Genomic DNA, 61,081 nt, shown 5'->3' on the forward strand with positions numbered 1-61,081 from the left:
TCACAAACCATAGGGGGGCCACATTTTTTTGGGGATCCAAAGCATTCATTTGGAAGGCCCTTCCATGGATAGGGTGTGTACCAAAAATCAGCCCTATAGGATCATCCTAACCCTGCCATTTGTGGAGGGAAAAATGGGTAGAAACATGGACACACAGTGTCTGTCCATTTTCCCCTCCACCTTTGATTGGGTTCGGAAGATCCTATAGATCTGATTTTTGGTACACACCCTATCCATGGAAGGGCCTTCCAAATGAATGATTTGGATCCCCCAAAAAATGTGGCCCGCCCTATGGTTTGTGAGCTCTGCTCAGATAAGCTTATGCTGCTTACAAACCATTTCCTCTCTCTCTCTCTCTCTCTCTCTCTCTCTCTCTCTATATATATATATATATATATATATATATATATATATATATATATATATATATATATATATATATATATATATATATATAGAGAGAGAGAGAGAGAGAGAGAGAGAGAGAGAAGGGTTCTTGAGGTGGCGCTCACAAAACATAGGGGGCCCACTTTGTTTGGATGATCCAGAGCATTCATTTGATAGGCCCTCATATAGATAGGGTGCCCACAAAAAATCAGGTCCATAGGATCATCCTAACCCTTCCATTTGTGGAGGTTTAGATTTATGGAGGTTTATACCCATCCATTTTAACCTCCACAAATGGAAGGGTTAGGATGATCCTATGAAGTTGATTTTTTGTGGGCACCCTATCTATGTGAGGGCCTATAAAATGAATGCTTTGGATCATCCAAACAAAGTGGGCCCCCTATGTTTTGTGAGCGCCACCTCATATAAGGTAGCGCTAGCGCCACCTCAGGAACTATTTACTTATATATATATGAGAAAAGTGTTCCTGCGCAGGGAGTTACCTGCGCATTAGTGGCTTAAAAAGCCACCGATTGGTTCGTATGGCGGGTCCACCTTTGCGGGGTCCACACTATATATATATATATATATATATATATATATATATATATATATATATTCGGAAAAGTGAGCGTACTCGGTTGAGTAGATAAGCTTATCTACTCGGACGAGCTAAAAACAGTGGGGGCCCACATTGTTTGGGTGATCCAAACCTTTCAAATGAAAGGCCCTTACCTACATAGGCTGTTCACAAAAAATCAGATCCATAGGATCATCCTAACCCATCCAAATGTCGAGGGGAAAATGGGGAAAAATGGACAGACACAGATTCTCCACAAATCCGCACATTTTCCCCTCCACTGTTGGATGGGTTAGGATGATCCTATGGAGCTGATTTTTTGTGGACACCCTATCTAGGTAAGGACCTTTCAAATGAATGGTTTAGCTCACCCAAAAAATGAGGGCCCCCACTGTTTTTAGCCGACCGAGTACGCTCACTTTTCCCACGCACACACACACACTAGGGTCCATCCCAAAAGGCATTTTGCGGAATGTCTGTTGCATGAGAGAGCAACCACATAAGCTCACTTTTCAACAGATTTTTATCATTATTCATGAGGTGGCGGCTCTCACGCAAATGACGTTCCACGAAATGCCTTTTGCGACGGACCCTAGCAAATCCATGTATGGTTGGTTGCGTGGGGGTGGCTTGGAGAGTAGTGTAATAAGAAGTCAAAAGGGAGGAGACAAGTATTTTGATTTGTCAAGAATTACCTTGGAGAATAGTGTAAGTAGTGTTTGGTTGCGTGGCTTATAATCAGAGAATAGTAGAATAGGTAGGGGATGTCATTACCAATATATATATGAGGAAAAGGAGTGTGCGGTCGACCGCATATAAGGTTATGTGCAGTCGAGGGCCCAAACACATGAGTCCCACGTTTTTTGTGGTGATCAAAACCATTCATTTGTAAGGCCCCATCATAGATAGGGTGTGTACAAAAATTCAGCTCCATTGGATCATCCTAACCCCTCCAAAAGTGGAGGGTAAAAATGGGCAGATTTGTGGCAAACGATGTCTGTCCATTTTGCCCTCCACTTTTGGATGGGTTAGGATGATCCTATGGAGCTGATTTTTGGTACACACCCTATCTATGTAAGGGCCTTGCAAATAAATGCTTTGGATCATCCTAACAAAGTGGGCCCACATGAGTTTTGGGCCCTCGACCGCACCTAAGCTATATATATATATATATATATATATATATATATATAGAGAGAGAGAGAGAGAGAGATACACACACACACTAGTAAAAAACCTTGTGCGATGCACGGGCCGACAAAGAACTGTATGGACCACATCATAGGTTGATCCAAACTGTCCATGTGATGGAACACAACAGAAATAGGTTGTGCCTGTAAAATCAATTCCATAGGCTGATCCTAGCCCTCCAATCTATAGAGTTTTCCAAAATATGTTGTTCCTCTTAAGGTGCCCGGAATTCGTCAATATTTTGAAAGGCGTCCTGAATCCGTAGTATTATGTAATATGTTCACAACAATCCGTAGTATTATGTAACATATGTACCCAATCCGTAATTTTGCAAAGTGACTTTAACCATTTTTTTTATTACAGAAGCATAAAGGAGGGGGGTAGGATTGAAATTATGCGGCTTTCATGGGTGCCTTTGTTAAAAAGCATAAAGGAGGGGGTAGGATTGAAAATATGTGGGTTGAAAGGGTGTTTTTGTTAAAAAAAGTGATGTGTAATTCTCATAGAATTTTGGGAGAAATTCAAATAATTCTCTCATTTTCTCTTCTGCTATATATATATATATATATATATATATATATATATATATATATATGAGAAAAGTGTTTCTAGTCCCGCCGACTAGAGATCATTCTCTAGTCCGCCACCCAAAAACACATGGGTCCCACATATTTGGGTGATCTAAAGCATTCATTTGATAGGCCTCATCATAGATAGGATGTCCACAAAAATTCAGCTTCATAGGATCTTCTTAACCCTTCGATTTGTGGAGTTAAAAAATGGACAGATTTGTGGCGGTTTATAGCCGTCCATTTTAAGCTCCACAAATCATAGGGTTGGGATGATCCTGTGAAGCTAATTTCTTGTGGACACCGTCTCTATGTCAGGGCCCATCAAATGAATGCTTTGCATCACCCAAATATGTGGGACCCGTGTGTTTTTGGGTGGCGGACTAGAGAATGATCTCTAGTCGGCCGGACTAGAAACACTTTCCTCTATATATATATATACTAGTAAAAAACCCCGTGCGATGCACAGGCCGACAAAGAACTGTACGGACCACATCATCGGTTGATCCAAACCGTCCATGTGATGGAACACTACATAAATAAGTTGTGCCTGTAAAATCATTTCCATAGGCTGATCCTAGCCCTCCAATCGATAGAGGTTTCCATCATATGTTTTTCCTCTTAAGGTGCCAGGAATTCGTAAATATTTTTAAAGGTGTCCGCATCCGTAGTATTATGTAATATGTTCACAACCATCCGTAGTATTATGTAACATATGCATCGAATCCGTAATTTTGCAAAGCAAAAACGTCACTATATTGAATTTGTCAACTTTTTTTTATTAAAAAGCATAAAGGAAGGGGGTAGGATTGAAAATATGTGTGTTGAATGGGTGCCTTTGTTAAAAAAAAGTCAAAAAAAGTGATGTGTAATTCTAGGAAAAATTCAAATAATTCTCTCCTTTTCTCTTCTGCTATATAATTAAAAAGCATAAAGGAGGGGGTAGGATTGAAAATATGTGGGTTGAATGGGTGCCTTTGTTAAAAAAAGTCAAAAAAAGTGATGTGTAATTCTAGGAAAAATTCAAATAATTCTCTCCCTTTCTCTTCTGCTATATATATATATATATATATATATATATATATATATATAGAGAGAGAGAGAGAGAGAGAGAGAGATAGAGAGTGTGTGTGTGTTTCTGAGCTAACACATGTGGCCCCACATTTTTTGGGAGATCCAAAGCATTCATTTGGAAGGCCCTTTCACAGATTGGGTGTGTACCAAAAATCAGCCCTATAGGATCATCCCAACCCTGCCACTTGTGGAGGGAAAAAATGGGCAGAAACATGGACTCACATTGTCTATCCATTTTCCCCTTGACCTTTGGTTAGGATGATCATATAGGGCTGATTTTTGGTACACACCCAATTCGTGGAAGGGCCTTCCAAATGAATGCTTTGGATTCCCCAAAAAATGTGGGGCCACACGTGTTTTTGAGCTATAGCTCAGATAAGCTTATCTAAGCTATAGCTCAGGAACACTTATATATATATATATATATATATATATATATATATATATAGAGAGAGAGAGAGAGAGAGAGGTTTCTACACACAAGTGTAGATAAGTTATCTACACACTAGCTTAAAATACAGTGGGTGCCCACATTGTTTGGGTGATCCAAAGCATTCATTTGATGGGCCCTCACATAGATAGGGTGTGCCCAAGAAATCAGCTTCATAGGATCATCCTAACCCTTCGAACTGTGGAGGCAAAAAATGGACAGATTTGTGAAGGTTTATACACGTCCATTTTACCTCCACAAATTGTAGGGTTGGGATGATCCTGTAGAGCTGATTTTTTGTGGACACCCTATCTATGTGAGGGCCAATCAAATGAATGGTTTGGATCACCCAAACAATATGCCCTCCACTGTATTTTAAGCTAGTGTGTAGATAACTTATCTACACTTGTGTGTAGAAACCGTTTTCTAATATATATATATATATATATATATATATATGTGTGTGTGTGTGTGTGTGTGCGCGCGCCTTCATCTTTTTCCCTTCATTTTACGTATATATATTTTTAATTTTTTAAAATATTACATGTTAAAATTTTCACAAAAGTTTATTTGTCATTGTTGTTGAAAATTATCACACAAAATATATAAATTCAAGCAAAGCATAGTCAGCGGTGGAGCCTGGAATTTACGCTGGGGGGGGGGCGGGGGTCGCCACCCCCACTCTCTATCTTTATGTCCCTCTGCTCCTGAGCATAGTCATGTAAAAAATAATTTTTTTGGCTTTGGTGTTTATATATGAGCCTTGGAATTTATTGGAATTTATTTTATCATTGATGAATTATTATTTCTAGAGGGTGAGACTTGGTGCAACGGTAAGGTTGCTCCATTGTGACCTGGTGGTCACGGGTTCGATTCACGGAAACAGCCTCTCTGCAAAGCGGGGGTAAGGCTGCGTCCTGAGCATAGTAAGGTTGCTAGAGGGTGAGACTTGGTGCAACGGTAAGGTTGCTCCATTGTGACCTAGTGGTCACGGGTTCGAGTCACGGAAACAGCCTCTCTGCAAAGCCGGGGTAAGGCTGTGTACATCTAGCCCTCCCCAGACCCCGCGATGGCGGGAGCCTCGTGCACTGGGCCGCCCCTTTTTTTTAATGAATTAATATTTCTATGTACCATGAGATAAATCTTGATTTTGCTTATTTAAATTTTTTATTCCTAGCTCCTCATCTAAAAGTTCTGTAATTTTACAGATATGAGAAAAATTTTCCCATTTGAACTTTTCCACTTGGGAGGAGACGAAGTCCATACAGGTTAGTTTGGTTGCTTTCCTTATCACAAAACCAAAGTTGCTATATATTTTATATGAACAATTGTTCTTTCGTGCTACGTAGTTGAATGTTTCTTTTTATATTATGGTTGTAAAGAACTTGATTATAGTTTGATTGCTTTGCTTATCATTGCTTGTCACAAAAACAAAGTTCCTATATATCTACCCTTCTCACCTTTTCATTCCCCGATTTCTGCATAGTAAATCACGCACTACGAGGAAAGGGCTTAAAGTCAATTTTGAAAAGCAAAACTTTAAATTATGTAACAACAAACCAAGGGGCTGGAATGGCCACAAGAGGTTAGAAATATCTCCACCCTTTATAAAAAAGCGAGGGGGGGGGGGGGGGGGGGGGGTTACTAGAAAAGAATTCTCATAAAAACACAAATCCAAAACTAACTTCACAAGTTACAGTTATAATGCAGCCATGAAAATCTTTTAGGGCTTTTTATTTCAACCTTCACACCCCTCAGTCTGCTTACATCGTATGCTTGCTTCGCTTCTTGAATAATATATTCTTTGTGAGGCCGATTCCCTCATGTTCTTGTTCTACAATATCTTGATGAGATGTCCAGATAGCTTGAAATGGATTCTTTTTAACGGCAGGTTGGCATGGATTTGTATATTGAACTCATGCATCTTTTTGGGATTTCTATGTTGAATAATATTGATTTCTTTTATGAGATCTTATATGATAGGTGGGTGCGTATTTCCATGAAAATACACCAGCAGAAAAAAAAAATATATATATATATATATATGGTGGGGCTCACCTTTTTGGATGATCTAAACCATTCATTTGTTGGTCCCGTCATACATAGGCCGTGCCTCCAAAGTCTTCTCCATATTTTCCACAGAAATACACGCCCACCTATCGTATAAAATCTCTTCTTTTATAGCATATCTTGGTTGATCTACATCAGACATTCTGAAGCAAGTTTTTAATTGATCTTCTAAACTGTGGATAGGAACGTTTCTGCATTATCAGTTTCCTCGTCTTATTTGGAATGAAATTGCAGTGTTCACATATTTCTCTTAAAATCTCATTCTTGATATTTTTTACTAAAGAACTTGTTGGTAGTTTGTCATAAGAATGGGATGAGTTTTTATGTTAATGAAACTATTAAAAGATACAATGTCTGTCAATATGGGTTATAACTATGTTCTTGAAGCTACTTAGAACTAAAACTTTACTCCTGATTTGCATAATTAATGCCTATGCATTGCTGTTTTATCTATCAGTTAAGTAATGGCCTATATTTTTTTTTGCTTTTAGCCCTCGTGGTGTTCATTGTTACAAATCATATGAACCTATTGTAATGGTTTGATGTTTGACAGATTGTTGGAACTCAACCCCACACGTGAACCAGTGGTATGTGTCTTTGTTTCACATAAACAATCTCATATAGTAGGGTCACTGCTTCTCATTTGTTATATCATGGAAAGATGTAATTCCATTAGTGCATTTTTAGTAAGGATTAAAAATTGGCTACATGATGGTTTCTAAATGTGAGAAGGTTGGAGATTTGATCTTTGATGTGAAACCTTGAATAATAATTAAAAAAAAACCAAAGATGTTGATGCATTTGTTGTAAATTTGCTATTACTCTAATATTCGAATACCATATGAGTATAATTTGCCTACTTAAATGTGTGTAAATACTAACTTGCCTTAAAAACTTATCGACACGTACTTAAATGTGTGTAAATACTAACTTGCCTTAAAAATTTATTGACAGATCCATCCTTGCAAACTGAAAAATGACAAAACATTTCTAATTGTAATTAAGTTCTACATTTCCTCTAGCTGATGAATGAAGATATTATTCCCTACTTACCAAGAAGATTCTAAAAGCTATCCCTGCCATTTTCCTTTACGAGTAAGTTGGTCAGCTACTGTTCATCTTTTATGTTTGGTTTCCTGTCTATACGTTTACATTTTTACCCTTATAAAGTGTGTTTTATTCTCTCGTTAAAGACCGAATTTGCAGCATGGCCCTCGGATTATCATAACAAATCCAATGTCATAAAGTTAACCCTTGACCCAACTAGGTCTCTTGTTTTGATTGGTATTGTCTTATACCCTTGATCTAGAAACTATTATTTATTTCCTATAGATTAAGCTAATGCCTATAAAGATTCATTAGCTAGTAACCGACCTATCTAGAGAACTCATGAGAAGGCTTTTTTGGTTAGATGTTGCTATATTTTGTTACAAAACTTTTAAAGTCTTTAGGATTGTCTTTATAGGTCTTATGGGAGGGCTAGGATTAGGTTCAGTTTAATTTAACAATAGAACTGCTTTTTGTTACAAAACACTGAAGTTGTTTTGCTCTATTTAACATTAGCACTGACCATATTCTTGATGTTTCCTCTTTATTTATATGCTTGTTTGGACTCCTTGAATTGCATCCGGAAAATTATTCCAACCCTGCAACACACTCTGCATGACTGCTTTGTTTATATTGTCGAATATACTGTTGGATTTATTTACATAAAGTTAGCCGTATAATATATATATATATATATATATATATATATATATATATATATATATATATATATATATATAAGACACACACACATTAATTACTATATCCAATATATTACAAATGTACAAATTCAATTAATTATAGGAACTAATTTAGTTGTCTGATGGGCTGGTATATTCTGTTGGATTTGGATTGATTCTAAGTTGAAGGATTCGATTCCATCTCTTAAATAAGAACTGCCACTTTCAGTAGTCATGTCCTTAATATTGATCTGAAAGGTACTCAACTTCCTTTATGGCTGTAAATTTCAAGATACTCGCCCTGTGATTAGTGCTTGTTCTTTGAAATTGATTCAGGCTGGTTGCAGGCTTCAAGAGCACAACATGACTGGGAAGGACGCTTATCAATATTTTGTATTGAGAGCTCAAGATATAGCCGTTGCTCAAAATTGGACCCCTGTGAACTGGTATGTGCTGATTTATGGCAATAAATCTGTCAATAGCATCTATCATAAAACTTACACTAATGAATGAAGTTTATAGTAAAAGATCACATAACACCCCATAGGTCTTGTGTATCCTTGTCTGAATCATCTCAGGGAAGAAACCTTCAACACATTCAAGGCAAACCTTAATCCACGGACAGTAGTACATAATTGGTAATCCCTTCTTATCTTACGCAGCTTGTCTGTTGATCAGTCCTCACCAATTTTGTATTGGTAGGTTTCCCCATAAAAATGATTCCATATAATCAATTATATCAATCCATTGCAGGTTGGGACCAGGAGTTTGTCCACAAGTTGTTGCCAAAGGTTTCAGATGCATCGTAAGCAATCAAGGTGTATGGTATCTTGATCATCTAGATGTTCCCTTGGAGGATGTCTACAACAATGAGCCGCTGGAAGGGATAAATGATTCTTTGCAGCAAGAACTAGTGCTTGGAGGAGAAGTTTGCCTATGGAGTGAGAGAGTTGATGCCTCAGTTGTTCAGCAAACAATATGGCCACGTGCTGCAGCCGCTGCAGGTATGCATATATGGTTTTAAGTCTTTTCAAATGTTCTTAATTTCCAAATCTCGAATACCTCTTCTACTGAGGACACACTTGATCGACCTATGATACCCATATATATAGATATAAATATTGACACATATTGGAATGAGCTAACAAGAATTTTGATAGTTTGTACTGCACTTAGAATGATAATTGAGTTTTGGCAAACAAAAAAGTCCATGAAGGTTCCTATATTCAGTTGAGGGACTTGCGCCTAAAAGAGAACAGGTTCTTATATTCTTCTTCCTATAATATAACCCAAAGTTACTGCATACTTTAAGGGCATGTTTGGCAACCATGAAAAAAAATTCATGGAATCCCCTACTAAACGTGTGTGGATGTGTGTGTGTGTGTGTGTGTGTGTGTGTGAGAGAGAGAGAGAGAGAGAGAGAGAGATGGGGCTGCAAAATAGAGAAAAAAAATCTGTTTATAATAGGTATTTATTTTTCCCCTATTTTCTAGTGCCTTCTCATGCTCTCCTGAAAAAAAAATCTGTTTATAATAGGTATTTATTTTCCCCCTATTTTCTAGTGCCTTCTCATGCTCTCTCTCTCTCTCTCTCTCTCTCTCTCTCTCTCTCTCTCTGCCGCATTCTCACACTAAGAAAACAGAGATTTCACGAAAAAAAATTTCTTGATTGCCAAACATACCCTTAATCATCAATTCTTGCTTGACTATAGCTAATTAAACTAACTGATAAAATCACATCTAAATCAACCCTGTTGCCAGTATCTAGATTTATGTACTTTGTCGATGTATCTGAAGCTTTGTAGTGGCCTTCCATGTGTTTTGGATTGCTTATGGACAAACTTTCATGACTTTAAAGAGTTATTTACACTCCCAAGAATGTTAATTCATTTTTCTCTTCTTTTCAGAGCGCCTGTGGAGTAGTAGGGAGGCCACCTCTACTACAAATATAAACTCAACTGTATTGCCAAGGCTGGAATACTTCAGATGCCTGTTGAATCGGCGTGAAATCCCAGCAGCTCCAGTAACCAATCAGTATGCTCGGATGCCTCCGATTGGTCCAGGATCCTGCTATGTTCAATAATCCATTGCCACTTATCCCATGCTTCATTCCCAATTGTGTAAATAATGCATACTCTGTTGCTTTGGAAACCTACTGTTTCCATGGATATCTTGTTATTTACAGTTGAAATTGCGTGCTTGGAATGCTGGAATTGTTCATGGTAAGACTGACATTTGTGTACTAAATTGTAGAGAAAAATAAGGCCTCAAATCCAAGCAACTGAATCTTTGCTGTGTATTGATTCGATTCTACTTATATAGGCAAGTATCAAACTACATAAATAGACAAAGATGATCAGGAAATTAAGAGAAACTCCAAGCTAAAACTAGCAAAGTTTCTGGATGTAATTACTTCATTTATTTGGAATGATTACGAAACATGTTTCAAAGATTAATATAATGGATGGACTAAAATGGAGGCACCCCTCCGTTGGAATAATGTTTGGTCGGTGTCCATCACAACTACAATACAAGCCTTAGTTCGGAAGATGATTGAGGCCCTGTTTAATTTGGGTTTTGAGAAACAATTGTGGGTCTCAAACTGATTATTGTACTCAAATTTACGTTTAATTTTAGGCCAAGTAATCAGTTTTGAACTCAGAATCAGTTCTCAAAAGTCCAGGCCCGAGTGTGGATAGATTAAAAGTGAGCCACTTTAATATGGAGAATAGGTGTTTGCTTGGTTGCTTCGGCTTCAATCAAGAAGTTTACAAAGAGTTGGCAGTTTGATTGATTGGGTTCTATGGGGTTTAGGCTGTGGGAGATGATTTCATTCACAATTTTTGGGAGTACATGGGAGAAAGAAATGGGACGATATTCTGTATACTATTGCATTGGTTGTTTAGAAGACCTTTGTCGGTTTGTAAGTGTTTTGGGGTTACATTCTTCGACCAAATTCTCCGGCACTGGCATGAGATTCTGCCAGGTCGAATTCATAACATGAAAACTATGGTAAATGGAAGAAATGGCGGCCTTCAAAGCCCAATGTGGGTAAGGTATACAGTTGCTCCCTTGGCAATCCAGCACAGCAGGAACTAGAGGCGGCTTTTAGGAATATGAGGCGCATATTGTATATTCCTTCCAGGTCCGATAGGCCACACAGACTCTTCGCAGGTGGAGGTGAGAGCTCTCCTTTTTGGTCTTAATGAGTTCTGCATCAAATAGAGAGGAAGCTTGAGGGTGACTTGGCCAATGTGATTTCTTGAGCCAAGGTTATGTATGGGCAACACCAGTTACCATGTTGCTGAAGCAAAGACAAGGCATTAACTGACTTGAAAATTTTGACCTTTTAGCTCAAAATTTGGGAGGCCTCTTGTGAACGAAGAGGACAAAACATTGTGTCACGGGGAATACGAAGGTTTGAAAAGCAACAATGTCTGGGGCTCATAATCAAGGAACGACGATTACAAATCACTTTTAATCATACTGTTAGGAAGGCCAATAGCCAATTCATTGGTATTAGGCTGGAGTCTCTCTTTGAGGGGCAATCTCTGCCCTCTTTTTCTTTTTTCCTTGAGTGTTTCTGCCCTACTGTAAATTATTCCTCTTCCAATGAATATGGTTTACTTCAAAAAAGAGTGACATAAACAATGACAAGACTCAGCCATACACACTTAACACATATTCAGCACTGCAGACTTCTTTCCATCCATACAATACTCCCTTCATCTCATTCCTGACTACATAAAATAAGGAAACTGAATCAAACCTTGCCCATCCATGCAAAATTGTTTTTATCTCTTTTCCACTCAGCTCCTTCCTCAAAAATGCACCACCCGATTAGACCACTAGCTTGCAATAAGTTCTTTCAACTCCTTCCTCTTCAAAACAGTCCAACAAAAAAAAACACCCTGTGGAGAAGAGGAAATTGAGAAACACCATTTAAAGGCATTCCGCCTCCTTAAGAGGCTGCAAGGCAATCCTGAAACAATGATTGACCTGTACCTTTCAAACATTGAAGGATCCAGAAAAACAAAGATTCAAAAATTATATATATTCCTTTAATTTCACTTGTCAATAACAATCAAAATCCCTTCAGTTACATACATACTGTTCCCCTGCTTTGCTCACTTCAACAACTGAAGGGAAATCATGGATATGCGCATCGCTCACTACCAACAGATGGATGATATCTCATTCCATCCATATATAAACTTTAAAAATAATAAATAGAACCCCGCCCCTCAATTCCATATCTAATCTATATACAAGTTTGTCTTCTCTTCTCGTTACGATGAACAATCAATCTCCCCCTCCTCGACATCACAATTCCAGACAGCATCCTCATCATCTTCCATATCTTCGTTCTTCATGAACAAACCTAATTGTTCCAATGGGTTCCCACAATGAGTAGCAGAAGCAACCATGTCAACATAATGATTTGGAAGAGAAAACCCTAGCATCTCAAGATCTTTCATTATCTCTCTGTTCTCGTCAATTTCAACGGTTTTCTCCATCTGAAAGAACGAAAGAAAGCAGATAAAAGTTGAGTATGGTCAACCTTAATACAACTCTCAAAACGAGGAAAGCAAAGAGAAAGGAATGCACCTTTTGCAGTGCTAAACGGGCTGCTTCTCTTTCCCTCTCCCGCCGCATTTTCAACTCAGCTTCAGCCTTCGATCGTGCAGCGGCTTCGGCAGCTCTCACTTGTGCTTCAATCCTTGCCTTCTCTGTTCAGTTTGTCAAAACCAAGTATGGAAAGAAACTGTTAGTGACATCAACTGTAATTCTCTGTAGAGAACTTCTGCTTTTAGGTCCATACTCTGTCTCCAAACTATCATAATCTGAATTCATAAATTTCTAGATCTATAGCACAACGTAGATATTGCAAAGAAATTAATGCCTATCCCCGTGCTTAATAATACAACAGCAATGCCCCTTGATTTCCCAGTATTAATTCTAAAGAAATCAAAAAATATATATCAAGTCCTTCCCAAACTAAAAATTTGGCGATTCAGGAGCATCCCATTTGTCATTCTCTACATCAGCCCTTACAACTCACTAGTCTAGGCTTTTTCATTTTCTTAGCTTATAGTGACAGTTCATGTCATTTTACATTAGTAGGGGTAGTTTGGCAAACATTTTCATTAGGGGCTGCCTATAGAAAGCCTTTTCCCTCTCATTCGTAATTAGTTTTTGAGATTTGACTATGAGATTGTAGAGATTCCTTCTCGGGGGAAATTAGAGGGAGAGATTTTCTCCTCTTCTATCATTTTCTTTTCTATTGAAATTAAAAATTGAGATTAGACTTTTCTAATCTTTGATCCTTTTTCATCATCTTTTATTTGTTTAATACAAGGTTAATATCGGATTTGTGTTTTCTTGCATCCCCTACAAGAATCAACATTTTTCATCGAAGATCCATTCATCCTCCGATGATGGACGAACACGATTCCGTGGCCATTTTACATGAAGTAATATCAGAGCATAGTGACAGAGATTGTAAGCGCCCGCTTCAAACATATTCTAGGCGGGGTCGCACCCGTGGGGCCAGTATGGGCAAATTGGGCATTTTAGATATTTTAGAGATTTTATGGTTTTTTTCAGCTGCTGATATATAGGCTGATGTATGGGACTTTTACCAGTTTTTCTGGAATAATTTTTTTTTTTTTTTAAATTGACAAATATATTCATACTAGCAAAGTTTACAATGGGGACCAGTAGTTTTTCTGGAATAATATTGCTACATATTTCTTCCCTCTAAATTTCTTTCTTCCTTCTTCTCTTCTCTTCTCTTCTTCTCTCTCTTCTCTTGGCTTCACTTAATTGCTGGATTTTTTTTTTGAAAGGTAACTATTTAATTGATGAACTGTAATCAAATTACATCATAGCACTTAATTGCTGGAATTTCTTAATTTCAGCTTGTATTGGAGAACAACAGCGAAAGATTGTAATAAATTTGTAAAGAAAGTCTCAAACCCCGCCTTACGCATCTGGAATTTTAGATCTTAGTCACTTACATCTAGGCTCGTAGCTCAAGAATTCATCTCTGAGAAGCTCTCTTTGTAATTCACTCAATTTGTGAAAAGAATCTTCGAGCTGGAAGCAAAAGACAGGATTCAAGTTTTCATCATCCCTATTTCAAGTCTGATGCAATTTGAATTGCCATAGGAATGTTGCCAGTGCTATGAGAAATTACAGGTTTGAAGATCTGAAAGTTTGAGCCTTAATTAGTTCCTACTATTAACTGTGGTAACCGCGTTGTAAAGCCGATGTCAAAATTCTGCTACAACAGAGACATCCATATACAGATAAGTTCAATCCTTGGAATTTGAGCAAATCGAAGGCATCTTGAAGTTGAAGTTGTGCCAAATAGCAGACATTGTTTAATCACTAGGAGCTCTTGGAGTTTCAGCTGTACAAATTTGCACTACCCATAAACGGGGATAACTTGACATGGCCGCAAGGCACAGCCAGTCCCTTCCCTTTATGTAAGCATGTTTTTCAAGAAGGGGAGTGGGTTAATCGTACAGAAGATGGTTACGAGCGGGACAACACAGAGCAATCTCTAGGCCTTCTTTATGCGTATACTTAGAAATAGGAATCTTCCCTCGGGCGGAACAACACAGAGCAGTCTCTAGGCCTTCTTTATGCGTGTACTTAGAAATAGGAATCTTCCTTCGGGATGCCGCTCCCGACTCGGAACCTCGATTCAGCACTCCTTAGGAAGGAGCTTTCAGGGAGCACGATCCCGAAGAGATGGAAACCGCTCCCAACCCGCTCCTATTACTCCATTAGTAACCCCCTCACCAACTTAATTGCATCAAACTCCTCCAACCGTTCAAAGTACTTCATTGGAGCAAGCACTGAGACAAATCTTCAGTAGGCAAGAGGAAAGAGGCCATGAAAACGAAGAAGGTTAGAAATTACTACTTCTGATGTACTTGAATTTTGAAAGATTTATATGAAGAGGGTGAAAATTTACTATTATTTATGTACTTGAATTTTAAAAGGCATATGATGAAAATATTAATATAACGTTCCCATGGTGCCCCCAACCTAAGACTCTTCTAGACCCCCACACTTGCCCACCCCCGCACCCACTTCATGCTTCTATGTGTGTATACAATGACAGACGAATGGAGATCCCTAAGTTTCATTGGGGAATGTAAGCCGGAGAGATCGTTGATTGGATGAGCACTGTTAAGTAGGTGTTCAACATCAAGGTCATTCCAGAGAGACAGGCACCTTTAGCCGCATCGAGATTTTGAGGTGACGCCCAAAATTGGTGCCTTACTTTGACACATCGGTAACAAAAGGTCGGCAAGCCTCCAATTCAGACATGGGAGGAAATGAAAAGATTGATTCCATTTGACTACCACCATCTGGAACTACAAGGTCTAAGAGCTATGTGCCTATTCCATCCCCGGTGCTGCCAATTAGATCCGTCACTACGTCTATTATTTCTTGTCCACCTTCACCTATCGCTACTTTGCTGCTACTACTGCTAACAATGATGACGACGACGATGATCCTGTTGCAGAGCATGCCAGGTTCGAGGTTATTTTAGAGCTAGAGACCATATTGAGTATGGGTGCAGGTGGGGGCGCATACATACAGATGTTACAGATGGCCTTACAACTTCTCAAGAGATATTGGCAGACGTTGTTCATGTGGATATGGTGCTGCTTGATATGGGCGAGATCTTTGATGCTCTTACAGTAAGATGCAAATTTCAGTCGATGATTGGTCTGAGCCGGATTGCTATTCTTCCATTCCGCCGGACATGCCAGTATATCATGGGTGACTTTGACGGCCTTTTACTCCCACTAAGGGGGTGACTCATTTACGTATTTGACCCAGGCGGACTACCGTGTTGGCGAGGCTGATGGGGAACTCGAGGGCAAGTTCTTTTAAGAAGGGGAGTTTGATTCGGAAGCATCCCTTTTCTCATTCTCAACATCAGTCTTTACAGCTTATTAGTCCGAGCTTTTCATTTTCTTAGTTTAGTAGTGGTAGTTCAAGTATTTTCATGTCATTTACATTAGTAGGGGTGGTTTGGGCATTACATTTTCATTAGGGGTATTTTAAACCTTTTATGTTATATTACGGATTGCCTATATAAATCCTTTTCCCTCTCATTTGTAATTAGTTTTTGAGATTTAGATTTTCTCTCCTCTTCTAGCTTTTTCTTTTCTATTGAAATTGGAAATTGAGATTAGTTTATTAGACCGCTTTTCAGGATAAGATCCAAACGATCCATCACCTGCGGGGTCGCCAAATGCTCATCATCGACCGCGGCATTCTTTGTCTAGCAGCAAGCAAGATGGTAGATCATTTGTTCATTCATTGTAAGTACTCGAGAGATGTCTAGATCCGAATCCTCAGGAGATTTGGGATGAGGTGGATCTCCCCATCTCAGTTGCCTAATCTCCTCAATAGTTGATTTTTTGCACATTGGCCAAAGAGATGGATTATTCATTGGAAGTTAGCTTTATAGGCTACTTTATGGGTCTTCTTATGGAAAGAAGTGCATGTACCTTAAAAAACACTGCCAATGGAACCCTATTCACCTAGTCAAGGATACTATTGCTCATTATAAATTGGGTCAAGATTTTCTCTTGCTTTAGATTGTAAGATTCTCTCTTGCTTCAGATTGTACTCTGCCACGGATACAAGACGGTGGAGAGACTTGCTTCTGAAATGGTAGGAAGGAGATTATAGCCCCAAAATGGTCTCCTAATCTAGTTGGCTAAAGCTTAATTTTGACGGCTCAAGCATAGGTAACTCTTAGAGACGAGTGTGGAGTTGTCTAATGGGCTTATTCAGGTCCTATTAGGATAAAGGACTCCGATGAGGCAGAAATGAGATCCGTATTCCAAAGGGATCAGAATTATGAATAGCAACGAATTGGACAAATCTTGAATAGCAACGAATTGGACAATCTTATTGTGGAGGTTGATTCCCTCAATATAATTAGATAGATGGATGAGAGCCGCTCTCATCCTTGGAGGTTCTCCAAACTGATTGATGAGAATTTTGATCGAATGGAAGGTTGGTCAGTTCTTTTCAGCATATTCGGAGGTCGGTTAATGGAGAGGCAAACCGCCTCGTTAGATCAGGGGTAGATAGTCCTTCTATGGGGATTTTTTATTTCTTGCCCCTTTGATTGTAGCTCCTTTTGTTCTTCTCCTCTTCTCTTTTTCTCTCCTGTAGCCCCGACCATCTCGGTCGTGGTTCTAGTTTTGTTGTAATAAATCATTCATATGTGCAGAATAACATTTCTTAAGAGGGTACTCTTATATCGTATAGCACTGGATTTCTGTATTAAATAATAGAAATATGAGTACAAATCAACAGTAAGAGTAAAAAGATATGAGATTATAAATTTATTGGGCATTAATTATTAGAGCGCCAACTGTATGTATGTATGTATGTGTCCACACACACACACACACATATATATATATAAGCAAAAAGATATGAGATTATAAATTTATTGAGCATTAATTATTAGAGCGCCAACTGTATGTATGTATGTACGTGTCCACACACACACACATACACACACACACACACACACACACACACACACACACACACACACACACATCAACAGTTCTGCACTCCCTTGTTTTAAGAATGTCACTCCTCTTCATTTAATCATTTCAGACTTCCCTAATTAGCCGTTAAAAGCTATAACAACTCCTAAACCAACTCCCAAAAAGCTATCAGCATTCAATAAAAAAAGTGTTAAATAAATTAGGATTACCATTCCCTTGGCCCTCCTCTCTTCATTTCACACTCCTCTATTAGGTCATTAAAGGCTGTTACAATATATAAAAAGCTAACAACAGACAATTAGAAGTGTGTGTATGTGTGCGTGTCCCAACTCTTGTCATGACAATGTCATCACACTTTTCTGATTAGCCATTAAAGGCTGCCACAATTCAAAAAAAAAAGAACGAAACAAAATTAGACAGCCAACTATGTTGCATGGATTCGGATTCGTGTGTTGGGATCCAACACGGATTAGAGGTGTCGGATTCGGCAAACCCCAAAAGAAGGATTTGTGAATTCGATAATTTTTAATTAAAATAAAATTTAAAAAATTAAAAATTATAATTTCAAAAATATATTTTCAACAACCTATATATATATATATATATATATAGGGAAAGGTGTGCGTACTCGGTCGAGTAGATAAGCTTATCTACTCGGTCGGGTTAAAAACAGTGGGGGCCCACATTTTTGGGATGATCCAAACCATTCATTTGAAAGGCCCTTACCTAGATAGGGTGTCCACAAAAAATCAGCCCCATAGGATCATCCTAACCCATGCAACAGTGGAGGGAAAAATGGGGAAAAATGGACAAACACAGCTTGTCCACAAATCTGCCAATTTTTCCCTCCACTGTTGGATGGGTTAGGATGATCCTGTGGGGCTGATTTTTTTTGGACACCCTATCTAGGTAAGGGCCTTTCAAATGAATGGTTTGGATCACCCCAAAAATGTGGGCCCCCACTGTTTTTAACCCGACCAAGTAGATAAGCTTATCTACTCGACCGAGTACGCACACCTTTCCCATATATATATATATATATATATATATATATATATAGAGAGAGAGAGAGAGAGAGAGAGAGAAGTGTTTCTGCGCAGCTGCACATATAGCTATCTGCGCACTAGTTTCTTAAAATGCTTTTCATTCGCTGATGGTAGTGGGTTCCACATACATTTTAACGTTTCAACAAAAGAAGAAAAACGACACTCGAGCCCTTGTAGTTTTAACGTACAAAATATAAATGACCCTCTAACATTCAGATTGGAGGGTTAGGATCATCCTATGGAAATGATTTTTGGAGCATAACCTATTTAGGCTATGGCCCATCTAATGGACGGTTTGGATCATCCTATGGTGTAGGCCATACCGTACTTTTAATAAAGTGAGAGTGCCCTCGTAAGAAAACAGTAGTGTTGATAACATTTCCTTCTTTTTTTTAATAGGAATTTGCTAGCAAACTTCTCCTATGCCACTTCTCGGCATGTGGCCATCCTATGGTGTAGGCCATACCGTACTTTTAATAAAGTGAGAGTGCCCTCGTAAGAAAACAGTAGTGTTGATAACATTTCCTTTTTCTTTTTATTAGAAATTTGCTAGCAAACTTCTCCTATGCCACTTCTCGGCATGTGGCCATCCTTGTGCAAAGATGCGCACATGGGCAAAGGTTGCTAGCAAAAGCAAAAGTAAGAAAAAAAGTAATCATTACAAAAAAAAAGTAAAATAGCTAAGTTATAAAGTTTTAAATGAAAAATTACCTAGAAATGGTTCTAAAGTTTGAAAATTACAAAAAAAATACCAACAAGATGTAGTAAGATATGACAATTATCAATCGTAACTCTCTCTCTCCCAAAACGAACTAGACGAAAGCTAGCTTTTTTTTTCTGTTTCTGGTTCTCCCTCTTCCGTCTTCGCCTCCAAGACTACCCAGAAACGGAAAAAATTCCATTCGAGTCCTCATTCCACTCGAGTTCCCCTCAATTGTACATAAAAAAAGACGAGAAAAAACTAGGGTTTCCCCTAACCCTCGACGGACATTTCTATCTCCACCTCGTCGGAAAGATCTAACTCCACCACGAAAGCTTCCCCTTCTTCTCCTCTTCTTCACCACTGGTTTCCCCTAACCAGTAGGCCGAGACCCACCTTTGATTAAATAAGGGAAAAGCTTGGGTTTCTTTGCTTGGTATCGTGGTCATCTTCAACAACTGGATTTTGAAGACCTCTTTTGCGAAAGCTCATCTTCCACCCAGGTATTTTGTCGAAATCCAAATCAAAATCTTCTCAGCATCCAAACGGGCCCTAAATGCTTTCTGCAGGCTTTGAAAAACCCCTACTTTGAAAAAACTCCTAAATCCGTTTTTTTCGATTTTCTCGGGTTAGGGTTTAAAAAAATCACTGAACTTACCTAGAACGAAAGTTCTGTATAACTCAACCAACTAAAATACATCCTCAACTACAAAATACATCCTCCAAATCAGATTTTCTTGTAGTTTAAACCCAGATTTTCCTCTTCTTAATTGATTTAGGATTTCTGTGTGTTTTTTAAGGGATATTGCAGATTTTATTTAAACCCAGATTTTCCTCTTCCAGGACCTTTACTCGTTTTTTATTGAAACAGATTTCGTCATTTCCCCTTTAAAACCCTTTTTTACCCCCTTTAAAACCCTGAATATAGTATTTTCTATTATTTTTCTTCTTTTGGTGTCATTTCCCTATATCTTTAGTTTCAAATTGCTAGTAATTCATATATTTCTCCTCAATCGAAATTAATCAGTTTTGGACTGATAATCTAGAGCATTTAAATTTTGGAAACTGATTGTGAGTCCAAAACTGAGTTCAATACTGATTATTGGACCCAAAATTAAAAGTAAAAATTGATTGAGGGTATCAATTGTATCATATCAGTTCTTCTTTAAATGCATGATATTTGTTACTTCAAATATGTTGTTTTGATCTTTTTTTATTTGTGGTTTGTTTGTGGTGGTTTTGTGGTTTTGTGGTTTATGGCTGGTGGTTTGGTGGTTTATGGCTGGTGGTTTGGTTGTTTCTTGGGTGGTTGTTTGGTGATTTGGTGGTTAATGGCTGGTGGTTTGTTGCTTTATGGCTGGTGGTTTGGTTGTTTGCTGGTTTATGGTTGCTGGGTTGCTGGGTTATGGTTGGTTGTTATAGAGTAACCTTTGACGGATGATTCTTCTCCACTCGCAAGGCTTGGTGGTGGTTTATGGGTGGTTTGTGGTAGTTGACTGGTTTGTTATCTAGTGTTGTGACCTAGTAAAATGGATGACGCTTCGTTGCTTGCTTCTGTGTTTGATGTTGATGAAGTATGTGGCACATCCTCAGGGTTTGTTGAGGACGCTGTGTCGCAAGTATGCGGCCTATCGATAAATGATATTGATGAACACGCCTTCAGTTTAGGTGATCAAGGGGAAGAATTAAATAATGAAAACCAAGTAGAAGATCAAGGGGAAGATTTAAATGAAGGTAACCAAGTAGAAGATGGTGAGGAAAGGAATGACGAGGAGAGTGTAGACAAAAGGCCATTTGTTGGGCAGGAGTTTGATAGCTTTGAAGATGCCTACAAATGTTATAATACCTATGGCTTGAGTAAAGGTTTTGGAGTGCGAAAATCTACTACAAACAAGTCGACCAAGACAAATGAAGTGATATTCAGAAAGTATGTGTGTGACAAGGAGGGGAAGAAAAACCCTAATGACAAGAGACAGGCAGGTAAGGAAGTGATTCCGCGTCACATTGTTAGGTTTGATTGTCAAGTGAAGATGGCGATTAACGTGAAAGGCAAGAAGTGGATAGTGTCAGTCTTTGAAGACGAACATTCGCATGAACTCACTTCTCCACTTAGAAGATGCATGCATCGTTCACACAACCGACTATATAAGAAGGAGACTGTTAAAAATTTGATGGATAGTTACCATGGAATTGGGTTGCAGGCTGCTGGAATTGCAAAAGTCATTAATGTCCAATCCGATGGTGCAGATGGTGTTCTTTCACCACAGCAAGTGCAGTCCCATTTGAGATTGAAGAAGAAAAATAATATGGGGTTAGACGCTGGGATAGTGGCCGACCGTCTCCAACGGAAACGACCTAAAGAGCATGACTTCTTTTTTTCTATTGAGTTGGACTCAGAGTGTACATTGAGATCTATGTTCTGGGTTGATTCGAGGGCTAGAGAGTCTTATATGACCTTCAGCGATGTGATTGTCTTTGATGTGACTTATAGGACCAATATGTATTTGATGCCCTTTGCACCATTTACAGGGGTCAACCATCACAGGCAATCTACATTGTTTGGATGTGCGCTCCTTGCTGATGACACTGAGGAGACCTTCACTTGATTGTTTAGGCAGTGGCTGCAATGTATGCATGGAAAAGCTCCAGGAACTATTATTACGGATATGGATGTGGCGATGCAAAATGCAATTAAGAATGTCTTCCCCAATACACGTCATCGGTTTTGTTCTTGGCACATAACAAAGCACTTAGTTGAGCATGTTCCTGCAATGAGAGAGGCAGATGGTGACTTTCCAAAGGATTACTACCATTGGTATAACACGGGTGATATAGATGAATGTGAGATGGAATGGGGAAGATTATGTTTGAAGTATAAAATTGATGAGAATGATTGGCTAAGTAAGATGTGGGAGCTAAGGATTCACTGGGTCCCGGCCTATTGGAAAGGTAATTTCACTGCAGGCATGACTTCTAGTCAGCGCAGTGAAAGCATGAATGCTTTCTTCGATGGTTTTGTTAACCAGAAGACTTCTCTGCGTGATTTTGTTGATCAATATGAGAAAGCGCTTGCTGACCGTCGTAGGAAAGAAACAGAAGAGGATTTCAAGTCAAAAAATTCAAAGCCGACAATGACTACTGGTAGCCCATTGGAAGATGATCCTGGAAAATACTAGACAAGGACAATTTTTGGCCTTTTTTTGTCTGAGCTTAATGGTAGTAGATTATATTGGGGTAAGAAACATAGTAAAATTGGCAACGAGACTACCTTCAATATAAGGAAACGTGGGGATGATGAAATGTCAAAAGGGCATATGATTGTGTACAACGATTCCGATGGTGTTAGTGCAACTTATGAATGCTCCATGTTTGAGACTTCAGGTATATTATGCAGGCATATTCTGGCCGTATTTGACCAGAAGCAATTAAATTCCATTCCCGAGCATTACATTCTAAGAAGATGGACAATTGATGCTAGATATCAGTTGTTGGGTGGAGAACCTACAAGTCAAGTAGGTAACGAAGGTGCAACCCCGTTTAGAAAGTGGTCCGTAATGGCAAAACGACGAATAGTAGATGAGGAACTCGATAATGACGACTTTATTTTAAAGAAGTTAGATGAATTTTACTCTGAATTGGTGGTTGAGATTGAGCAGAGAAAGAAAGAGAGGCAAGTTCACATACCCGTATTGGCTAGCCAAGTGCAATCTAACTCTCTTCCCACTCAAGTACCTGGGATATGTATTCGAGACCCCGAAGTTGTTAAAACCAAGGGCCGGCCAAGGGAAGCATCACGCTTGAAGTCTTCATTAGAGCTCTCCCAATCCAAAATGGGGAAAAGGAAGTGCGGAGGTTGTGGGGAGTTGGGACATAATCTGAGAACATGTAAAAAGAAAGCCAAGGTTTGACTTTGAATTCTTCTCTATATGCACATACTCTCTTCTTTCTATGTTGCAATTTTCTCTCCGATTATTACTAAATTTTTATTGGTTCTAATAGATGGGTACACTACACGAGGGGGAGGAGGAAGAGGAAGGGGAAGCGGAAGATATCACTTCGTGATGTTGCTCCTTTCACTAGGTATGTGTTAGTATCTTTGTGAATGTTTTGTAAGTGAGTAGGACTTGTTTTGTTCATTGGGTTTGTTTTATACATTGATATTTGAACTTAGGTTTTTTTCCATGTGTATTGACTATTTGTATATGGTATTGACTATCTGACTATCATTTCATTTCAATTTGAGTATGGGGAGTATGCACTTTTATTTCATATGTTAAAGGGTTTCTGTTCATAAGGTGAGCATGGTATATTCTCATTTTAGAAATAATTAAGTTTCCTTCAAACTTTGTGAATGGAGTTTCTATTCAGACTCCGAAGTGTCTCACTTTTGCTACCTATATGATAGATGAGTTTTCTACCTATTTCATTCCTGGTCTTACCTTTGCTTTTATTATATGTGCAGGGATCGCGACAAGTGTTCTTTGAAGCAATGCCTATTTGAAGCACTTTCAAGTTGAAGAAATCAACTGAACTGATGTGAAAATTTTGAACTTCTGTCTTGAGTTGTATGAACTGAAAAGAACTGCTTGTATGTACTAGTTGTTAATGAATAAAATGAAATGAAGTCTGTAATGTTGTTGGTATTTTTTCACCGTAATTGTAATAACTTCTACTTTTGCTTGTAGTTTTGGATTGATAATTGTCATATCTTACTACATCTTGTTGGTATTTTTTTTGTAATTTTCAAACTTTAGAACCATTTCTAGGTAATTTTTCATTTAAAACTATATAACTTCGATATTTTACTTTTTTTTTGTAATGATTACTTTTTTTTCTTACTTTTGCTTTTGCTAGCAACCTTTGCCTATGTGCGCATCTTTGCACAAGGATGGCCACATGCCGAGAAGTGGCATAGGAGAAGTTTGCTAGCAAATTCCTATTAAAAAAAAAAGGAAATGTTATCAACACTACTGTTTTCTTACGAGGGCACTCTCACTTTATTAAAAGTACGGTATGGCCCACACCATAGGATGATCCAAACCGTCCATTAGATGGGCCATAGCCTAAATAGGTTATGCTCCAAAAATTGTTTCCATAGGATGATCCTAACCCTCCAATCTGAATGTTAGAGGGTCATTTATATTTTGTACGCTAAAACTACGGGGGCTCGAGTGTCATTTTTCTTCTTTTGTTGAAACGTTAAAATGTATGTGGGACCCACTACCATCAGCGAATGAAAAGCATTTTAAGAAAGCTGCACTTCTCTCATATATATATATATATATAGAGAGAGAGAGAGAGAGAACATTTCCTACACACTTGTGTAGGTAAGTTACCTACACACTACCTTAAAATACAGTGGGGGCCCACATTGTTTGGGTGATCCAAACAATTCATTTGAATGGTCCTCACATAGATAGGGTGTCCACAAAAAATCAGATCCATAGGATCATCCTAACCATTCAAACTATGGAGGCAAAAAATGGACTCATTTGTGAAGGTTTATACACGTCCATTTTACCTCCACAAATCGTAGGGTTAGGATGATCCTATGGATCTGATTTTTTGTGGACACCCTATCTATGTGAGGACCATTCAAATGAATTGTTTGGATCACCCAAACAATGTGGGCCCCCACTGTATTTTAAGGTAGTGTGTAGGTAACTTACCTACACAAGTGTGTAGGAAATGTTCTCTCATATATATATATATATATAGAGAGAGAGAGAGAGAAAGAGAGAGAAAAGTGTAGCTACACATACGTGTAGCTAACTTAGCTACACCGACGGCTTAAAATACAGTGGGCCCCACATTGTTTGGGTGATGCAAACCATTCATTTGATGGGCCCTCACATAGATAGGGTGTGCCCAAAAAATCAGCTCCATAGGATCATCCCAACCCTATGATTTGTGGAGGCAAAAATGGACGTGTAAAAACCTTCACAAATCTGTCCATTTTTGCCTCCACAGTTTGAAGGGTTGAGATCATCCAATGGAGCTGATTTTTTGGGCACACCCTATCAATGTGAGGTCCTATCAAATGAATGGTTTGGATCACCCAAATAATGTGGGCCCACTGTATTTTAAGCTGTCGGTGTAGCTAAGTTAGCTACACGTACGTGTAGCTTCACTTAACTCATATATATATATATATATATATATATATATATATATATATGGGGAAAGTGACTGTGACCGCTAAAAACATGGCGGGCCCACATTTTTGGGGTGATCCGAGCCGGTCATTTGATAGGCCCTGACGTAGATAAGGGGTACCCAAAAAATCAGCTCCATAGGATCATCCCAACCCTTCGTACTGTGAAGGTGAAAGAGGGGAAAATGGACGGGTAAGTGGGCAAATTTATACCCACCCATTTCCCCCTCTTTCACCTCCACAGTTAGTAGGGTTGGGATGATCCTATGGAGCTGATTTTTTGGGCATCCCCTATCTACGTCAAGGCCTATCAAATGACCGGCTCGGATCACCCCAAAAATGTGGGCCCACCATATTTTTAAGCAGTCACCTCATATAAGCTTATATGAGGGGCCGCTCACAATCACTTTCCCCTATATATATATATATATATATATATATATATATATATATATATATATATATATATATATATATGTGAAAATTTTGAGGAAGAATGGTTGAGGCCTTAGAGTAAGAGAATAGAAGAAGGAAGGGGGCCTGATGTTCTGTCGTCCAGGCGCGGGTTTTTATTAAAAGAGTATGGGTTGTGCTTTCATATAAAAAAAGTTAAGCAAGAAACATGTTTAAAGGGAAAATATACAGGATTCGCATTTTAAAAGAGACAGTGATGAGTCGGATTCGCCCAAAAAAACAGGATTCATACAGGACACGGCTACGACAAGAATCTAAGTGTGTCTCCCACGTGAATCCATGTACGATTCGTGTGTGGAGACGTGTCAACACAGATTCGGCATAGGGGGGGGCAAAGAATCCATGCAACACAGCCAGCCAGCCATAAGTTTTTACTAAAGAATTTTAATAATCAAAAGTTCAACACGGGAGTGTACATTTATGGCATGTCTGTAATTAGCACATTTATAGGTTTGTATAGGTCCATTCCCCATGGTTTTAAATTTCCCCAAAATGACTGAAATGTTTCCATTTCCCACCAAAACGAAATCTACAAGATTTCCTTTTACGTCATTATTTCCCCAAATTTTCGACTGAAATGGTAACGACATAAAAAATGGAATGATATTATTTGTATTGCATTTCATTTCATTAATGTAGAGAATGTTACTTGATAGGCAACATCATTTAACTGCACAACAAAGTAGTCGTATCTTCTGTATGGAATACCTCCTAATTCTATGTGATATTGATATAGAGTTGGGTTTCTTAGAGAGGACTGGTCTTCTACTTTCCTTTACTTCATTACATTGTACTTCTTTATTGACTTTACTGTTCGCAGACATGTTTGCACACGTCTTTATTGTTCCACATGTCATTACATTGTACTTCTTTAGTGATTTTACTGTTCCAGACATGTGCGAGAACACATGTCACGAAATGTTCGATGTCATTAAGCCATTATAGATGGCTTTCTTGCTTATGTCATGATTTACAAGTATGTATTTGGGCTTCTTTTTTTTTAATGGTAAGTATGTATTTGTGCTTATTCTAGCATTTCCCAAAGTTTCATCTTAAAATTTCATTATTTGCATATGTTTATTTTTAAGATTAAAAAAATCATAATTTGCATGTGTTTCATCTATATCCTTTCCGTGATTTTACAAGATTTCCACCAAAACCCAAATGTTTCCGTTTCCATGCCAACCGAAACCCAAATTTAAAACCTTGCCACCCTTTATCCAAATTCATCTATTTCAAGCTACAATCACCACATGCAAATTATAGATACAAGTTTGTATGTGATTGTGTCCATGGTTGTGCATATAGTAGTTCAAATCACCTTCAAGTTGCTTCTTTTCCAATTTTTCTCTTTCTCGCTGCATCCTAATTGGATCTCCTTTCTCACCCTGAATGATGGAGAAGATTAATAACAAGCACGAATTGACACTGAATAGATAAAGTGTTGTAACATTTTGAATTTTGAAGATAGAAAACAGAAGGAGAAAATAAATACATGATTCAAGAGTGTCTTGTTTTGTGCTTTCAGGATGGTGTCAGCAAAACGGCTCCTCAGCATTGCAGCACGGAGAGCCTTGTTGGGTGATAGTTGCTCGTCATAAGAAGGATCTACATGAATCATCAAACGTGACAACAGGAAAGAGCACTTACCCTTTTAAAAAAACAGATAAGAGCAACTATACAGTCACTATCACCACAAAGACTAGTACCAACACCAGGATTACCAGGACAAGAACTAGGCTCAAAATTTTCTTCTTCCACAACACTTGCAGCCCCTGCATGTTCATTTCCAAAGTAATGACTGTCTGCGTATCAAGAAAATAGTCCAGATACCAAGCTTCCTAAAATTATGAAGAGAAAACCTTTCCCACCATCAGAATCAGGATCTGAATTGCCCCTCCGCGTGCTAGTTGTGGTTTTATTACATGCCGGACGATCCTATATTTAAACACAAGGATTTCAATTAAAGCTTGCATTGGATATGATCCAAAACGGTTCCTTCAGAAATCCAACGACCAGAAAAAGGTACAGGATAACAAACCACTTGATGATTCTCTTTATCCAATGATCTATCTGAATCCAAATCTGAATCAAAATAGAAGATGAAAAAAAGTCAACCACACCATGATATAAATTGTTCATCACTGGGAGAAAAGGACTACTAACCACTCGATGAAGCTTGAGTGAAATCAGTGTGAAGGCGACAGCAGCTCATGTCGTCGCCTGTGTCATTTACACAGGTAGCAGGGCTCTTAAGCGAGTTACCATTGCCATTGCCATGCTTAAATCTATTATCACCGCTATTACCTATATGACACCTTGCCAATTAGCTCTTAAAATGAGCTGTATAGCAGAGAATGTCGACAATACAATGCCACTTCATACCTTTGAGTAAGTCCTTTCGTAAAGAGCTGTACCCAGGACTACTTTTCACATCTGGACACTGTATTCACAAAACCAAAAGCAAAGAAACGTAAATAAGTCGAGTAAGTACCCGAGGGGAAAAATCAATCTTAACAATTACGCACAACAAAAAATAACAACATGTAAGTCATGAATCCCCTGAATGAACATAAGTACCGACTTTGGCAGATTTAGCTTCAATACAACTCCTTATGATTCTGTACAATTCCCATGCTGTTTCCTCATCAAAGGCATCAATATCCACTTCAATTCTGCCGTTTGTTCGCCCAAGTGAACTAAATCTCTCAAGAAAATTAAGCAAGTGTGGTGGCATATTCCCATGTGACAATTTAGCCAGATCTTTCCTCAGCTTCTGCTTGTCTTCAGATGTCAATGACCTCCTGGATAGCGATTTTAAGCAGGAGGCCGGAGTTTTAGGAACAATTTGTCTAGACTCATGGGTTCGCTTCGGTGTCTTTTTCAAATTTGGCCGCTGCAAAGTCATGCTTTCCTCTATCCATTTTGCCTCCAAGGATTTCCATCTCGAGTTAAAAATGTTATTTAGTTCCTTCGCCATGCTGTGGACACCATTACCTGGAGGGTTATATTGCATGGCATTGGAAAAAGTCAACCTCACATCTGAAGCAAACTCTCGCGCATCCGAGTACAACTTGGTTTCCAGTTTACACTTTATTGTACCCAAGTCCATTGGTTCAGAGATAATTGAGAAATAATCTGGAATTTTCAACTGCACTGGATCAACAGGATGGTTAAACACCCAACCATCCCGATGAGTCATTAGCTTCTTCAGAATAACAGCACACTGCCTCATCCTAACACCATCCATTCCCTGCCTCTTCCCCTTTTCTTGATAATCCAACCTCCTCATAGATCCACATTTATTAGCATTTGACACAGTGGATCTTACCACGGTCTTGTCAGTAACCATCATTTCTACATCATCAGAATGACCAGAAACACTGTATTTTTTGTTCATTTTTAATGTTCTGCGTCCTTTATCAAGGGTGTTCTGAACACTTTCACTAGTTAATGACGATTGCATGGCAGTAGGAAGTATATGACCCAATCTCTCGCACTCTACTTTGATACTTTCCGTTGCAGATCCCAGGTAAGACAGTTCATTCTTCAAATTTTTCCTTAATGTAAGCTTTAACGGAGCACGCATAGCTGAGAGTTGAGAGAACTAAAGAGGGGAACTGTGTAAATTTATATAATCACCATCAGAGATCATGACCATGGACTTATATGCTTACAAGAATGCCAGCAGACTTCTCAGATACCCGGAGTAAAGAACGAAAAATCATTTCTCACCAAAGTGGCCACTTCTGATCCTCCAGCAAATCCTCACAAAAATGCACCGGCAGCAAAACAAGCGCATGCACCAAATCCTGACCACATTCTGAAGATAGTAAGAACTAATTACCATGAGTAATAACAAAGACAATTCTGCATATATTCAGCAGTCCTATAAGATGTATGGGGGACTGATATCAGCACTGCCATATTTTGATAATAGCACTGGTCACTTTGTTTTACACCTTGCTGGTTGGATGTTGATACCATCTTGAGTATTGTAGCAGCCATGAAAAGATAGAAGTGCCATCAAAATAAGGCATGTGTGCATGTGCGCGCGCGCACAACACACACATGCGTGTTTAGCAATCCACAAAGCGTATAGCCCTTAGATAGCAGAAATATCAATCATCTAATGACCTAAGATTTAGCCAACTCTTTGAATTTATTGTTGACACACGTCTCATGCCGTGTCCGACACAACACGTGTGTCCACATGTGTCGACACTCCTTTGGACACTTTTAAATGTACTGCTAGAAATGTTACAGTTAATGTGGGCATGGGGACACGTTTTTGTACCATGTCAAGTGTGACATTATAGAATAATGTGTTAACCTCTTTTATTATAAACCCTTTTCCTGGCTCTTCTTTAACTAGTATTTGTTGTTATATACCCTCTCCTAAACCCAAAACCATAAACAAACTCTTGTTCCAGTACTATATTCATTGTATCATATTGGTCTCCCTTTCTCGTTGTATATTGGAGATGGAAGAGAACTAGATTAAATTGATGGCTCCGTTGTTATTTGATTATTTCATGTTTGTTTTAGATTATAGTTTATTTAATTCTAAGATTTATTAGTTTGTTAGACGAATACCATATTTATATTGTTACAAATTATGATAGTAATCAATAATTTTCTATAAAAATATCAGTAATTTTATTTTATTTTTTGAAAGCTAGCAATTCATTAAAAGAAGGGAAGACCGAGACAGTCAAACCCAAAGTACAAGATCGAAAAAGAGAAAAGAAAATACAAGGGAAAAATACAATTACGGAGGGAGGAAATCAAACAACTCCAAACTAAGCCTATCCACCCCTCCTCGAGCTAAACTATCTGCCTCCTGGTTTGCCGATCTTCTAATGTGATTGAATACTATGGCAAAATCACTTGTCTAATCCTCTACTTCATCAAACAAGGATGCAAACCTCCAAGCCGGGACTCGCGCACCTTGTAGCCATCTAATTACATTCATTGAGTCACCTTCCACAATGAGCAAGCTCAAAATTTCACTTGGAATATACTTAATGCCTTGATGAGCAGCTTTTACTTCTGCCTCACTAGAATCCACCATCCCAATAGGACCGGAGAAAGACCATAGCACCTCACGCAAAGAATTCCTCAATACTCCACCAATCCCCGCGGACCTGGATTGCCCAAGCTAGAACCATCAAAGTTTAGCTTGAACATACCTGCCGGAGGAGCCTCCCAGTTTTGAACTGTGATATGCCACGACTCATTACCGTTGCATATTGTTCTCCATCCCTCCCATAATTCATGAGCCGATACAAATAAAAACATAGGGGTAGTTTTCACCCAAGATATGACCATGGCTATTGCATGAATGTAAAGGAAGTAAGGAGACTTTGCAACTCCATCGAAGATCCTAGCATTCCCTTCTTTCCTATGATTTATGGAGTGTCGCGTGTCGACATAGACACGGAGGGTCGGACACGGCAATTCCCTAAAATCTAGACACGGGGACACAGCAATAAACAAGAGTACGACTTGTATATACAATGAAAATCAGAGGCAAATGTACAACTTTCATTGTCTACAAGTAATTTATTTCGGCTACTGATATTGGTATCATCATGTTTTAATAAATGCACAAACTTAGCTTGTCTTTTCCTATTCAATTAGCTTTTGAGAGCTTTTTGAGAAATGAAATAATCTTCTGAAAGCTGTTTAAATGAGAAAAGACAAGCTGAGTTTGTGAAATTATCAAAACATGGTAGTGCAAAAATCAGTAGCTTATATTCCTGTGTTAAAAGACTTTGCAGCCTATATTTCTGTATAAAAAGACTTTGTAGCCTATATTAACAACCTAAATTATCTAAAAAAAACTACTATTTAAAAAATTATCTAAAAAGACTGTTTGTGCCAACATCAATAGACCCTATGTTGCCTACATTTCTGTCTAAAAAAATATTTTGCAGCCCACTTTTTGGTATAAAAAGACTTTGTAGCAGAAGGAAGTAGCACAAAATATATGAAAAATAATAAAGAAGAAACAAATTGAATTGGCACTTGCTAGGTGTAATGACATGTTATCATGTGCTGTTTTTTCTATGAATACTGACATGCATTTCAGTTGCAGACATTTACTGGTGACTGATGCAGAATACTTTTCTTACTGTAATGAAAAGACATTTACTGCTGACTAGGGCAGACTACTTTTTTTACTGTAATGAAAAGACTGCACAGGCAATGATGGATTATATAAAAAATGAATAAAAACCTGACCACTTATATAAAAAGTCAAAAATAACTGGAATAGTCATTTCCAAAGCATCCAATACGAATTAAAAACTCAGATAAGATGTAAGAAATGGCAAAAGGTGGTTTTTGTAAGTTTTCTATGCTTACTCTTGCTATAAGTGTCGAAATCCGTGTCGACACGTGTCTACACACGTGTCCGTGTCGACACGGGTAAATGCTAAAAGTCAGACGTATCCACGAATCATAGGTTCTTTCCATATGACCCAAATAGTTGCTAAAAAGCAAGAGTTCCACAGCACCTTTCCTTTATTTCTCCATGGAGCCGCCTCCCATTGTTGAAGGAGCTCAGATAAAGAGGACAGAAAATTTTATATGTAGGTACGTGTAACCATTTCAAGATTTTTAGATTTTGCCCGATCATACAACTCGTGTCCATGCCGAAACTCGACACATGGATCCGTATCCACAAATTATGATTATATATACTTTCTATTTTAGTCGTGTCCCCGTTTTCATATTTTGAGGGTTTGCCATGTCCGACACTCCATGTCCTTGTTGACACGCGACACTCATGTCCGTGTCCACAATTCATAGCTAGTAACCAACAAAGCTATCAAATAATGTTTATGACTCAGATAACGGAGTTCTGAGTAATACCGAACTACATGGCTTATACACTAAAGCGGCAAATATTTAACAAGAGACAAAGGTTGAAACTATGCCAATCCATTTGCCTGGTAGCAGCTTTTGAACATGCCTAGCGTGAATCTATGTGGATCATCATTGTGATTACCTGAACCATGCAGAAATTTTCAACAGCATACTGATGTAAATATTCAGGGGAGACTTCAAAAAAATGGTGTCCATCAATCTAACTAGAGATACTTTGGCAGTAATTGGGAATGCTTTGCCTTTAAAATGTTTTTTTCTCTTTTGTGTTCCTATCACTAGTGAAACATCTTCCCTGCTGCTTTATGTTGTGATTTGTCCAACAATCTAAAATCATAAACACAGGTTGTGCACGATATGGACCATTCATCCAAAGGGCTCAACATGGATGTCCCAATAAAGCAAAATCACAGCTCACCACCAACCAAAACACACAACACCTAGCCCACTTTCATATTGGCCGCAAGTGTCTAAAATCAAGGTTTAAAAGGATCACCAGAATATTACTCATTTGTTGAGCCCCGTAGACCTTCCACAATTTTGCAAAACCTCCTTCCATTACTAGGTCATCACTTTTTATGAGCCGAATCACTCCAAAAAGAATGGCATTCAGGGGGGATCAGGGTGAAGTTGTGACAGCACTTCAATAAATATTATAATGAACTATATTCTCTTTTAAAAGATCATACAATTTTGAATTTTCAAGTCCACTCTTGATGGAATATTAAGGGAACTGATATCAATGCTCCAATGTTTTGATATATCCTCTCTTCTTTCTTGTCTTTTAGTATTTAAAGGGCTGTCAAAAGGTTATTACAATTCCCAAAAAGCTCTCACAAACTCTTTACAAACTAAAAGACAAGAAAGTTGAGAGGAAATATCAAATCATTGGAGCGCTGATATCATTTCCCAATATTAAATATGCAAGACAATTCTTCAAAGGCTATCATGGAAGTGTCGAATAGAAACACTGGCATGTTGAGACTTACATACCCGCTTGAATCGTTGAATATTTCTTTTCTTGTTGATTGAATCATCAATGCAATTAGTACTTGCATGCAAGGGTGCAACTCGGGTCGGGTTGGGTCAGGTTGAGGCCAACCCAAACCCGAACCGAGGAACCATTTACTCAACTCGAGCTTGACCCGACCCTTCTTTCCGACCCAAACCCGACCCAACCTGAGTTTTTAAGCTTGGAAAGAAATTGATAAAAAAAAAATGTTGGGTTTCACCCAGGTCTGGTCGCGCAAGCCCTCTACCCGAACCGAACTCAACCCGGGTTCGGAAGACTCAACCTAAACCCGAACCCGACTGGACTTTTTGTCAAGTTAAATCTAAAGGGTTCGGGTTGAACCCAACCTGAGTTGCACCCCTACTTGCGTGCTTGCTTGCATCATCAAAGATTGTTTTATTGATTGCCATATCAACAATAGTAAGACTTAAGAATAAAGTGGACACTCTTCATAAATATTAGTTAAAAAGTAAATAATTTTTCAGACAGTTTATATAGAGATGGATTTATTTTGGAAGCTTTTATGCATTGGGTGTGTTTTGCCCTTACAATAGGCTGTCTTTATCTTTGATGATCTTATGTTTAGCACATGACAGTCCTGCTATTTTATGTTAATCTCTTATTTTTCGCTTAATTGTTCCATCAAAAGAGACCCACTCCAAAAGTAAGTACCAAAATCGAACAGGAGTATGAAACACTGGAAAACAGCACCATTCATCTTTCTTCTTTCTTTTTCAAGCTATTGAGAAAAAAAAACAGAAAAATACAAAAATATCGAAGGAGACGAGATGCCCCGAGCTCCAAACTAACATCCTATTAAAAATATTATAGATCCATTTAGATAGTTTCTCTGTCTAATATCTTTCATAGATTCAAGCAATTTGTTAATAGGTGTATTAATCAATACAGCAACATCGTCCATAGATTTGCTTAAGCAATGCATTAGCGACTAGTTAATTGAATTGTTCCATGGTATCGTTAGAATTTTGTTCAAATGAATCACACAGATATTGTTTTGGTAGATGAAAAGCAACAAAATAGAGTTACATATAAAAACTTACCAAAAAAAAAAAGAAGGAAAAAACCGTATATAATTGCCGATGAATGGCAATCTTGTCTGAGCTTTCGGGGCAGGCTTTCCAAAACCGGAAAGACAAGGCACACCACTACATTGACCTATACAAACATTAACCCAATATACTATTATAATTATTATCCTTAATTATTATTTATAAATATGAATTATAATCAATCAACAAAGCCCTAGATTGGATTTTACAAGAAAGAATGCCTCGCTATCATCACCATCATCATCAATATTCAACCCCATGATTATATTATTATTTATGGATATAAGAATTAACAAGAATCCAACAATTTTTTTTAAAAAAAATCAACAAAAAAGCAACAGTCTGATGCAATTATCTTCTGAAACAACTATGCTAACAAAGTGAACATCTTCTTAAGAAGTGAAACAAAAAGAGACCTAAAAAGGAAGGGGAAAAAAGAAGAAAAAAAGCTCAGTGAAATTACCTACATGAGAGACGAGAGAAAAAACATCAATAGCAATACCTAGATGCATCAGTGTAATTATTTTACAGAAACATCTTACCTTGAAAACGCAGATCCGAATCGATAAAACTAGGGTTTGGGGCAGAGAAAAAAGGGCTTTCTAGTTCTAACAGAGTAGAGTGGAGGTTTAGGGTTTTAACGCTCAGTCCCAAATCCCCCAATTGGCTAGTGGGGAAAAGCAAGTCGCATATATCCCGCTTTTATATTCACCGCCTCACCGATATTTTCCATTGTAATCACGAGGCGTGCGCGTATCAATTTCCCACCTCTAAAAAGAGGAATGACATGGGGCCCGCACATCAAACATGGATCGTTCATCCTTGGCCCGTACAGTTTTGTGGTGGGTCCAGCCTTGAATCGCACATTACCTACAGATTGCTTGTTTAATGATTCTAATTATTCAATCAAGATTGTGAAGATTGACGGTCGAAATAAATCACCCATTTTGTGGGCCATGGTTCAAGGCAGTCTAATTTGGTGGGATTTTCTCAAGGGGCATGCATAGTGGATGGTCCAGATGATGATCAGGGATGTCCGTGTGTAATCTAGTTGCGGTCCCGCACGGGCGATGGTGATAAAATGGGATATGATCTTGATAAAATCGGGATGGAGATGGATATGTGATAAAATATTGATAACCCTACTAATTTTAGGAGAATTAATCCGTAGAGAGAGATTATTTTAATCAATCCTTGATTTTAGGCGATTTTTCCATTCCTTGATTTTATGCGTTTTTTCAATTCCAAAATAAGGTTTAAAAAAAGGGTTATATTTAAAAGTGTGTAGTTAAATTCCTTTATTTTTAATACCTTATTTATATTTCAAATAAGGTAAATAGATACATAACATTGAGACCTGATTTATTATAAAAAACGGGTATGAAGTTAATGCGGTACCTTTAAAAGTGTGTTGATATAGCAAATAGGCAAGGAGTGTACAAAGGTGTAGAGTTTGCTGAATTTTTTTGTTTTTTGTTTTGTTTTGGCCTATGGAAAGGGGTGTACCATGTACAATTGTTCACCCGGAATTTTGGTATTAAAAAATACGGTGTCATTGGATGAATCAACATGATCTAGACCATTCAAGCAGTGGGGCCCACCTGTTCTTTTATTTCCTCTAGGATTGAACGCAGTGTTATAACTTATAATTGACAAAAAGATAATGGGACCCATCATTTATTCAGAAGCCTTTTCTTCACATATTTCTATCATTTATGACAGGCTGTTTGGATATAGAGAAAATTATGAGATTTTGTTTTACAAAATCTATTTTTTATTTTTATTTTTAAGGAATATTGCAAACGCCCTAGACCATATACTTTGTATTTCATGGAATGTGTTTTTCCTTGGAAAAAAATTCATTTTCTCAGATACAAACGCCCCAGTATAGGAATTTTCCTTTGTTTGGTCTTTCAACCACACAGGCTCACTTTTGAACAAATTTTGTCTTCATTTATTTATTCATCTGACGTGGCTGCTCTCACATGCAACATATCATCCGCGAAATGCCTTCCGCGATGGACGCTAGCAAAACCCTATTTATTATTTTTAGATCCAATTAATATATGCAATCTCTACACCTGGGTGTTGTTTATCTTTTCTCAAGAAATAATAAAAGAGTTGTAAAATAATAGCACAATAAAATAGTACCCGTGTCTGGTAATAATCTTGGATCCGAAGCAAAATAAATTAGAGGAAACAGATATTGGATTGACGAAGGACAGAGACAAGGAGAAGATGATGTGGAGGACTATAGATTGGAATATTGAAGTTGGAATAGAAGGATGCACTGCTGAAATGTATTTAATTTGGTGGAGGGGAAGAGGCATTTCTGAAAAGACGTAATGTTTGATTAAATGATAGCTACCTATTCGCATCGATTGGTATTTCGCATATATTGGTATTCGCATCGGTATAGACTTTTCTGTTGAATGGTGATTGGAATGCGGTTTACATATATATTAATATTAATTTAATAAATAGGACATATGATTGAAAGATATATCTTGGAATGCATGTAGATTTTATTTGTAGTTTTTTTCCGTAATTGTCATATTTTACTACATTGTTTTGGTATTTTTTCCATAAGTTTTCAACTTTGCTTCCATTTGTCCGTAATTTTTCATTTTAAAGTTAGTATTCTGCCAATCTTTTTTCACATAGCCTTAATGATTATTACTTTTTGCTAGATTTTTTGCTAGCCACCTTTGCACAAATAGTACTTTGGCCAATCTTTGCACCTCCAAGTAAGCACAGGCGAGTTGTTGCCTCGGCGATGGTGGGTAGAGGGGGTGCCACGTGGCAGTACAACAGCACCGCGGTTTGGGTTTTTTAAGTTAAAAAAGGACGGTTTGAGTTTTTGCGTATTAAAAAAAAAGGACGGTTTGGGTTTTTGCGTATTAAAAAAAAGGACGGTTTGGATTTTTTGCATTAAAAAAAAGGGCTAGATGCGGTTTGCAGAGGGGGTGCCACGTGGCACACCGTCAGCGTACCACATCCAGCTTTATATATAAGTAATAGATTGGAGTATGTTAGTTGGCTCTTCAATGGGCAGAAGGACCACGGCTTGATTGATTAAGCAGTCATGCTAAAGGGGTATGCATTTCATTCATTTAGAGGGTATTTTGATATTTTTAAGAGTAATGTTTGGACAGACCAAATTTCCTAGTAATTCGCCCTCCTTTGCAGATAATTTGAAATCTCAGATGGACACTCCCAATCATGCTCTATGAATGATGAATTGAATACCTCCTGGGCAAGCAACACCAGAACGAAGGTTGTCTGCCTTGCCTCGAGGGCTTGCAAAAGGCATTTCGCAATTGGTCTGTGGCATGTGAGACCATGAGGATGAGGTTCTACAGGGCTAGGATTATCCTATGGAAATGATTTTTGGAGCAATCTATTTACGTTTAGTTCCATCTTATTGACAGTTTGGATCATCCCATGATGTGGTTTGTATAGTACTTTTTTGAAAAATACAGGAGGACTATGGGCTTACACCATATAAAATCTCCACCAATCGATAGGACAGGCTCGGTCGACACAAGTATCTGTTAACCAGCCACTCCATCTAATCGTTGCATTATAAGTTATCAGACAAACGGTCAAGATCCATTCTCACGCGAAGGAAGCTTCTTCCCATGCCACCCGACTCCAAAACCCTAACCGGGTTTCTGGCCCGCCTTTTGAAAAAACTCAAAGCGAACGTCCTTTTTAGCCAAACTCTTCTTCTCCAAAGAGCAAATTTCGCGCCGCCGCCGGCGACTGAGAAAATTACGAAAAATGCCGGCCGTCGCTGCTCACCAGTCCTTCCTCGCCGCTCCGGCGACCGGAATAAGAACCAGAAGCAGAACCAGAAGTTCCGGCGCACGGATGAGCCTAAAGGAAGACGGTCCATCCCTCGCCGTGGTCGGAGTCACCGGTGCAGTCGGCCAAGAGTTCCTCCGAGTAATCTCAGACCGAGATTTTCCCTACCGGAGCATCCGCATGCTCGCCAGCAAGCGCTCGGCCGGAAGTAAATTCTTATTTGAAGAGAAAGAGTATGTGGTGGAGGAACTGGATGATGAAAGCTTTGAGGGTGTTGATATTGCGCTTTTTAGTGCTGGAGGGTCAATTAGCAAGAAATTCGGTCCGATTGCGGTCGAGCGGGGTTCGGTTGTTGTGGATAATAGCTCGGCTTTTCGGATGGACGAAGGGGTCCCGCTTGTTATACCGGAGGTGAATGCTGAAGCAATGGGTCACATCCGATTAGGATCCGGTAAGGGTGCTCTTATTGCAAACCCTAATTGTTCTACTATCATATGCTTGATGGCCGCAACGCCTCTCCATCGCCACTCTAAGGTATACAAATCTCTCTCTCTCTCTCTACATATTTGTTTTGCTACATTACTTGAAGATTGTGGATTGTTGTGTATCTCAGGCCCTGTTGGGATTTTATTTTTGTTTATGTAATTTAGATTGAATTGATATGATCATGGTCGATTAAGGGGGATATTATAATAAATTGAAGGCCTCTCTAAGTAAAAATTGAACTGGGTCTGTTCAAGTTACTTTTTTTTTCTGAGTGTGTAAAGAATGTAGGAAATTTTGTAAGTATTTTTCCTTTCCAAACTTTTCCAGAAAATTCCTGCAATCCAAACATGGCTAGAGGAACTAATATGGGAGACTTCTCTTTTCCTTTGTTTGCTTTTGAAAAAAGACTGTGCTTTCGTCGACCTTTTTCTATTTCAATATCAAGGAGGCTGGAAAAATAGGGAAAAAAGAGGCTTGGGTTATGGGTTTAGTATCTCAAGAATCTTATTACAATTTGTTGTTATATTACCGTGCCTATGGATATTGGTGATCCTCATTGTAATAAAGCTCTCAAGATGAACGCTTTTTTTATATATTGAAAAAGGTACTTCCAGGAGGGGGAAGATTCTAGGGGTGTCAATGGATCCAAACGGTCTGATGGATCGTCCAAATCCAAACATTAATGAACGGGATCTAAACATATAAATAGGATCCATGGGCATATTTCGGATAATCAAAATTGGGATCCGAAAATTTTTGGATTGTGTATGGGCACGCCACAGATGCCCATTGGATAGTCACGATCCGAAATGAATTATGGGCAGTAGTCGACAAATAAGACTACTATGTCAATTAGGACCGTCTGGTTACAAATTTTGGATTATGTTGCAATATTCATCATTGATGGACATGGCTTAGCGTTTAGGGTTTACTGTCGAGATGGCTCATACACCACGTTTTGATATATTTTATTTACAGGTGGGTTGGCATCAATTGCTTCAAAATTAAGTGAGGAACTATTAAATTATACTAAAAATATATTTCCCCTAATTCTCAATTATATTATCAATGTGACCATCTTACATTTGTAGCTCTAAAATCACATTTGAATAGTTCCATGCATTAATGAATGATCTGGTCAAACTTTCTTTTCTCTTCTAATATTCATACACAAACCCTTAACCTCACCAATCTAATATTCACCACCTTTTGTTTTTAACGTTTTGGGCCTATTCAAATGGAACAAGCAATCCATGACGTAGACCCAATAGAACCTGGTCTTCCTTCCCTTTCACGTTTTACCCACTCACCCATGGAATATTTGCCGGCAGTATACTTGAATTGAATGAGCACTTCTTTTTAAAGCCCCCTTCATAGCACTGCTTTCATCCTTCAACCTCCTTAGAAAGATGACTCACAACAAAGCTTATTCTCTTGTGAAAGTGCCTTTTTCATGGGAAAAAGCCCCTGGAATATGCAAGGCAAATAGGGAGTGGGAGATTATTGGAGAGGAGGGTTTTAATATTCTTCCACTTCCTCCATGTCCTTCAGCTAGCCCTAGGATTGTTCTACACGATCTCCAAATTATACCTCCTCCAAGCCCATTTCAACCTCCCCTTAGCAATGCTTCAAAGAAGGGGCGTAAAAGGGAAGACCCATTTTTGGCTGCTTATATTGAGTGCACCAAAAACTCAATACTCTTCCATCATTCGCAATGTGGTATACTCAGGGCCAACTAAATGCCATACCAGCCACCCTATCCCTCTCTTACCACTTGGAGACACTAGTTTATCATGAAAAAAAAAATTCATGGTAGCCAAAGTTGCCCTTATAGATTGATTTTAATTTATTTATTATTTTAGTAATTTCTCCTACTGGGGCGAACTGGTGCAAATATGGTAGCCCTGTTTGGAATACAGGAAACAGTGGTTTATAAGATAGGTCATGTTGGGTGAAATAGCCCTAAATTGTAATTTTTGAACCAGTGAAGGGTATTTTTGTCAAAAGCCAAAAATTCTGGATTAGGGTTAATAAGCACTGATAACTCCACCTATGACTTTGATGAACACATGTTTTACATGTAAATTGCATATCTATTGCTTTTGTTGTTTCGGACACTTCTTGTGGAGGCTTAGGTTACATTGTGAATTGTGAATCGTCCCACGTATGGGGCATTAATGCGATGGCAACTATGTGGATCCTGCCCACGGGAAATGTACGTTAGCCATGTCAACAAGTATTTGTGTAGGAACAAGTTTCGACACCGTTGACTGCCTGTGAAAAATAGCGTGTCTTGTGGACCATAGTGTTCTGTTGTATTATGTGGACTAGGCTGGTGAGACCTTGACCAACGGGCAAACTACCAGATCACCTAGTGGCGCGGATAGCCCGGTTCCTCCACCTCCAATTGAAAGAGAGAAATTTTCCATTGCCATCTAGAAAGAATCAGATCGATCCATTAGAAAGCGACTGCCCATGTAAAGCCCCAATTCAAAAGGAAATTAAGAATAAGCACAAAAAGTGAGGCTCCAATTGTTAAAATAAGTTTATGAACTTGACTATGACTGACAAACTCCCCTATAAAATCCTCTATTTTTTGTAGCTTTGTCCCTGCTGATTAGATACTTTCTTTACTAGAAATTACCTCTGCCCCTATTGTACTCCAGCTGGGTAGTTTTCATCGCCTGTCCTGGGATAAGCCCATGGATTTGATGGCAGACTTGAAAAGCCACCTACAAACGATTTACGCCCGACCATTTCGAGCTCCTTGCACAAAGTTAGTCACAACAATGTTTTGATAAAGGGCACGAACTCAAACCCGTGGCATATGCTTTAGCTGACTGTCAAAGGCTGCTCACAGCCTGTTAGGAATCATAACAGCTTCTTTTAGGTAAGATGGGATATGATTAAACCTCCAGCCTCAAGGATGAAAACCAAAGCCTTAACAAACTGAGCTAGAGGCACAACCCCGGGAATTGTAACCTCTATTAATGCATATATGATAAAGTGAGTTCGTGTTAAGTATTAAGACGGTGGTGCCAATATCATTTTCCTTTATTCATTTGTTTTTGGGAAATGATATCTGCGCCAAGGTGTTTTGATAAACAAGAAAAACTTGTTTGTCGTGTAGTATTTAGAGGGTTTAAAGAGCTATTTGAGAACCTTAATATCCTCTGAAATCCCTTTAAATACTACACGACAAACAAGTGGAGCGCTTGTTTATCGAAACACCTTGGCGCAGATATCATTTCCCTTGTTTTTTTTTTATAAAAAGTCACTAAACAACAACATCCCATAATCACATTCTTCAAACGTGTGAAAGACCTGTTCGTTTGAGATTGTGACAACAGATTGTGTGCTCCCAGCTGATTATTGGACTCAAAATTAATGTAATTTGACTCCAATAATCAGTTGGGGGCTCACAATCAGTGGTCACAATCTCAAACGAACAGAGCCGAAATCATATTAGCAATAATCTAATTTTCACAAACAGCACAAATTATGGGCAGTAGTCGACACTATTATGTCAATTAGGACCGTTTGGTTACAAATTTTGGATTATGTTGCAATACTCATCATTGATGGACATGGCTTGGCGTTTAGGGTTTACTCTCGAGATGGCTCATACACCACGTTTTGATCATTTTTGTTTTTACAGGTGGGTTGGCATCAATTGCTTCAAAATTAAGTGAGGAACTATTAAATTATACTAAAAATATATTTCCCCTAATTCTCAATTATATTATCAATGTGACCATCTTACATATGTAGCTCTAAAATCACATTTGAATAGTTCCATGCATTAATGAATGATCTGGTCAAACTTTCTTTTCTCTTCTAATATTTATACACAAACCCTTAACCTCACCAATCTAATATTCACTACCTTTTGTTTTTAACGTTTTGGGCCTATTCAAATGGAGCAAGCAATCCATGACATAGACCCAATAGCACCTGGTCTTCCTTCCCCTTCACGTTTTATTCACTCACCCATGGAATATTTGCCGGCAGTATACTTGAATTGAATGAGCACTTCTTTTTAAAGCCCCCTTCATCACACTGCTTTCATCCTTCAACCTCCTTAGAAAGATGACTCACAACAAAGCTTATTCTCTTGTGAAAGTGCCTTTTTCATGGGAAAAAGCCCCTGGAATATGCAAGGCAAATAGAGAGTGGGAGATTATTGGAGAGGAGGGTTTTAATCTTCCACCTCCTACACAATCTCCAAATTATACCTCCTCCAAGCCCATTTCAACCTCCCCTTAGCAATGCTTCAAAGAAGGGGCATAAAATGGAAGACCCATTTTTTGCTGCTTATATTGAGTGCACCAAAAACTCAGTAGGGGGTAAGTTCTCTATGGAGAAGAAGAAAGGTGGTGGCCTTAAAGTGGGGATTGGTAGGTTTTCTTGCAGGCACTCTTGTGATGTTAGAGAGGAGAGCTTGGTAGTGCCTCAACTTTCTCGTCCTCAAAGAGATTATTTCTTGGGTAAAATGGGTTAGAGAGAGATAGAGAGGTCTGAGAAGTAAAGAGTCTGTTTCCTTCTTTAACAAGTTTCTTGTTCATTAGGGGTGGTAGTGGTGATAATTTTCATATGATTATTCCTTGGAATTTGATTATTAGTCTTTAAATTTGTTTTGTTGGGATTTTCTCCTTTTAGAAGTATTCAACCAAAAATGAACCCAGAAAGTATGGCTTTGGACACACCAAACAGGAAGAAAGAAGAATGTCTATTATATTTCATTAAGGCTGCTTTTGGATACGATTTGGATTTCTCACATTTGCAGTTGAGATTTGGAACTGGATAAGATCCTTAGATTTCCAAATCAGTTACACCAGTGAAAAAAATCCGATTTTCAAATCTGTAATGCAAGACATTATTTGGAAATCAATATTTGTGGCAATTACCTTCACCCTTGCTGCTCCTTGACCTTGCTGCATCTGTTACACCAGTGAAAAAAATCCGATTTTCAAATCTGTTCTGCAAGACATTATTTGGAAATCAATATTTGTGGCAATTACCTTCACCGTTGCTAAATCAATATTTGTGGCAATTACCTTCACCCTTGCTGCTCCTTGACCTTGCAGCTCTGGCTCTCTCTCTCTCTCTCTCTCTCTCTCTCTCTCTCTCTCTCGTACAACATGAGCTTGAGGATGATTGATGTATTTGGTATCCAAAACTCAAATCCATATCCAAATACAAAAACATGCGGTATCCAAACGTGGCCTAATGGAAGCAATAAATCAAAGGTTGTAAGAACATTTAGACATAAAGAGGAGAACATTTTTTGAACTTGTAATTGTGCTCTTCACTTTTTCATAGCATTCACCCACCTTTGAAAACAAGGTAAACTTAAGCTAGAAAAAAAAATCTCATAAAAGAAGACGGCAATATATGAAAATTGAAAAATTACCAACAACTCAGTTTAGGCATAGTAAGACAAAAGAGGAAATGTGGAGAACTAGGTTTTTACATGAGTTCCTGATGAGAGGAGAGAAAGTCAAAGGCATTCCCTCTTCTTCTTCTTCTTTGATAGAGAAGTTTTTTTTGCGACAGCAATTTCTTCAAAAGCCTTTTCGAGAGCATGCATTGCAACATTGTAAATATTTACAGTTCCTGCCCCTTCTGCAGCGAATTTGGAGGCCAGCCAACATAGAGAATCATATCGCAAGGACCAAGATTTTTGATAATTTACATTCATTTCAGCACCCTCTTCATCTAAACTAACTCCACACATGGCATATCTTGTCCATCGTTTCAAAATGTAATGAGATGGGAGTAACATTATGTTTTTCATAGAGAAGACTCTTAAGATATGTCTGCAAAGAATACCGGAATACTCAAACATCTGACAGCTACAACTCGCCTTCACTTCCGAAGCATTGCATATAACAGTATATGCCTTCTTCTCTAACCCGAATTCTACAACCCTGAATGTGCCATTTGGCCCATCCTCACTAATTATTTCTGCAATATGACGAAGACTCTGAAACAACTGTTCTTGAATTTCCAAGAAAATTGTGGTTGTAAAAGTTTCTGACGCTTGGTTTTCCATAGGTGACCCTGTTCTCATAACCAAGTTCGTGCAACTTGTCTTGAAATCTTCTTCAAGTTCCTTTTCATACTGCCTATCTATAGCCTTCTCACACTGATAAACAAATTCCTTCAGGCAGGTATCTCCATCCATTTCTTCACTAAAAAATGAGTTTAAACTTTCATTTTGCTGGGTAACAGACATATTGGTATAGAATATGTCCTGTAAGTATGGTTGGACCCAGTGTTCTCGACTTCCATGTAACAGTTGAAGCCATTCATTCTCTCCAAGTTCATATTTATCTATGAACGACCACCGAGATGATTCGAAGTCATCATTTGGCTTTGTCACATTAATGCAATTAAGAAAATCCTCTGCTAAATTTTGTTGTTTACATCCTAAATGACCCAACTTCTCTGTAAAATTTCTAAAATATGCCACTTGGTAAAATGGTGACGAGTTCTTGGGAATACCTTTGTAATTGCTGCTCCTACGGTTGGATCTTGATCAGTGATTAGTGTAGTAGGATTACGTCCAGACATCGCTTCAAGAAATGTATTAAATAACCAAATAAAGGAAGCTTCAGTTTCATCAAGTAATACTGCACAACCAAATACGACAGGCTGTCTATGATGGTTCATCCCTTTGAATGTAGGGAATGGCATCCTAGTTTGATTGGTCCTATATGTGGTATCAAATGTAACAACATCACCAAAGTACTTGTAGGCCATTCTTGACCTAGCACCCGCCCAGAAAAGGTTGGTGATATGAAATTCTTCATCAACTTGTACCGCATAGAAAAAGAAAGGATCCGTTGCCTGCATCTGCTTGAAACATTCTAATACATCCTTACCATCTCTTCCAAAAATCCTATTTCGAAGACTTTGAATATAGTCTGTGCATCCTCGCAGAGTGAAGTCAATGTTATTGGGTCCACTAGATTGATCTCTTAGGACACATATAGCACTATTGGGGCATATTCCTGCTCCATCAAAACCATTGATCAAGTTTCTCATAGAACTAGATGTTCGCCTATGAGACCGAAGAAGAGGCACTTATCTTGGAGACACCAATGCATGGTTATGGTCCTTTACAAATTTTATAACTCTCCATTTCTCAGAATCTTCCTTCTTTATCTTGAGCATTGCCTTGCAACCTTCCCTAGTATGCGGTCGTTCATTTTTGCACTTCGTTCGACGAAAACCCTCTTTGGAACATACAAATTCTAGCCCAATAGTGATTCGATCACGCCTTGAATCTCAGATTGACGCGGATGCTAAAACCCACATATCTAGCATATTCATCGTAGAATATCCTAGTAGCTTCCTCAGAATCGAATTCCATGCCCACATATGGTTCAACATCTGCAGGTCTTCCAGATTTGAGTTATTTACCACTTCATCAAACTCACTGGCTTCCACTGCCATGCCACATTCTTTGGTATCTTGTACACCCATATAAGATTCTTTAGATGCATTACCTTTGTTTGTGATGCCTTCATAATGTCATTCAGAAAAATCTGCAACAAAGTTGAAATATAACTAAATGCAACACCTCCTTCCTAACCCCATAAGCAATCAAATGCATGAAGGTTTATTGACAGTTTGACACAGTTATTCCAACATATCTATAAATTTAGTCACAACCTATAAAAAAGCCCAAAAAACATGCAGAATAACAACATATAACATCCAAGATTGCAGAATTCTTTTCATTAAATTATAACAATTCACTACAGATAATGGTTCTGAATTTTCATTCAATCAACCCCCAAATGTAATGTAAGAAAAAAAAACAAAAAAAGCTAGAGCATTTTTGGGAAATTTGAAGCTTGCTTATTGTGGGTATACTGTAAAATAATTCATGAATTACACTTTGGAAGTGGGTATAAATGGAAGTACTATTGCTCTGAAGTAAGAATGCTTACCAGTTCTAATCTAATCTCAAATAAATAGGGATATGATTCTCTAGTATCTTTCATACCTCTCTACTACAAAGAATATCAAGAGTTTAGACCCTCCTATATAGGTCTACACTTATCTAGATGTCTAGACTCATCTATTATTTTCTAGAGAGTTTTGGAGCATAAGAACCTTAAGTTCTAGGTTTGCTTCTCACGAAACCATGAAATATTAGACTCTGGCTCATGAAAGAATACTTCTTCCTATTAACATAGAGAAAAGAGTTTCTCGTGATGGAGAACTCTTATTACTTGTGGTATGTGAGACAGATTTCTTCTTCAGCCTTGCTGTAAATAAAGATACTGTTGAAGTAAGCCATACGAAAATTTTAAACAAAAGGACAGAAACCTTGAGTCATTACTATCATAAAGGAGTTGGGAGCATTTTAGGTTTAGACTTTAGAGATATAGAGAAAATGAGTTAGGATCTCCTCCATAGAGCTCCCGGCCATGGCTTGCTCTTCTCTTCTTCTCAGAGTGTTGGCCAACCTAACATGCTTGTTCTAGAAGTGGACTCCATATGATGATAAAGATGGACAAACCATTCTCTTTTTTTTTAAGGTATGCATTATTCCATAAGATTCTACATCTATTGCATTGGCTTTTATTGTTGGTGATAAATTGTGTGATTCAAGAATCAATATATGGTTTTGCAATCCAAAATTGGCCGACATGAGTGCCGGGTCGGTCGTTGCAAAGCAATTTACAATGAGGTTGGAGTCATCTTCTCTGGTTTAATAGGTTCAACCAGACCAACCCATGCAATGGACAGGGTGTGTTCGGTGGTACAAAAGCCAGGATAGTTTAGGGGTTTTGATTTGCATTTGGGTGCCACGTCAGCACAATCTCTTATTTGGTTGCCAATATAGCATCAAAATCCCTAGACTATCAAACAAGTTTTATAGGTAATTATTGCATCTCTGTTGACTTGGCATCCATGTCCCCTCCTTATAACTTCCAAGCCAAATTTCTCAAAAAAGGTGGAATTTGGCTTGGAGAATGATGTTTTTTCCCCTTCTCCCTTTCTCTCTCTTCTCTTTCTATATTGGTAATGACACGCCCTCCCACTACGAGGTTGCAACCAAACACTACGTAGCACAATTCTACGAGGTAAATTCTAGGTAAATCAAATGTTTGTCTCCTCCCATTGACTACTTATACCACTAATCTACAAGGTAACTACTTGCAACCAAACAGAGCCTAACGTTCTCACTACATGGAATAAAATTAAGCTCTTGTTAACACGCCTACAACCCCCATTAAGAGAAATTCTATTGTCGATACTCAGTTAACTTGATAATGAATCTTCTAGGGGTGTCAACGGATCCACTTTGGTTCGGATCCACCTATGTCACAGTCACAACCCATTCAAATTCCTTATCGGTCGGGTCGGAGTCGGATTGTTCTTGGGATCCTACTTTCCACGTCATGATCCGATCCATTTTAATTCGGACCATCCATCGGAGTGGCCTATTATGACCCACTAAGCTAAGTAAACAATTAATTTTTTTAAAAAGAGATAGAATGACAGTCCACTATTAGTGTGTCTCTATGCATTTTCTTCAACTAAATTAAAAATTTATCTATGTTTACTCTATGTGTATAATAGTGCTTGTAAGCAATAAAACTAATCAAAATTACATACACAAATATAATGTATAACTATTATCAAAGAATATGATGCATAAAGAAAAAATCCCCTCTCTCTTTTCCTTCGTGAAAGTATGAAATGAAACGACTGAAATGAGTGAAATCGCATTCCCATCCGATTCATTAAGTGATAAGAGAGGTTTTGACGAAAATACCCTTCATAGAACGATTAGCTTTAACAAAATTTGGAGGGTATTACTCTCTCTCTCTCTCCTTAGGCCAATGCGAGGTCACTTGGGTTAGGCTGACTCAAGGAGAATGTTAGGGCATTGCATTTGTGCCGCACAGGTGTGAAGCTAAGGAATAGTAGGCCCATGACAATGTGATCGCACTTTTAGGGGGTCGTTGATAGTTTTAAAGAGCATGCTTCTAAGTAAATAAGGAGACAGGAGATTTTGTAGCACAATTCTAGATTCCTCATATGGCAGTTGGAAAAATGAACAGCTAACACGTCTAATATGACATTTCTAGTTTTTTATGATAGAGAGACTAGGTTTTCATCTTACAGAGTTCTTGATTGTGGTTTGGCTCTTCTCTTCCCATCGGAGTGACGGCCAACTTCGAGTGGAGGCTGGTTGTTCCGGGTGTTAAGGGACCGAAGATCATTGATAACTATGGACATGATATTCTCTCGGTTATCAGGTATGCATCATTCCACCGGATTCTACCTTGCAATGGTATTGTTTCTTCTTTGCATGCGCAATGAATATTGTGATTTCATGGTTTTTTAATCCATAGATCCCTCACATTCTTCAACGGGTTCTGCAATTCCTTTTTTGTTTATTTTCATTGCTCTAATGCTGATCATGACTATTGTAATTGTATGTGGCTGAGTTTCTTCTTTCATATTCATGTTGGGTTTTTTTCTGATGTATAAAAAATGCACTCTTAGACATTTGTCCAACAAAAAAAAAAGGCACAAGCGGATGCGCATCCAGTGGCACGAAGTTGGGTCTTTAGATGCATTTAACTGCTTATATAGTGATTTGCCTTCCATTATATCAGAAATTCTTCATGGATATATGTGCAGGTCGAATGTACTATTTATGAATTTTTTTTCTTGAATGGTACTATTTATGAATGTTAGTATGATGATTAAAAGATTAATGGTATCTGTTCTTCAGAAAATTTATTTACTCTCAGTTTATCAACTGGATGCCAGTATTAATGTTAGGGCTGCATGATTCAATGACTGGAATGTTTATAAAATGACTAACACTGAGGCTCCTTGCATCGTATATGAATGTGCCAGGTAACACGAATGGTTGTTAGTACATATCAGGCAGCCAGTGGTGCTGGTGCTGCAGCCATGGAAGAGCTTGAACTGCAGACTCGTGAGGTTTTCATCTATTATACTATTTCATGTCCTTCCATCCATCATGATTGTTATATATTTTCATCTGTTGTGGAGATTACATTTATCTGTTGTGTACTATTAGGTCCTGGAGGGCAAGAAACCAACGTGTAAAATTTTTAATCAACAGGTTTGTCTTCTAACCTTCCAAATTCTCCCTACCTTGAATAAGTGAATCGATATGAAGTTTTATTCTATCAGGGTGTCAGTTCTTAATACCTGTAATTAATGCAGTATGCGTTTAATCTGTTCTCACACAATGCACCAGTTCTTTCAAATGGATATAATGAGGAGGAAATGAAAATGGTGAAGGAGACGAGAAAGATTTGGGTAACTTTAGTGAAATTTATACTCTTCATTATTCAAATTTGGTCTTCCAGATGTTTTTTGAAAGATTTAGTTTTCTTAGTGGCCATAATCCATATTTCCTAATTCCTCTGCAGAATGACATGAATGTCAAGGTGACCGCTACTTGTATACGAGTCCCTGTTATGCGTGCACATGCTGAGAGTGTGAATCTCCAATTTGAGAAGCCACTGGATGAGGTAATCTGTGAACTGTCAATTATAATGTTGCTTCTAGAGCTCAAATTTTAGTTACATGATGATTTCCACTTAAACGCTATACCTGTTGCCAGTATAATTCTTGTGATAACTCATTTTTCCTATATGGATCACTCCAGTCTGTAATGTTAAATTATTACATATACTTTATGCAATAAATGTTAGATTCAATGTTATGTGTTGTTTCAAATTGTTTTTTCTCGATTATTATTATGTAGTTCATTGTAGCATTAACTGTTGGTGTACATCTTCTTCTCTTGGTTTTTATTCTCTTCATTTGATTGGCTGTTTATCCTAACTTTTCAATTTACTGCAGTTTTAGTTCAGAAAATAGGTGAGTGTTTTGGAACAGCAAAGTACTACCGAAAATGGAGAAATAGTGGGGTACCTAGTTTTTTATTTATTTCTTATTTTATTACTGCAGATTTTGTGTTATTACTGCAAGAAAAAATAGGAAGGAGACTGAGTAGAAGACTTTAAATAAAAATACCAGCTGAAAAGGTAAAAAATAGAAAAGTTTAGAAAAATAGTAAAAACGAAGTTAAAATAGGGAAAAATATATAAAGGAAGATGTTAAACAGATTTACAGTGAAAAACCTAAATAAAAAGAGGTGTCCATAGATCATATTTTTATTCATTTAAAGCACCGTATGTAATTTGGGTTGTGTTCTATTTTTGGAATAAAGTTGGGGTTTTTCTTAAGTAGGTGGTTAATAACTTCTCCCAATGGGGCAACACTGAGTTTGTTGACGAAGGACAAATGCTTTGGAAAGTGTCCCTCTTGTTGTTATTTGGCATGTTTTAGGTGGAAAGAAACATAAGAATTTTGAGTGAAAATTTGTAGGAAGGATTGTGTTGGAGACCAATATTTCTATTGGCTTAGTCCTTACAAGGCTCTTTGGGGTTTGTTGTTAGTTGGTAGAGGAGTAGTAGAAATTGGGAAATAGTTTCTTTGAGTAGGTCAACTGTGATCGGTCAGAGACTACCATGGGATCTTCCACCGAGAATAGGTTCTAACATGTAAGAAGAGGGATTCGAAGAGGTTGTCATCAGGCTTCTTGGACATTGGCTCGTTTCTTTTTTTGTAGAATGGGTTATTTCTCGCTCACTACCTATTTCTTTTTCACATAGCATATGTCCCGCAAGCGAAGCAGTGGAGTGTTTAGCAAGAAAGGGGGTGGAGAGGCCGAGGCTTACCGTTATGAACTTGATTTCCCTGTGGGGTGGATCACATCTTCGTTTTTTTTACTCTCAAGGGGGAGGTTATTTCCTTCTTTTTTTCTTTCGAGTTTTGTTGCTGGTTGTTGGTATTTTGTTGGGTGTTTCTTCTTTTTTCAATACATCTTCATTATCCATTAAATAAAGAAAAGAAAAAAAAGGTCGGTGGTGAGCCAACCTCCATTTGTTGTTTATGGAGTTGAAATTTATTAATGGAGCAAATTTAAGATTTTTGCCTTTCTACATTTTGTATTCATGTGGCTGCCATCCAAACTTTCCATGTTCTGCCTGCTCAAAATGAATTCATTTGTTTGGGTTTTGGTTTTTATGTATGATTTAATTTCTGTCCCATGTTCAAATATGGCTGTACTCTGAACACAATCTGTATGTTGATTGGTCTTGATTGGTCTTGATTGGTCTAGGATACTGCAAGGGAGATTCTTAAGAGAGCTGCGGGCGTAGTCGTTATAGATGACAGGGCTTCCAATCACTTCCCTACACCTCTTGAGGTTCTCTCTCTCTCTCTCTCACACACACACACACAACTCATTATCTACTGTATTTTGATACTCATTATGTACTGTATTTTGAAAAACAATCTGTTGTATTGACTGCAGGTATCATACAAAGATGATGTTGCTGTTGGTCGGATTCGTCGTGATGTTTCACAAGATGGAAATCATGGGTAAGATTGGTTATTATGTGTTCATTTATCTTCTCTATCCATGTTTACTAATCATAGCGAAAATTTGTAACAGGTTGGACATATTTGTCTGTGGCGACCAGATTCGTAAGGGGGCTGCTCTGAATGCGATACAGATAGCGGAGCTGTTGCTGTAGTTCATATGGAATTTGGATGTGAAACCACCGCTAATATCCAGTTTTGATTGAAGAGAGTAGGGACGGGGAATTATGTTTGTTTCTTAATTATAGGAATAAATATGTTTGTCTTGAAATTACCGGACTAAGGTGATCTTGCCTACCTGACGAAGCAATTTTGAGTTATGATTTATTCAATAGATGAATAATTTATTGTGTTGTGTTTACTCATATCTGCATGCTTGTCATTCACATGTGCTGACAAGTAGCTTTTGATTATTGTGATTTTTGCATCAATCAATCTCAACCGCTGTCTGCTAGTACAGGGATCTGGATCGTTTGTTTCCAAGAGGACGATCTTAATTGATTTGAGGCGTCCATCTGATCGGCCCTACGTTGGATCTCCAATGGCCTGAAAATCACATCAGTCAAAGATTCTTGTGTCCCATAATATATAATTTTGGTTCATGGAGGTAAACCCCACTGCTTATTCATAGTTTCTGTACTTTTTAGAGCATGGCTTTTGTTGTTGTATTACAATGAGGTTGCCCTTACTTAGGTATTTGAATGTTAGGTAAAAGTTTTCATGGAAACTTTTCCCTGGAAAATATGGTTGCACTCTTCAATGGCTTCTCATTTTCTGCTTTCCACAGCAGACCCTGCTTCGTACCAAAAATTCAACAGTTTCCTTAGTGTTACTACAATACCCTCTGTAAATACCCCTGTACATGAACTAGACCAATGTAGTACAAGATTACTTCCATAAACCATCAGGCGAACCAATAAACATTGGGATATGTTGTATTTTGATGAGGGCACTCCTCACTTTATTAAAAGTACGGTATGGCCAGCACCATAAGATGATCCAAACCGTCCATTAGATGGGCCACAGACTAAATAGGTTGTGCCCCAAAAATAATTTCCATGAGCAAGTTCTTTTGGTTTCCACCGTCCACATATGTCATCCAGCAAACGCTCATCCATATTCTCAAACAAAGGGACCTGTCAACCATTAAAATTTGAATATTTGAATTGTCATAAAGGAAAAGGAATGAGGGAGTTAGGCACGACCCCCACCAGATATATTGATAAAGTAAGAAAGATACAGCAAGAGAGCCCAAAAGGCAACCCCCAACAGCAGTGCAAGAGGGGGGAAACAAAAACAAACACCTAAGCTCAGCGAGCAAAAGAAAACAGCCAAAAAAAACCAACTAAAAACAGCAAAATGGAGGCAAAGAAAAAATAACCCCAAAGAAGAGAACAGCATCCACAAGCCCGAAACCAGACAGAACCCACAAGCCCGGATCCAGACAGCCAAGATCACATTATCCTATCTTTGCAGGAGGTTTGAAGATAGAGGGAAGGATGCAGGAGGAAGCTCGACGAAGTAGGAGAGCCGGGGACTTTCCTTTTTTCCTTTCTCACCATGGCCAAACAGAGATGACGCTTGATACCCCTCCTATGATCCTTGGGTAAGTTCCGGGCTAAGATTTCTTCATCCACCCCCCTTGTTCCCAACTACTTGTATTGATCATATCGTCTAACACATTCCCTAAGATCTTGTCAAAGCAAGTGGTGATGCATCCATTGCTCCGATTCACACCATTTGACTCTTCATCTCTTCAAGCCGAATTGTCAATGATTGAAGATATGTCTATAGCAACAGAGGAGCACTCAAACGTTGACATTCCATGTGGACTTGCAACTCATCGACATGCTACAATCCGACACCCATAATCCAACAGAGATATTTTCTGAAGAAAAAGCTTCCAACTTGATCATAAATCGGGCTTCCACATTCTCTTGCCAAACAGATTTTCGTGTACATGTATAATAAAAATAAAAACAACAACAATAATATCTGCATTTGCATCAACTTTACCAAGATGTTGCCAATAAGGAGAGGATTGTGAATTAAGCACTGCATTTCTTCTGTGATGAAATATTGAAAAGCTTGCCACAAATATCTGCATTTGCTGATCATACGATGCTCTTTTCATCCCAAATACGGGTGCCTCAGATGGAGGAAATTGAAATTTCAGTTCTCTTTACAAGAAATGATTTGAGTAAATTGGAGAACAAAGAGAGATAACATGTACTTGCTCTAGAGGTACCCACCTATGCTTTCATCCAAATGCTTTGATATACCGAAATCTCTCTCTAATTCAAAAGTAGGTAAACATCGAGCTGTAAAGAAAATTTTGGTGTATATCACAGGTGTCCTCTACTGGGGTGGAGCAGATGCTGAATGTGCCTGATGAAATGGATCGCTTCAAAGAGTTGTCATGAGAGTCTGCTACATAGGAGAAGAATCGAAAAACAAGTAAAAGGATGGGGTGTTCTTGGTGGAGCCCATTGAAACTACATTGGGGCAGTGCACGTGGAAGCTGACAGACGTGAGAGAGACTGGAGATGTTGCAAGTAATGGAAGATTGTTGAGTAGGAAGAAAAAGGATTACCATTCAAAAAAAGAGAAGGAAGCAGAAGGATTGGCGACTAAGGTTGCAGCTTGGAATGCTAAAAAAAAGTGTGACATTGTACATAGAATTCTAGTAACAGAGACATAAAATTTTCAAATTCTCGTAAGAGAAGAATTTTTGAAGAACCAAACCATTTTATATCAAGGTGACATTGTACATAGAATTCTAGTAACATAGACATGAAATTTTCAAATTCTAGTAAGAGAAAAGAAATTTTGAAGAAAAAAACCAATTTATATCACGTGATAAAGTATTTGACAACAAGCACCTTTATTTCATGGCAAAGTTTGCAACAAGGACGCTACTCATCTAAATTCTATGCTGTTCTGCGACTTCCGGAGAAATCTAGCAGGACTGAATGGTGTGAGATCTACAATACTAGCATGGCCATCCAGAACAAGCTCTGCCATGGCAGCCCCAGTCGCCGGTCCATTGAGTATTCCCCAGCAACTATGGCCTGTCGCAACGTAACACCCCTTCACATTCGGCATCTCTCCAATAACAGGTCGATTGTCTTCAGTGCACGGCAAGAAACAGGCCTGCTCAGCCACAACACTTGCTTCCCCTTCCGCCAATGATCTTGACACTGTCGCCGCAACCTTGTGCAGCATTTTTATAGATTCTGGATTGCCCGTAATCTGCTCTGGATCATCTGGCACCTCGGCCTCCTCCGACATCCCGCACAAGTAAACTTCCCCTGAGTTGATCCCATTGATTCAAATTTCAGCAAAAATGAACTTCCCCAAAATTTAGGGTTGCAACTCGGGTCGGGGTCTCCAGAACCCTGCCCTACTTGAGAAATTATCTCGGGTTGGATGGAGTTTTTATGGGAAAACCCAAGATTCATAAACCGAACTCTATCAGAGAGAGTTTCTTGGGTTAGGTTGGTCGGCTTTTTAATGTTTAGCTTAGGATAGTGACTAATTTCAAAGATTGTAGAAAACAACAAATCTTCACGCCAAAAGTCTTTAAATTTAAGTCATCAAGTGCATAAAGTGTATAAATTTAAGAGGGAAACTACCTATTCAAATCACACACCCGACCACCTTTAGACCCAACCCAACCCAACCCAACCTAAGATTGGGTCAACCTGAAAACAAACCCAACACAAGACCCACGGTTTCTAAACCCAACTCGGGGCATTTTCAAGTCCAGTAAAACCCAACCCAAGTTGCAACCCTACTGCCAGAATTGAAAGACATTCATTCCAATTTCTATAAAACACAAAAAAAATCAAAATGACAAATTGCAGCTAAACAATCTGATTGATTAGATGAATACCTGTCGGTCTTGGATACACTTCAGGATCAAAGGGCTTTGCTCCTCGGCCCGGATAGTAAGTAAGAAATAAAGCATCAGGGGTTATAGCATCTGGGTCTTTGGGCTTCAACACAATACTATGTGCTTTCAAACCAGAAACCTGAAAAATATCAGAAAGAAAAGAAAACCGACCAGACCACGGACCAAGAGCCAACACCACACCCATAGCCTGAATAGCCCTAATCTCCCCTCCCTCTTCTTTAATCAAAACCCCTTTCACTCTCCCCTCATCTACCTCAACCCTCTGTAATTCCCCAATAATCAGCTCCAATCCATGATCCTCCATAGCCGATGACAAGATCCTACGGGTGAAAAGCTTTGGGTGGACTTGGGCTGTAGTTTCAACGGTCCCGATCGTCCTAGGGTTTTTAATCGGTCCGTCCACCCAGGAAGGAACTAGGGTTTTTAGGGTTTTGGAATTGGTAGGGGAAGTGTTGGGGTCGATTGAGAGACTGAGGGTACGGAGAGGGCGGTAGCCATAGGATCGAGGGCCATCGAGGGAGTCGGCGAGGGAACGGTGGAGATTGAAGCTGGTGCGTGCGAGGTGGGAGAGGGGCCCACCGTCGCACCAATCGAGGGCCAGGAATCCTCCGGCCTTGCCGGAGGCGGCACAAGCGACGGAGGATTTCTCGATTAGGGTTACGGTGATGGTGGGCCCTGCTTTCTTGGCGAGGAAGAAGGCCGTACAGACTCCGATAACGCCACCCCCGCATACCACAATTCGTTTCTTCTCTTGGGAGGAGGACTCTTTTTCCATGGTGTTAGAGTTGGAAGGAGGCAACGTTCTTGCTAGGCAAACGGGCCTGAATGACACCGCCATATACCTTATCTCTCTCACAACACTGTCCCGACGTTTGGATTGGGAAGCACCCCGGGTGTTTTGATATTTGCACTCTTCTGGTACAAGTTTCAAGTTACAATGTTTCATGACTTCAGCCATGATTACAACTTTAGACAAGGGTGTCATTATGAGTGGAGAGAGAGAGAGGGAAGAGAAGAAGAATATAGCACAATTCTCTAGAAAATTACATGGAAGAGTTCTGAGATAGAAGAGAAAGAAGAATAGAGCACAATTCTTTAGAAAATTACACGGAAGAGTTCCAAGAGAATGCTGATGTCACCTCCCTTTTTCCACAAAAATCAAATAGATTTTTGTTTTTTACTAGCAACCAAATGAAGCAAGAAGGCAAATGTCCCATCTCACGACCCTTCAATAGATTAAATGTCCACTATATTTCAAAAAGTAAAGTGAGGCCCACCTCATAGGGTGATCCAAGCCGCTCATTTGTTGGACCACAACTTTAATAGGCTGTGAGCCCGACCCCGACGGGTTCAACCCGATTTTGGATCAGGTTGGGTTGGCATTATTTCCTTAGGTTGGGTTGGGTTAGGATTGAGAAAAGCCAACCCGATTTAATTTCGGTAAATCGGATAGGGTTAGGGTTGAGACCTTGGCAATCCGACCCGACCTCCTTCCTGTAATTTTATCTTAATTTTCTTTGGGTTATTGTATTTTTTTGTTTTGCCCAAGGTGAACGCGAACCAACACAACTCAACCCAACCCGATTTCGGGTAGATGGGTTGGGTTAGGGTTGACCATCCTCAACCTAAGGCTCAGGTTGGGTTGGGTTGGGTTAGGGTTGAGGGAAATATTAGGGGTGCAACTCGGGTTGGGTTGAGGCCAACCCAAACCCAACCCGGCCCGACCCGACCCGACCCTTTTTGCCAACCCGAACCCAACCCGAACTCAACCCGGGTTGAGAAAACTCACTCAGCCCGAACCCGAACCCTACCCAAACTCAACCCAATCCGACTTTTTTCCTGGTTGAGCCCGCCCAAGTTGCACCCCTAGAGGAAATGCTATCTCGGGTTGGGTTGGGATTGGCCTCAACCCGATCCAACCGGACCTGAGTTGCACGCCTACTTAGAGATGGTCCTGCGTTGAGCTTGGCTTCTGCAGAGGACCTGCAACTTGCAAGCAAAGAGAATGCATTGGCAAGGATTGGATTTGGACTCCAGCATTACTAATCCACCATTTCTCTTTGCTTTTTCTTTTTTATTATTAAGAATAGTCATTCCAAGTATTATTACTAATCTTTTCTTGCATTTTATTCTGCTTTCAAAAGAAAAAAAAATGACAAATTATTGTGGATGTTTGGTACTGTCACCCCCCTCTGTCCCTCTTGCTTGGTAATGTCACCCTCTTTTCTTGCCTTGGCCAAATGATCATTATAAAGACATGATCTTATTAATCAAGGTTGAGCCTGATAATCTGATATTGTTTTTGGCTTCATGCCAATCTCCAATGCTACTGATATGTGCGTTAGTTGTTGCTCCCTTCCCTACTCTCCAATATTACTAAATTTCCTTCCAAACTAGGGTTTCACATAACACCAACTACCCTTATTTGAGTGGTGAGTTAGTAGTTTTACAATGGATTTTTTGTCATTACCATGTCAACTTGTTTTAATTATAAAAAACATTAAAAGTAGGGAAATGTTATCAGCACAACCATGCTTTAATAATTGCACAAATGCAGCATTTCTTTCCTTTTTTAATTGGCTTGTCAGAGCTGTTTGGGAATGGTAATGACCTTTAACAGCTCTTTAACTAATAAAAGATAAGATGTGTTTGTGCAAATATCAAAACATAGTTGCACAAAATATTTCCTAAAATATGCTTGGGTCAAAATTACAAAAAAGCCAAAAGACCCTTCTTCCCCGATTCCCTAACTCTTTCCCCCCATTGATGGTCGGTGGTTCAGATCTAACTCTTTTTTATTTGACACCTGCTTCATTTATTGTGTTCACTTGTACATCAACCTGCTCATACTTTCTTGGAAAAATATGCACATCCATCATAAAAAGGATCTTTAACTTTAGGAAATTTTCAGTAGGGCAGTGATAAATCTACACTAGGGCAGTGATAAATCGACCCCCATATAAGGCAATGCTGAGAGAGGTGGGGGTCAATTTGAGATATTATGGGGTCGATTTATCACTGCCCTTGGGAATGCTAAATGGGGCCAAAAATTACATTGTTATGTTATTGGGCCGGGGTTGGGCCTATTTAGATCATTTAAGGAGAGAGAGAGAGAGAGAGAGAGAGAGAGAGAGAGACGTGGGTCGATTTAGTATATTAGGGGGTCGATTTATCACTGCCCTTTAGGTCATGTTTGGATACCAACAAGATTTAGATTTGGATTTAGTTGATATTTTGAACTGGATCATATCCTTAGATTTCCAAATCAGCTACAACAGTGTAAAAAATTCCGATTTTCAAATCTGTTCTATGAGACATTATTTGGAAATCAATATTTGTGGCAACTTCCTTCACCATCGTTGCTCCTCGACGTTGCTCCGGCAGCAGCAGCAGCAAGACATTCCTCCCTCTCTCTCTCTCTCTCTCTCTCTCTCTCAAAACATGAACGTGAAGATGATTGATGTGTTTTGTATCCAAAACTCAAATCCAAATCAAAATACAAATGCATGAGGCATCCAAACGGGCCCTTACAGTATTTGGAATGCTAAATGGGGCCAAAAATTACATTCTTATGTTATGGGCTGGGCATGGGCCTATTTATATACCTTTAACAAAATAGCCCAAGGCCAAGCCAATTGCCACTCCTACGTGCCTTCATTAATTAAACTGGGATTGACCATCACACGGCACCTCAAGGTGTGCCTAGGCTTCACGTTAGCTAATTTCTCCAGTTTACGAATTATATGAGAAAGGATCTTTAATGTTAGGAATTTTCAGTAGGGCAGTGATAAATCTACAGTAGATCAGTGATAAATCGACCCCCATATAGGGCAATGCTGAGAGAGAGAGAGAGAGAGAGAGAGAGAGAGAGAGAGAGAGAGAGAGAGAGAGAGAGAGAGAGAGAGAGAGAGAGAGAGAGAGAGAGAGAGAGAGAGAGAGAGAGAGAGAGATTATGGGGTCGATTTATCACTGCCCTTGGGAATGCTAAATGGGGCCAAAAATTACATTGTTATGTTATTGGGCCAGGCTTGGGCCTATTTAAATCCCTTTAAGGAGAGAGAGAGAGAGAGAGAGAGAGAGAGAGAGAGAGAGAGAATTTAGGATATTAGGGGGTCGATTTATCACTGCCCGTTACAATATTTGGAATGCTAAATGGGGCCAAAAATTACATTGTTATGTTATGGGCCGGGCATGGGCCTATTTATATACCTTTAACAAAATAGCCCAAGGCCAAGCCCATTGCCACTCCTACGTGCCTTCATTAATTAAACTGGGATTGACCATCACACCTGAAGGTGCGCCTAGGGTGGACGTTAGCTAATTTCTTCAGTTTACGAATTATATGAGAAAGGAAACTGCTAAAAATACTACTTGTTACCCTAGTTCCCAAGAGACACACACCTCGTGCTACTTCTATGTGATCGAATACTATCCATCAATTTATCTGGTTCTTGGGATTTCTGTTTAGCAT

The 61,081-nt window shown here is 38.7% G+C and overlaps 4 protein-coding genes and 1 pseudogene across 10 annotated transcripts in view; 2 read left to right on the top strand and 3 right to left on the bottom strand.

Moving 5' to 3' along the window:
• Positions 1-10,326, top strand: part of HEXO1 (beta-hexosaminidase 1) — an 18,842-nt gene extending 8,516 nt beyond the window's left edge. Inside the window, exons 10-15 of the mRNA XM_077363940.1 lie at positions 5,440-5,499; positions 6,855-6,888; positions 8,376-8,474; positions 8,607-8,666; positions 8,782-9,032; positions 9,935-10,326. Coding sequence (XP_077220055.1) covers positions 5,440-5,499; positions 6,855-6,888; positions 8,376-8,474; positions 8,607-8,666; positions 8,782-9,032; positions 9,935-10,110 — 680 coding nt within the window. The 3' untranslated portion in view covers positions 10,111-10,326. The remainder of the gene's footprint in view (positions 1-5,439; positions 5,500-6,854; positions 6,889-8,375; positions 8,475-8,606; positions 8,667-8,781; positions 9,033-9,934) is intronic.
• Positions 10,327-12,066: 1,740 nt separating this feature from the next.
• LOC143854104 (transcription factor GTE12-like) lies at positions 12,067-35,624 on the bottom strand. Of its 7 annotated transcripts, XM_077363864.1 has the most exons (13): positions 35,480-35,622; positions 34,929-35,043; positions 29,700-29,776; positions 28,549-29,584; positions 28,350-28,407; positions 28,131-28,271; positions 28,006-28,049; positions 27,827-27,902; positions 27,689-27,739; positions 27,460-27,572; positions 27,286-27,352; positions 12,636-12,757; positions 12,067-12,544 (listed from the first exon to the last, which is right to left on the bottom strand). In XM_077363864.1, exons 4-13 carry the CDS (start codon positions 29,551-29,553, stop codon positions 12,317-12,319), a joined length of 1,905 nt encoding a protein of 634 aa, XP_077219979.1. In that variant the 5' UTR covers positions 29,554-29,584; positions 29,700-29,776; positions 34,929-35,043; positions 35,480-35,622; the 3' UTR covers positions 12,067-12,316. The 7 variants fall into 7 exon arrangements, with proteins under 7 accessions (XP_077219979.1, XP_077219978.1, XP_077219976.1 ...); XM_077363863.1 differs by lacking the exon at positions 34,929-35,043 and having other exon boundaries at positions 35,480-35,624; XM_077363861.1 differs by having other exon boundaries at positions 28,549-29,776.
• A 2,796-nt stretch (positions 35,625-38,420) lies between these two features.
• LOC143854391 (semialdehyde dehydrogenase family protein) lies at positions 38,421-53,055 on the top strand. The gene is made up of 8 exons (XM_077364344.1): positions 38,421-39,278; positions 50,127-50,213; positions 50,314-50,358; positions 50,463-50,558; positions 50,672-50,773; positions 52,432-52,518; positions 52,627-52,694; positions 52,768-53,055. The coding sequence occupies exons 1-8, from the start codon at positions 38,721-38,723 to the stop codon at positions 52,847-52,849; spliced, it is 1,125 nt and encodes a 374-aa protein (XP_077220459.1). The 5' UTR covers positions 38,421-38,720; the 3' UTR covers positions 52,850-53,055.
• On the bottom strand, positions 44,338-46,721 carry LOC143854744 (protein FAR1-RELATED SEQUENCE 5 pseudogene; annotated as a pseudogene).
• Positions 53,056-55,521: 2,466 nt separating the features above from the next.
• On the bottom strand, positions 55,522-57,583 carry LOC143854390 (FAD-dependent oxidoreductase family protein). The gene is made up of 2 exons (XM_077364343.1): positions 56,590-57,583; positions 55,522-56,005 (listed from the first exon to the last, which is right to left on the bottom strand). Exons 1-2 carry the CDS (start codon positions 57,566-57,568, stop codon positions 55,614-55,616), a joined length of 1,371 nt encoding a protein of 456 aa, XP_077220458.1. The 5' UTR covers positions 57,569-57,583; the 3' UTR covers positions 55,522-55,613.
• Positions 57,584-61,081: the final 3,498 nt, after the last annotated feature.

This window comes from Tasmannia lanceolata, unplaced genomic scaffold, assembly GCF_043159265.1.
Source record: "Tasmannia lanceolata isolate RefF3 unplaced genomic scaffold, GAP_Taslan_0.1 ptg000020l, whole genome shotgun sequence".
NCBI classification, from domain to species: Eukaryota; Viridiplantae; Streptophyta; class Magnoliopsida; order Canellales; family Winteraceae; genus Tasmannia; species Tasmannia lanceolata.

Coding starts and splice junctions, on each gene's coding strand:
- LOC143854104 (XM_077363863.1), bottom strand. CDS start 29,553: ATGCGTGCTCCGTTAAAGCTTACATTAAGGAAAAATTTGAAGAATGAA. Junction 27,573..27,688: donor TGAGCCTAGTTCTTGTCCTG/GTAATCCTGGTG, acceptor TGATTCATGTAG/ATCCTTCTTATGACGAGCAA. Junction 12,545..12,635: donor CCCGTTTAGCACTGCAAAAG/GTGCATTCCTTT, acceptor TCGTTCTTTCAG/ATGGAGAAAACCGTTGAAAT.
- LOC143854391 (XM_077364344.1), top strand. CDS start 38,721: ATGCCGGCCGTCGCTGCTCACCAGTCCTTCCTCGCCGCTCCGGCGACC. Junction 50,559..50,671: donor AGGAGACGAGAAAGATTTGG/GTAACTTTAGTG, acceptor ATTCCTCTGCAG/AATGACATGAATGTCAAGGT. Junction 52,519..52,626: donor ACTTCCCTACACCTCTTGAG/GTTCTCTCTCTC, acceptor TATTGACTGCAG/GTATCATACAAAGATGATGT.
- LOC143854390 (XM_077364343.1), bottom strand. CDS start 57,568: ATGGCTGAAGTCATGAAACATTGTAACTTGAAACTTGTACCAGAAGAG. Junction 56,006..56,589: donor AGTGTATCCAAGACCGACAG/GTATTCATCTAA, acceptor GGATCAACTCAG/GGGAAGTTTACTTGTGCGGG.